Source organism: Phalacrocorax carbo (genome assembly GCF_963921805.1).
Source record: "Phalacrocorax carbo chromosome W unlocalized genomic scaffold, bPhaCar2.1 SUPER_W_unloc_13, whole genome shotgun sequence".
Taxonomy (NCBI): domain Eukaryota; kingdom Metazoa; phylum Chordata; class Aves; order Suliformes; family Phalacrocoracidae; genus Phalacrocorax; species Phalacrocorax carbo.
In genome coordinates this window covers 84,087-156,175 of record NW_026990247.1, presented here as the reverse complement: position 1 = coordinate 156,175, position 72,089 = coordinate 84,087, and the positions used below count along the sequence as shown (strand labels likewise).

The following is a 72,089-nucleotide window of genomic DNA, read 5'->3' as shown; positions in this document are numbered from 1 at the left end:
ATCAGGTTGCTCAAAGCCCCATCCAACCCGACCTTGATTACAATATTCGATTAACTGCTTCCTTGTAAGGGAGCCACCCGCCACATCCCTCCAGCGTTTCAATAAATATCCCAAAGGTGATTTTTTAAATAAGAAAATTCCTCCCTCCACTGACTGCCCAGATCCCATATTACAACAGAATAACCCCCTTGACTGAAAACAGCGACCATGTGTCCACCAACTAGCAATAGGATAACCTGCGCAATAGCATCTATGGTCAAGTCCATCCCTCGATCATGAGCCCATCTGTATGTTGCATCTCTCCCTTGATGGCCTGAGGTGTCATGGGCCCACCCAGCTAGAAATAATTCACCCTTATGTTGCCAGTCCAGATCCACCTCAGCCACGTCAATCCTGGCAGCCTGATCTACCTGCTGTTTGTTTCGATGTTCTTCAGTGGCCTGATTCTTTTCACATCCATTGGGATCTAACAACGTCCACCTTGCCATTTGATTCCTAAGACCTGGACCTCCTGTGCGGGTCCCTTGACCTCACTTTGTTTTATGGCGAAACCGGCCTTCAGAAGGATTTGGACAATTTTCTTCCCTTTCTCAAAAACTTCTGCTGCTGTGCTACCCCACATGATGATGTCGTCAATGTATTGAAGGTGTTCTGGAGCTTCTCCCTGTTCCAGTGCATTATGGATCAGTCCATGGCAAATGGTAGGGCTGTGTTTCCACCCCTGGGGCAGTCGATTCCAGGTGTACTGGACGCCCCTCCAAGTGAAAGCAAACTGTGGCCTGCACTCTGCTGCCAAAGGAATGGAGAAAAACGCATTGGCAATATAAATTGTGGCATACCACTTGGCTGCCTTGGACTCCAGTTCATACTGAAGTTCTAGCATGTCCGGCACGGCAGCACTCAGTGGCGGAGTGACTTTGTTCAGGCCACGATAGTCTGCTGTAAGCCTCCACTCTTCATTAGGCTTCCACGCTGGCCATATGGGATTGTTAAAGGGTGAGTGGGTCCTACTGATCACTCCTTGGCTCTCCAGTCGATGAATGAGCTCATGGATGGGAATCAGGGAGTCTCGGTTGGTGCGATATTGTCGCCGGTGCACTGTTGTGGTGGCAATCGGCACCTGTTGTTCTTTGACCTTCAGCGACCCCACAACAGAAGGGTCCTTCGAGAGACCGGGCAAGGCAGACAGCTGTTTAATTCTCTCCGTCTCCAAGGCAGCTATTCCAGAAGCCCACTTGTACCCTTTTGGGTCCTTGAAATACCCTCTCCTGAGGTAGTCTATGCCAAGGATGCACAGAGCCTCTGGGTCAGTCATGATGGGGTGCTTTTGCCACTCATTCCCGGTTAGGCTCACTTTGGCCTCCAATACAGTTAGCTCTTGGGATCCCCCTGTCGCTCCAGCAATACGGATGGGTTCTGCCCCTATATAGTTTGATGGCATTAAGGTGCACTGTGCGCCGGCGTCCACTAAAGCTTTATACTCCTGTGGGTGTGATGTGCCAGGCCATCGGATCCACACGGTCCAGTAAACCCGGTTGTCCCTTTCCTCCACCTGGCTGGAGGCAGGGCCCCTCTAGTCTTGATCATGGCATTCGCAACTCACTTCCTGTAAATGTGAATCAAGAGTCTCTCTATTACGCTCAGAAATAAAATCTGCGCTTCTGCTCCTCTGTCTGCAGACCTTCTCACTGGAAACTGGAGCAGCAGCTTTCCTGGAAGAACCTCCCTGAGTGACTGTTCTTCCTTGCAGCTCACGTACCTGTGCCTCTAGGGTCGAGGGAGGCTTGCCATCCCACCTCCTCATGTCCTCTCTGTGGTCATGGAGGTAGAACCATAGGGTGGCCTGTGGTGTATATCCTCTCTCTGTGAGCAAAGGGATGCTTATTCCTAATGGCTGAGGCACTACCCCATAGAGATGGAGAGTAGGACATATCTTCTTTGAGTTGCTGGACCTCTCAGGATAGTTTCTCCACAGCCGAGACGAGGGAGGAAGAGATATTTGTTTCATAATCCCGGAGTCTATCAATCACCTCCACCACTGTTGGTGCCTCGTCATCTTTCCAGGACATTACTGCCAATGAGTTTCCATGCGTCGATGGTGCGCTTCATACAAGCTTCTGCCACATGGGTCGTGTGCATCTGTATCTTTGGATGACTCTTGATCCTCCAGGTCACCATAAATCACCTCCAGCATGGCTGATTCCCTCAGGTACTGGATACCTTTCTCCATGGCAGTCCATTTTCCTGGGCGATATATTACATCTTCCTTGAAGGGATACCTGCCTTTCACACTGGACAGAAGTTGCCTCCAGAGGCTGAGGGCTTGTGTTTTTTTTCCAATTGCTTTGTCAATGCCCCCTTCCCTAGAAAGGGATTCCATTTTTTTGGCTTCCTTCCCCTCTAATTCCAGACTGCTGGCCCCGTTATCCCAGCATCGGAGCAGCCAGGTGGCAATGTGCTCACCTAGATGACGGCTGAAATCTTTCCGCATATCTCGCAGCTCACTCAAGGATAGGGATCAGGTGGTTTCTGCCTCGTTTATGAGTTCTTCCTCTTCCTCCTCCTCTCCTTGTGATGGCCCTACTCTTTCATCATCTCTTTCTAAACGAGTTGACTTTCTCTTCCAAGATTTCTTCTTGTGTATGGGGGTGACTGATACTGGCACGGGTTGATTCTCTGATTCAGCTGCAGTGCCTGTCGTGGGGGCTTGAGTAGCCACGGTGCCTGTCATCGGAATTGGAGTGGCCTCAGTCCCTGTTGCTTTCTTTTTCTTTGTCTTCTTAGATCCAGAGGCCTTCTCTTCCTCTTGGGAGCACTGAATACTGTTGAGCAGGGCTCGGTACGCATGGGCCAGGCCCCAGCATGTTGCAGTGACCTGTGTCTCTCTGGAGCTGCCGGGGTGACAACATACTTCCTCCAAGTACTCTACTAGTTTTTCAGGATTCTGTACTTGTTCAGGGGTGAAGTTCCAGACCACTGGAGGTGCCCACTGTCCTAGGTATTTGCCCATACTATCCCACATGCCGTGCCACTCATAACTATCGAGCCTTGGGGCAGATCTCTGGATGATATTCTTAAATTGCTTTTTAACCTTAGACAAAAGTGAAACAATCTGCCAAAGAAATAACAGCAGATATATCTTAACTGCCCAAGGATGTTCAAGATACTGAAAAGTTGTTGTAAAGATGGGGGAGGCATTATAGAAGAGGGTAGCTAAGGTGCCATTCTTTATTTCCTCCATAAAAAAAAACTCTCAGAGGAGGAGGTATAATTGCTAATTGTCTCCATGAGGTGGTACCCGATATACAGTAACGGCTCCAATATAAACTTCAAATACCAAATAAAAGTCAAGGCCAATGTTTTAAAAACAACTCTCCCAGGCAAAATATCGCTACTCAATGCAGAGCACAGCAGACTACAAAAAGTCAACACCAATCTTTAACAGGCACAGCAAATACAAGAGCACAGTGCAGATAGGATAAACTAATATTGAGAACAGAGTCTATGCTGTGACCAGCAACTGTTATTATCTCAAACCGTTCGTGCCCCACCTTGGGCGCCAAAAAGGACTGTCGTGGTTCAGCCCCAGTCGGCAACTAAGCACCACGCAGCCACTCACTCACTCCCCCCCCCGTGGGATGGGGGGGAGAATCAGAAGAGCAAAAACACAAAAATAAAACTTGTCGGTTGAGATAATAACAGTTTAATAATTAAAATAAAATAATAATTATTATTATGATACTACTAATAATTATGATAATATAATAACAAGGAAAAGGGAAAAATAAAAAAACCCCAAACCATAAACAATACAACCGCTCACCACCCGCCGACCGACGCTGCTGTTCCTCGAGCCGCAGTTGCTGCCTGCCTCCCCCGGCCAGCTCCTCCCAGTTATCATACTGGGCATGACATCACATGATATGGAATATCCCTTTGGCCAGTTTGGATCAGCTCTCTCGGCTTTGCCCCCTCCCCTCCCCTTCTTGTGCACCTGGCAGAGCATGGGAAGCTAGAAAAGTCCTTGACTAGTGCAAGCACTACCCAGCTAAACTAAAACATTGGTGTGTTATCAACATTGTTTTCATGCTAAGTTCAAAGCACAGCACTATGCCAGCTACAGTGAAGAAAGTTAACTCTATTCCAGCTAAACCCATGACAAGATCTCTCTAATGAGATGGAGAAATCTCAGAAGTGGGGAATTGTTGTAAGGGGCCTCAGGCAAGAATGCACTCAAGGACATAATCTTCGCAAGTGTGATCGGCACATTCTGGAGGGGCACAAACAACCTAGCAGCAGAGGTCAGTTGAAACCAAAATAAAAGGAACTAAGGACATCTCCTTCTAGATAAGAGTCAGAACACCAGCTGAAACCGACACCTCTTGCAACACACTGTGTATGAATATGTATAACTGCTCCTGGAAATCTAATGCATATGTATATAACTGAGCCAATATAAGCTTTGTCTGTTGCGACTTGTGGCATGCACACTAGGAGGAATTATCCCCCGTGCATCCAGTGCCGTAATAACGACTGCCTGCTTCTTAATATTACATTGGTGTTAAGGAGTTTTATTCCTGATTTTGGTGACATCAGTGACCCTTTTTCCCAGTCGCATCTCCACTCCTTCATTCCTGACTGTGCCTCTTTTGTCCCACCCCCCCGAGCAGCACAGGGGGGTGTTACGGTTAGTTCATAACAGTTAGTCTCTGCTGCTCCTTCCTCCTCATGTGTTTCCCCTGCTCCAGCATGGGTCATCTCCATGAGCTGCAATCCTTCAGGACAAGCCTGCTCTGGCATGGGTCCTCTCCACAGGCTGCAGTCCTTCAAGAAAAAAAATGCCACCATTTGAGCATGAGTTCCCCATGGGCTACAGTTCCTGTAAGGAGAACCTGCTCCTGTGTGGGCTCTCCACAGCCTGAAGCTTCCTTCAGGCAATATCCAATTTCTCCAGTGTGGGGACCGCCATGGGCTTCAATGTGAATATATGCTCCACTGCGGTCTCTTCCATGGGATGCAGGGGAATATCTACTCCGGCACCCGGAGCACCTCCTCACCCTCCTTCTTCTCTAACTTTGGTGTTCGCAGAATTGTTTCTCATGCTTTTTGTTCCGCACTGCCTGTGCAGTGTTTTGCCCTTTCTTAAATATGTTTTCACAGAGGCACCACCAGCTTTGCTGATTGGCTTAGCTTCAGCCAGCAGTGGATATTTAAATAGGAGCTGGTTTGTAACTAATGTGGGTAACATTAGAATAGTAATAGATCACCACAGAAAGGCTTGTGGATACTTATCCCACTGGTCAGAATTTTTTTTTCAGCATCCTAATTTTTTTTTTCAGCATCCTAAAGTGACTGTATTTATTTGTGTTTCCACATATTCCACCTTCATTCTGTTCTACCAAAAGTGAATCTCTAAGGTAAGTTGGTTGCAGAAAAATTGTGTATTTATTAATTTTTGATTGATTATAGTTTTTCCTGACTTCAGTAGCCCTCTGGAGGAAAAAAAAATGCATCTAGTCCCACAGCAAGAGATAGGCCTAAACTATTATTACTAGTAATAAAATACTTTACAGTTAACTGCAGTTACTAGAACTACTTCAAAGCAACTCAGTTGTACTCGGTTCACTTGTTTGAAATGATTCATCCTTGGGTACTTCTATGATCTTTGAGGTTTTGTCATGACCTAAAGGGTTACCCATCCTGTGGGTGTGTAGAGATCATGACCGTGGGTTCATAGGATTCTGTAATACACAAGAACACAGAGGCTTTTATCCTCTTAATTTCTCTACTTTATTACAGATTACCACAAATACCACACAAATCACCACTAGCAAGTATACTTATGACTAACAAAATGAATATGTATATATATCAAGCCGTTACAAATTACTATCAGCAATCAATAGTACCAGCAATCAATATTATAGCAACAACCAATAACAGCAACAACCAAGTAGGTATATACTATTACAGGTTACTACAAACATCCTTAGTGCAGCAAATTTATCAACAATATAAAAGCAGATATATTTATGATCAATTACTTATATGGATAATACTGGTATCAAGTGAATTAGATCTCAGAAGGGGCCAAACCATCCCGGAAGTGGGAGGACAATCCGAACTGCCCCCAGAAGTGGGCCCAGAGTGGGACCAATAAAATAAAAGAGAAAGTTCACGCAGAGAGCTCAACCTGTTTAGGAAAAGGAAAAGCACGTGCAGCACAGGAAGTTCTCAGAGAGAGAGAAGCTCCATTTTGGATAAAAATTAAGTCATTTTTATATCACAGAGACATCAGAAGGAGTGGGACATACTTTTCTGAGCAGCCAATAGATGCTGCTAATTTCTGGTTTCCACCTGGAACAGCCAATAGATGATGATGATTTTTGTTCTTTCAGACCAATATTTTTTCCAGACTGTTTTCCTGTTCTTGCAGTTAGACCAGCCAATGGCATTTACCAATTCCTACTTCCTCAGGATGTTTTCCCCTTTTTCCAGACTGTTTTTCACCTTTTCAGATGATAAATTGCTGTTACAGTTCCATGTTTATGCTCTTACTGATGGTATCTCAGGATGTCTCTGGTGTCAAGGTACCCAGCTGTACTTCAAGGATGCTTTGGGTTCACAGGCCTAGTTCCCAGGCTCACAGTTCCCAGGCTGGCAGGAAATTTATTCTGTTCAGTAATTTCCCCTTTCTAACCAGGTCTCCTTTATGGCTGCACATATCAGGTGTAATAACTGCAGCATTTGGCCCACCCAGACTTATTTGGTGTATTGAGAGTCTTGCAGAAGATATCGTATGTGAGGAGTTAGTGATCTTGGGCAAGCTGTGTCAGCCATATTAGGCCTAGTAACCCATATGTTAGCATGAGTGACCGCTATATAGCCCTACATATGTAACAATGCCAGAGAACATGGGACTTTTCCAAGCAGGTCTTTGAAGAGGCCAAATCCTGCTCTCCTGAAGTCCAGGGTTGTGATCTTGCTTTTTGCCCTCCTCCCTGCCTTCAGGTTCCTGAATTCCACCATCTCATAGTCACTGCAGCCAAGGCTGCCTTTGACCTTCACCCATAAGCTCTCATTTGAATGCAAAAAGGCTTTACGCACAAGGAGAGACAAGCTACAAAGGTAGATTAAAGAAATATTGCCTGGGCATGTACAGATGGTGCCAGAAAAGCTGACTGTGGTAGGTTAACCTTGGCTGGCTGGCTGCCAAGTGCCCACCAAGCTGCTCTCTCACTCCCCCTCCTCAGCAGGACAGGGGAAGGAAATAAGATGAAAAAAAGCTTGTGGGTCAAGATAAAGACAGAAAGATTGCTCACCAATTACCATCGTGGGCAAAACAGATTTGACTTGGGGAAGATTAATTTAATTTATTGCCAATTAGAGTAGGATAGTGAGAAACAGAAAAAACTGAAAACACCACCCCCCCTTCTTCCCAAGGCCAACTTCACTCCTTCATTCCTGACTCTTCTGTGTCCTCCTCCCCATCTTCAAGAACTACTCCGGTGTGGTTACATTCCATGGGGTGCAGTCTTTCAGGAACAGATTGCTCCAGTGTGGGTATCCCACAGGCTGCAGTTCCTGCCAGAAAACCTGCTCCTGCGTGGGCTCCTCTCCACGGGCTGCCCTTCCTGCCAGGAGCCTACTCCAGCGTGGGCTCACCACAGGCTGCAGCTTCCTTCAGGGCACATACACCTGCTCTGGCATGTGATCCTCCGTAGGCTGCAGGGAGACAACCTGCTTCACTGTGGTCTTCTCCATGGGCTGCAGGGAAATCTCTGCTCAGGTGCCTGGATCACCTCCTCCTTCCCTGACCTTGATGTCTTCAGAGTGTTGCATTAATGGTAGGAGTCTGAGGAGTGGCTAGGGAGAGACCCTACTGTTGAGTCACAAGGTTCGGACAGGACCCCCTTGCTTTCTAAACTCCTTCTCAGAGAGGAGTCTAGGTGCGGCTAAGTCCAGTCTTAGTCTCAGTCTCAGACTTGGTCAACGGTTTATTTTCTAAGGGTTGTAGAAGTAACCACTCATCAGAGTATTTGTTGTTAGTAACTAATTTGGCAGATGCCCAGGCCGGTCGCGTTCAATGAGAACAATCACGGCTAGATTAATGAATAGTACAATTTATTAAAGCAACAGATACACAGGTTCTTTGGAATACCGGTGATAAGATTGCTGGTTACAAGACACACACAAATACCAAGAAGATGAGTAACACTGCTAGGCTACAAGTGCGTTAAGCAAATATGAAGCATTGGAGATTTAAAGTGAAGCTATAGAGAGGTTTCTAAGTTTTCCTGGGGAACCACTTGGTATAACCAAATGGTTTAATCTTACCCAAAGGCGCCCTAGTGGGGGGGAAGAGAGGCTCAGCCCGTCGACTGGTCCCAGAAGTCAGAGTGGTACGCGATGGTATCTTCCCTAACACCCTCTTTCTCTTCACACGTTTCATACTATTTTTTATCTTTCAGATGGAGCTTGAGTGACTCTAGTCATACATACCTTTATTATGATTGGTGTAAAATTTCCTCGCTTTACTTTTAAAAGCATAGGCTAGAAGAAATTCAAAGCACATGCCCAGTGAGGGGTGGTCGCACCTTAGAGGCAGGTAACTTTTGGGATGGAGCTGTGTTTTGGTATTATAATGATATTATAATGAGCTAAGTTCACCAAAAGGGCAGCATTTTGTCAAAAGTTTGACAGACTGTTGGCCCAGGGTAGCAAATATGCAGCGTACCAGCTCCATGATACCTTGAGTTCCCATTTATCACAGAGCTTGGCCACGATGCCTCCACACCACTCCGCCTTCCGGACAACTCCTCTTAGAGTCAGTACACCAAGTTCTCCTGGCATTGCCGACATCTATGGTTACTAGGGAACTTCCGTGGAATGGATGCCTCACATATCAGCTGCACTTCACCCTGAAAGCTTCTTCAGTGCTGTACCTTTTCTAAAAACATAAGTTTAATTTCTAAGTCACCTCCAGCAATTATTCCACACAGGGTTGTTTCTCTCACATTTTTCTCACTCCTCTCTCACAACTGCTGTGCAGCATTTTTTACCCTTTCTTGAATATGTTTTCACAGAGACGCCACCAGCTGCATTGATTGGCTCATCTTTGGCCAGTAGTGGGTCTGTTTTGGGGATTGCTGGAACTGGCTCTGTCCGATATGAGGGCAGCTCCTAGTCTCTTCTCACAGAGGCCACCCCTGTACCACCACCCCTCCTTCCCCCTGCTACCAGAGCCTTGCCACGTAAACCAAATATACCAACGCTCACCTGAACTTTAGCCTTGCAAGGGACATCGAGGGCAAAGAGATCTTCTACTGTAGGAAATATCGTAGCAACATTGTATCAACAATGTAGCAAATATCAATGTGAGACCTTATAGGAGGGGAATTTTAATTTAATTTAAAATAAAAACTGAAACAAAACAAGTGTCAGTCACAGTCTCACACTCACAGCAGAACAGTGTCCAAGAGGTCTGTCCAGCAGTCAGGCACCTGTCAGGGTCCTGAGTGCACTAGTAGGCCTTAATGGCCCTGACCAGCCTCAGCTGAGGTCTCCACCCACACCCCTTACCCATGGGCCCAGGAGCTCCATTTAAGCTCATCCATTAGCTATGGGTCTTCTGTCCCTGCCTGAGCTATGTTGTAGCAGTGCCTGTGTCCAGCTTAGCCACAGCCATGGTTGTGCCACACTATGGCCCCCATTGTACTGGACCCTGAGCTGCAGGCTGATCTCCTGGCTTCACCTTGGACCTGCCCCATCATCATGAACTTGCCTGATGATTAAGACTCTTGGTTGACCCTGGCTACCCTTCTCGGGTCTGCCTTGGTTAGATATTGTGGGAATGGGCCCTGCCTGGCAAGGCCTCTACCCTGCTGGCCTTGTTATCGTGCCTAGCTCCTTGCTCCCCATCCCTTAGGGAGCAACGAGCCCTCCTTGCCTCCTGACAGCACCAGGGCTATGGCACATTCAAGCCATCTGTTCAGCAGTCAGGCAGCAAGATGCCAGATGTTAGGTGATGACATGGAGGACAAGGGATGCCAGCTGTCAAATCCTTCTAATGTATCCTGGGTTATTCTTAGGTTAGTGACTCTGTGCAGGTTTTGGATACGCCTTTTTGTACCCTTCTGGAGCTGACAGTGATCAATGTCTCCACCCTATCCCACCACTGTGATTGTCACAGGTGAGCAAACAACAACCCATACTGGATCTGGCTACTGGGGTTTATTTAAGAAACAATGAAATTAGAGCTTTTTACCCTACTTGGTTATCTTACACAATGACACACACACCCACCCCCAGCAGTACATTCACTATGTCTCCCCTTCCCATCAGGAAGATCACTGTTAGTCCAGGAAGGTTGAGCAGAAATCCATGTTGGTTTTGTGTTGTGCAGCTGCTCCCAGTTACCAGTCTCAGGCATTACTGGCCAAGGTTCCTGCATGCCCCCCTGTGTTTGTCTCCGTGCATCTCCATGATCTCCATCCACTTCCAGGATCTTTCCTCCAGCCAGTATCTTTACCACCTTCTTTCCAGGCCCCCTTCTTCTTTTTGGTAACCCAAGCCCCCAGTTTTCCCAATTTAAATAGTCTATGTGCAGAAGCACATGATCAGGCTTCTAATTGGTGGTTCTGTCTCTGAATTGGAGGATTCAGGATGTGGCACCTTTGTTTGGTCCAGGTGTTAGTTATCAAAATTTACAACCAGCCTGTACTGGTTGCAGCTAGCAAGTGGCAGGCTTGTGCTTGAGAGTTCTAAAGTTAAGTTTGGGGCATTTGCCCCCACACAATTATCTGCAGCCTGTCAGCATTCACAATTTAAGCTCACAATTTTTTCTGCCTACCACAATGAGTCATCGGGATTTGTTCGCTGTTCTTTGTTTCCAGATCTGGATGTCTTATGTAATGGCTGGTAGATGTGCTGGGGTCTTGATGACCTGCTAATCTGGGTGCCATTAACATATGCAATTCTGAGAGCCCTTGTCCCACTGTGCTGCGTGTTCCTTCTGGTGTCTCCATACACAGAGGTTCCCATTCATTCTCTATTCATGCTAATCTTAGTCTTTCTATCAAAACTCTCTATGCTACTGCTACAATAGTAGTAAAAGGCTGACCAAGGAAAAACTGGGACCGCTGCTGAACAGGGTGGATGATTTAGTGACAATGGACTCAGATAAGGTTGAGGCACTCGGTGCCTTCTTTGTGCCCGTCTTCACTAGCAAGGTCTCGCAGGCCTCTGTGCTTAGTGAAAGGGTTCAAGGAGGAGAACTACCAGCAGTGGATGAGGATCGAGTCAGGGATTATTTGTGAGAACTCTACCCATACAAGTCCACGAGACCTGACAGGATGCATCCAAGAGTGCTGAGAGAGCTGGCTGATGTCCTTGTAAGGCCATTCTGTACCACCTCTGAAAAGCCATGGTTGTGTCATTGGAAAGGGGGAGGTTCCTGATGACTAGATGAAGGCAAATGTTGCATCCATCTTCAAAAATGGCCAAAAGGACAATCTGGGAAACTACAGACTGGTCAGCCTCACTTCAGTCCCTCAGAAAATCATGGAGCAAGTCCTCTTGGAAAACAGTTCCGGGTGCATGAAGGAGAAGGCTACTGGAAACAGTCATCATGGATTTACCAAAGATAAATCATGCCTGACTGACCTGATTGCCTACTTTGACTTTAGCAAGGTTTTTGACACTGTCTCCCACCCTACTCTTGTATCCAAGTTAGTACGTTATGGTCTGGATGGTGGGGAAGGGGGGGCAACTAGACTGGTGAAAAACTAGTTGGATGATAGAGCTCAGAAGATAGTGGCTGATGGGTCATATTCCACCTGGAGGCCAGTGATGTAACCAGAGTGATGGAATTAACCAACCATGGATGTTGCTATACTCCTTGTACAGCCCTATCCAACTGGACATGAAGTCTGGGGACATGGAGCATACAAATCAGTGTATTCGTTGATCTGTATTTTAGTCTTTAGGTAATCATTAATGCGAACAAAACAATAGACAATGTGCTTCTGTCAGAAGAGGATGACTGTAGGGGAATAGACAGGGATCGGCGACCGGAAGATTACGGGATGTGACGGAAAGATAGACTCCTCCCCATAGGAGTGGCAGGAACAGGAACCGCAAGAGCTATATAAGCGTGTGACGCAGCCAAATAGACGGACATTTTGTATCCATCATATTGGTGTCTGTGCATCACTGTCCCCAGGGTGGGTAGAGCCCTGTGTCCCGGAGGTATGCGGCCCAAGATAAGTTCTCCCGTAGAAGCGTACAGCTACAAGTGGTGACCCCGACGTGATTAGCGGGGAGGCTTGGCAAGTTCGCCGGGGGGAAAAGAGAGCTTGGGGCACGCAGGGGCGGGACGGGGAGCCGCAGGTCGGCGGGCGCGCCATGGATTCAGTCGTAAAGGTACTGAAGGGATTGGGGAAGGAATATGGTACTTCGATATCGAAGACGCCTACCTCAAAGGCCATCCGATGGATGATTACGCAGGGGCTCATACGAAGTCCCGCAGACATATTTAATAAGGATAAGTGGGTGAGGATTAAAGAGGAGTTAGCCGAAAGGGCTATGATGGGAAAACCCCAGTACATACAGCTCTGGGGAAAGATACACCAATTACTATTGAAAGCTCGGGATGATCAGGAGACGTGGCGGCAGGCGCGGCGGTGCCTGCACGGTGCTACAGGCGACAGTAGCCCGGAAAGAGACCCAGGAGGGGCAGTGGGGACGCAGACAGGGGCAAGCATCGCGGGGGATGGGAAAGAAGGGGAGAGTTCGGACGGAGTAGCCTGGCCAGCGACTCAGTCTGAGGCTCCCAAGGAGGTGGATCGGGAAGCGGCGGTGTTCCCTGTTGAGCCAGCAGGGCCTTTAGAGTGCCCCCCCCCGCCCCGCATACCCCTGGGACGATTTGGCACAGGCTCGGGAGCCCGCGCGCGGGGAGAGTGACGTGGCAGCGGGAGTGACGGAGCGGAAGGAGAAAGATGACCAGCGCCGGAAGCAGCGCCGGCAGCGGCACCGCCCTCTGCCCGACCCTCGAGACTGGCTCCCGGGGCAACCCTTGAGATGGGAGTCGGACGAGGAGGGGGATTGGGGTGCCTGGAGGGGAGGACAGGGGGAGTATAGAACAACTTCGAGTAGCAGCGAATCAGAAATTGGGGGAGAAACCGATGCCCATATGTGGGAAGAGAGAGCAGCTTGCCTGCGGCGCGCAAAAAAGAGGCATAAGGCAGCAGAGACTCGGAGGACCAATCAGAAGGAGGGAGGAAAGGGACCGTCAAAAGGGGAGGTCCAGGGTGCTGCAGCTCCGGAGGGGTCTGCGGAGGACGTGCTGCGGCAGCTGCAGCAGGTTATGCGCGCACTAGGGGAAGTAACTCGGCAGCAGACAGGACTTTTAACGAAGGGTGCACCCCAGCGACAGTCAGTTGAGTTACCTAACTGGCGGCTGATAGCTAGAGATTGTAGCCTCGATGGAGTAAGGATAGAGATGCCCGGGATCTTCCCTGTCCGATTAGCTCCAGGAGGAGGAGTGGAGTGGACGCCGATAGATGCCAAACTAGTGCGAACTTTATGGCGAGAAATTAAAGAAAAGGGGCTGAAAGACGAAGGAGTAGGATTGCTGCTCGGCGCTGCGCATGCAGCGCCATTGACCCCCTCTGATGCTAAGCAGTTGGCGAAAGCAATATTAGCTCCCACAATGTACATACTTTGGAAGGAGGCAATGCACAGTGCCTGCCATGCCCTTGTACAGCAAGTGGCGGCAGTTCCGGGCCACCCGCTGAGGGGGACCACCCTTGACCGGCTCACTGGCAGAAGTCAAGGACTGGAAACCCCGCAGTTGCAAGCAGCAGAATTAAGGGGCAGGGAGCTGCAAGCGGTAACGGAGAGTTCCCGCAGAGCGTATAGCAAAGTGGGCAGGTATGAAAAAAAAGCAGAACCTTGGCAAAAGATACAGCAAGGTCTAGCAGAGCCATTTACAACGTTTTGTGATAGGTTGCAAAAGGCTATTATAGAATCAGAATTGCCACCAGCAGCCAAGGAGGCAGTCCTTATGGATTGCCTCCGAAATCAAGCAAATCCGCAAACACAAGATATCCTCCGCACCCTGGCGGTAGCGGCGCCATTGGGCCAAACCATCAGGCATGTCTTGCGCCAGGAAGCATTGACCCAGCATGGCGGTGCGGGAGCGCACGTCTGCCAGAACACTGACTGTGGAAGCGAAGAAAGGGTGATGGTGCAAGCAGCCGGGGTGGGGCCGATATGTCACTTGTGTGGCCGGCGAGGGCACTTTAAAGCTGGGTGCCCGCTAGCGGAAAGGGGAGGATGTAATGGAGGAGGAGTCCGCCCAGTAGGGAGGTGCTGGGTGTGTGGGAAGCCAGGACACCTGGCAAGAGATTGTCCAACTACGAGGCCAGGAAACGGCCAAGGGAGGGCGAAGCGAGGGGGATTCGCGCCTCCTATGAGTCAAATGACCCCCATCACAGTGCCAACGCCAGGAGCTTGGCCCACCGTAGCGAGCCAAGGGGGAGTGAACCGTCATGCAGGGGGGCAAGATTTGCAGGTTACGGCCCCCGCGTGGCCTTGGTCATAGGCTGTGACTAGAGACCCATGGCAGCAGTGATGATTACCCCACAAGCACCGAGTTACCCGGCACGAATATGCCTGGGAATGTTAGTGAATACCGGGGCAGATGTCACAATAATGCCACTCGAACGGTGGCCACCAACTTGGCCCCTCGCCATGGGAAAACGTATAATAGGGGTAGGAGGAGAACAACAGACGAGAACTAGTACTTGCCCTGTGAAACTCGAAGTCCTGGACGAGGAGGCAGGGAAGCTCCTCACGGCCGTAGTGACCATACTAGTAGCAGATGGGGTAGCAAGCCCCTTGTTGGGGCGAGATGCCCTTGCCCAGATGGGGATCGGGTTGAAAAATTTATCATAAGGGCCACTGCCTCAGAGGGGCTTCATCAGCACAAGTTAGTGTGGAAAACCGAACAGCCCGTCTGGGTGGAGCAGTGGCCCCTGAGAACAGAGAAAACAGAGGCTGTAAGAGCTATAGTAAAACGAGAGCACGAAGCAGGGCACCTAGAGCCCTCGATGAGCCCGTGGAACACCCCTATATTTGCTATAAAAAAGAAAGATAAAAACCAATGGAGGATGCTGCATGATCTTAGAGCAGTAAATCAACAAATGGAGGACATGGGGCCTCTCCAACCTGGCCTACCAGATCTGAGTGCTGTCCCAAGAGGATGGCAAGTCATTGTTTTAGATATCAAAGACTGCTTCTTCAGCATTCCGCTACATCCAGATGATAGAAAGAGATTTGCCTTTACTCTGCCTGCAGTGAACCGCACAGAACCAGGTAGTAGATGGCAGTGGACAGTACTTCCGCAGGGGATGAAAAATTCTCCAGCGATCTGCCAGAGGTATGTGGCTTCTGCATTGCGGCAAGTAAGGCAGCAGTATCAGGGGAGAATCTACATGATCCACTACATGGATGACGTCCTCATAGCTGCGCCCACCGAGGCGCTGTGTGAACAAGTCTTTTCAGACACCCAAAGGGGCCTTGCGGGACAGGGCCTCAAGGTAGCTGAGGCAAAGGTACAGCGAGGACCAGTGTGTGGATTTCTGGGTGCTAGAATACAAGGGGATTCCGTACAAGCTCAGCCTATTAAACTTACACCTAAGGTTAAAAATTTACACGATGTCCAGAAGCTGGTAGGAGCACTGCAGTGGTTGCGGGCATTCGTGCGCGTCACCGGTGAGGAGATGCAACCTTTCTATGCGTTGCTGAAAGGGACCAACCCATGGGAGCCCAGGAGTTTAGACCCTGAGGCAGTCCAGCAGTTGCAGATGATAGAACGTCGAATGCAAAAGGAAGGAATATGGCGGTGGGACCCCCAGGAGGAATTAATTGCAGGTTGGATTCTGACCGCCAGTGGAGGGTTAGGATTGCTATATCAAATACGAGCAGGGGAAGAAAAACCACTGCGATGGATATATCAGAAGGTTCCAAACGATGCATTCTCCACAAAAGTCAAGGTAGCTGCGGGAATGATTTGGCGGCTGCGACGGGAAAGCAAGGTAATTTTTGGGAAAGAGCCAGATAAGCTGACAGTGCCGTGGAATGGGGAGAAATGGCAGAAGGTGGTAGAGAGTGAAGAGGATATCAGCAAGAGAAGTAGTAGCCACCTGTCCTTACTGTCAGCACTCACCATTGTGGGAGGCAGGAGTCAACCCTCGAGGACTGGAAGCAAATTCTATCTGGCAGACTGACTTTACTGAATGCCCACAGTTGGCCCCCGGAAGGCACCTGGCAATTACAGTTGATACATATAGTGGAGTCATCATGGCTACTCAACATTGGAAGCAGACCGCAACGCACTTGACTACGCATTGGACCACGGTGATGGCGTGGCTTGGAAAGCCTACCGAGATAAAAACAGACAATGGACCATGCTTTCGGGCTCGAAGTACCGAAGAATGGTGTAAAGCTTGGAATATTGTATTAAAACATGGCATTGCTTACAATAGCACAGGGCAGGCTATAGTCGAACGCGCTCATCGCACCTTGAAAGCAAAAATAATACAGCTTGGGGAGGGGGACGGGTATAAGGGAACTATACCCATAGCAGCTCAGCAAACTATTTTAATGCGTGCATTATATTCGCTTAATCATTTTATACACGGGCAGGAGCAAGTTACAGCAGTGGAGAAGCACTTTGGCAAGGCTCAAGCAGGCGAGCGCTATCCGCAGGTACGAGTAAGGTTCCCAGGCAGTGAGCAATGGGAGAGAGGATGGAAACTGAGATGCCTGGGGAGGGGCTACGCCGCGGTTGAGAATGAAGGGCGCATAGAATGGGTGCCTGCAAAGTGTGTGAAAGCAGAACTGTGCAAGGATGTACAATGAATAATCCCTTTCTGAGTTGTCTCTTGCAGGGTCTGCTGACATGGATCCTCATGCTAGCCGTACCATTGGGAAAAGAAATGAGCTCCTTGACAAGATCGCAAGCAATATTGCAACGAGAGCGACACTGGGAAAGGGCGGCAAAAGAGAGATATGAACTGGAACTGGATAGTAATAATTGGGGGGATCTTGTTGTGTGTAGGAATCATGGTTACTTGTGGGCTACCATTGTTATGCTGTGTTATAAGACAAATCAAAGAGCGCCTGCGAGCGTTACATGAATATAGACCTGACCGCAATATGTATCCGCTTATGCAAGTAGCTTTGTAGAATTTTAGTAGCATGGGGAGGGGGAGATGTAGGGGAATAGACAGGGATCGGCGACCGGAAGATTACGGGATGTGACGGAAAGATAGACTCCTCCCCATAGGAGTGGCAGGAACAGGAACCGCAAGAGCTATATAAGCGTGTGACGCAGCCAAATAGACGGACATTTTGTATCCATCATATTGGTGTCTGTGCATCACTGTCCCCAGGGTGGGTAGAGCCCTGTGTCCCGGAGGTATGTGGCCCAAGATAAGTTCTCCCGTAGAAGCGTACAGCTACAGATGACAAAATGTGGTTTCGTGTAGTGGACTGAGAAAACTGGCCAGGACTGCCAAGATTAAGAGCCAAGTAGGTAAAAGGTAATTCCAGCAGGGCGAGATTGCGACCACCGACTCATGGACCACCGACCCAAGTAATACCACCTACCCAAAAGAGAACAATGGGAAAGGACAACTGAGCCTGCGCAATAATTTACATGTGAAGCGAGCAAGTTTGTTCCAATCACCAAAGAGAATAATATTGAATATGTATGGATAAGATGAATATGTATATTTTTGGTCTATATAAATCACAAGGGAAAGGTGTGTAAGGTATGCACATTAGGAGGAGCGATCCCCTGTGCATCCGGTGCCGTGAATAAAGAATGCCTGCTTTTTAACACTACATTGGTGTTATGAGGTTTATTCCTGATTTTGGTGACAGTGACAAGTGGAGTACTGAAGGGGTCTATCCTGGAACCTGTCCCATTGAACATCTTTATCAATGACCTGGAGGTGGAAACAGAGTGCACTCTTGTCAAGTTTGCAGATGATGCTCTTGAGGACAGGGCTGCCATTCAGAGAGACCTAGACAGGCTGGAGGAATGGGCCCATGGGAACCTCATATAATTCAACAAGAACAAGCACCTAGTCTTGCACCTGTGATGGAAGAACCCCTTGCAAAGATACAGGCTGGGGACTGCCTGGCTGGGCAGCAGCTCTGCTGAAAAAGACGTGGGAGCTCTTGAGAGACAGCAAGCTGAACATGAGCTAGCAGTGTGCCCTGGCAGCAAAGGCGGCCAACAGCATCCTGGGCTGTATTAACAGTAGCATAGCCATTAGGTCAAGGAAAGTGATTATCCCTCTTTACTTAGCACTCATGTTGTGGTTCAGCACCAGTCGGCAACTAAACACCACACAGCCGCTCGCTCACTCCCCCCCACCCCTCTGGGATGGGGGAGAGAATCGGAAGAGCAAAAGAAAAAAAACCCAAACAAACAACTTGTGGTTTGAGATAATAACAGTTTAATAATTAAAATATAATAATAATGATGGTAATGATGATTATTATAGTAATAGCAATAATGATAACATAATAAAAAGGAAAAGGGAAAAAGGGACAAAAAAACAGAAACACAAACAATACAACTGCTTACCACCCACCAGCCGACGCTGCCGGTCCCTGAGCCGCGATTGCTGCCTGCCTCCCCCGGCCAGCTCCTCCCAGTTAACATACTGGGCATGACATTACATGATAGGGAATATCCCTTTGGCCAGTTTGAATGCGCTCTCTTAGCTGTGCCCCCTCCCCTCCCGGCTTCTTGTGCACCTGGCAGAGCATGGAAGGCTGGAAAAGTCCTTGACTAGTACAAGCACTACCCAGCAACAACCAAAATATCAGTGTGTTATCAACATTGTTTTCATGCTAAGTTCAAAGGACAGCACTATGCCAGCTGCAGTGAAGAAAATTAACTCTATCCCAGCTAAAACCATGACAGCTCATTAGACCATGTCTGGAATACTGTGTCCAGATTTGGGCCCTGCACAATACAGGAAAGACATTGATCAACTGAAGCACGTCTAGTGGAGGGCCACTGAGATCATCAGGGGCCTGGAGCACATGCTCTATGAGGAGAGGCTGAGGGAACCGGTCTTTTTCAGCATGAAGAAGAGAAGGCTTTGGGGGGGACCTAACAGTAGCCTTCCAGTACCTACAAGGAGGCTATCAAGAAGGCGGAGCCAGGCTCTTCACAGTGGTGCGTGGTGGGAGGATGGGAGTCAACAGGCGTAAGTGGAAACAAGAGAGGCCCTGACTGGATAGAAGGAGAAACTTTTTCACTATGAGGATGGTCAAGCATAGGATCAAGGTGCCCAGAGAGGTTGTGCAGTCCCCATCCCTGGAGGTTTTCAAGACCAGACTGGATAAAATCCTGAGCAACCTGGTCTGACCCTGCTTTGAGCAGGAGATTGGACTAGAGACCTCCTGAGGTACCTTCCAACTGGAATTTTACTATGATCCTGTATTAAGGAAAGTTAAGTCCTGTTGTGTTCTCTTCCTCTCTGGAATGCCTGTGAAATACTTAACTGGGTTCAGTAGTAGAGAAATATACTTCGTTATCTGCAGTTTGCAGCTGAGACAGCTGCTGCCTTTGCAGATGTAGGGAAAACACGTAAGATATTTGTTATCACAAGGAGGTAGTGGCCTTGGACAAAGGTCTGGCAACATGTTTAGTGCTAGTTTGCTCTGTATAAGGAAGGGACATTGAAACAGCACATGATGGAATAAAAGTGGGGAAGCCCCTGTCAGCTTGAGCCTCGGTACAGACAGGACTATGCAGCATGCTGTACACCAGAAGAGAGATCCATCTGATGCCATCACCTTGGGGCTCCTGGTATCAGAAGGAACGTAAGACACCATCTAATTCAATTACTATCATCGGTTTCATATAGCTTCTGGTTTTGTGTCAATAAACAACCTCTTTTGCTCACATCCTGGATGTGGTGTGTTGTTTCCTTGAATCCTCGTTGACTGCCCAATAGCTAGACAAAACAGCAGATAACCTGAGGATAAAACACAAGTGTTCCACGCAGTAGTACTAGGGCCAAGAAAGGGGCTTCCATCAGCTGATCTATTGCTCATTTTTTTTCTAATACTTATCCCACTGTATACTACAACAGACTTAGACTTCACTATATCATAATTAGAGCCTACGAGAAAAAATAGCTAGTGCTGCATAACAGCTAGTTTGCCTGTGTCAGCAACTGTGGGTAGGCCCTGTGAGAACTAGTTATACCAACTCACTTACTTGGGTCAGTCAAGCTATTATTCTAAAATGCATTCCAAACCCTGTGTGTGATCAGAGCAATGCAGCAGAGGGCCAAGTAAACAACAGAAGATCTGGCTCAAGGAGTATATAAATAATAGACTCCTGTAAAAACATGTGAAGCAAACATTTATACTGATACTTGAAGTACAGACTCTCCCTTGAAATAGCTCAGCTACAGAGTACATGTTTAAGGACAGAGCTGCTATAGAAGCAGCAAGTTTGAAAAGTTTGGTAGAAATTTTGGATTGCAGAGGCTCTGACAACAGGCTTGTTCTGGGAATAGCATTTGGACCTAAGATTCTAAAACAAGTGGCTTTTGAAGAGCTTCCTATTTCTCAGTACTTAAGTTGATAATTTCAGAAATCACTCACTTAATAAAAAGAGCTTTAGTTTAGCAGTGTATGAAATACCTGCCAAAACCTGACTTACAAGTGCTTGGCTCTTAACTGTGATCAAGCTTTTTGTTGAAAGCAGAGCCTCACCCCACCCACTGTATCTGAAGGTCCCCTTTTGTTCTCTTCATCTAATACTTTTCACCCCATTACAGATCTAGCTTAAAAAAATTAGTTTTAAAATTTAGTTAATTTAAACTAAAGAAGTCTTAAAAATGAAAAAGAAAGTTTCTCAGTAACCATATAGCCCAAAGTTCATATGTAAGCAACTGTCAGTTATGGGGGGGGGAGGAGGGGAACAACACACCAGATTTTTTTATGAAAGCAAAATGTAACATTTAAATCCTCTTCTAAGAGGTAGAGACCCACTGTTTTAATTGACGCCATCCAGATCTGCAGTACTAATGTCATACCAATTTATTGCTATTAATGATAAAACCAGATTTAAGAGCTATACCAGCAATGTAGCAGGAGTATAATTGTGATCTCCAATATTAATAGAATAAGATATACCCATATCTAATAACAATAGCAGATTCCACCAGAAATCTATCACTTATTGTAAACATTGTATTTGTGCAGTTTCTTTTTCATACTTTAATTCCCAAAATCATGAAAAGCAAATTTAGTAGCATAAAACACACATCCAGTTTCACGTCTGGCAACGAGAACCCCATTGTTCATAGACAACCAAAAACCTAGCAGCACATTTTCAAACATTATTACAAATATTTCTGGTCTACCCTCCCTCCAAATTTCCCCCCCCACCCCCCCAGCACCAAAAATAAAGTGCAGTGCCCATAAAAATGTGTCAAGAAAATAGCCACGTTCTTTTCTTTGTAATAAAAAAAGAGTACTTTGCCTCAGTCTTAACAGTGTTATACTGTGTCCATCATTTTAGGTTCTTCATCTTTTTGTAGCATTGAGTTTAAATTGCAGACACTTCTGTTTATGCAACTTTGTAGGTAATTTGCATTCTGCAACAAATTAAGAATTGAAAGCTTAATCTCAATACATACATACACTTAGAGAACTAAGTCGAGCTCTTTATTTTGTCTGTCTTAAGATAAGTTCGTAATTAAATATAACTTCTTAAAAAAAAAAATCCCAGACAGTATTATCATAATGTGAATGTCAAGAAGCTTCTTTAAATTTAGCTAGCATACTATCACTTTATTGTGCATTTACTTAGGGTTCAGTTACCAGATCTTACCAAACAGGTACCTTGACCAAATTTATTTCAAAGTACTTTAAATTGTGTCTCCTTCCCCAACATTCAGCTTTTAAAAGCCTTTAAAATTTTCTCTTCAGCCCAAGATGTGATCATCACTAACACTGAAACCAAAGACCACAGTGTTCCAAGATGAAGATAAAACCAAGGGCAGAATATTGTAACACAGTGTAAATTTTCCTTAAACTTGACTATCTGTGGGTTTCCATTAATGGGATTAGTACTTTTCAGCTGAAAACTCATTTCACCTCCCGTGATACAAAGTATATTTAATTCTAGAACCTGAACAGGTTAATGATGCAGTTTTCCATTTAGCACAATTATTCAAGGGCACTGAACTAACATATGCCTTTTCACACTATAAATTGTGAGAGCTTTGAGAAACAATCTCTCCTGAATATTGATAATAGTGCACATTAGAACTGACAGTGCTCCAAGTATAGAGAGGCCTATTCCTAGATCTCAAAAAGTACATCTTATCAAGAGTGTAGCAAAAAATCTATTCCTAATAGAATTGTTATATTCATTTCTGGAAATGAAAAGCCTACCTGTGACAAAGACTCCAGTCCTTCTACAATACCAGTATAGACACTGGGATTCTGTACTGACATAGCTTGAAAGCCTTGAGAGACTGAACAGATTCTTACTCTTGATTTGAATGCTTCAAGCTCAGTTTTAAAAGCTTCCAAATAGCCTTCTTCCCTTGCCTGTAAAGATAAGAGTGAAATGTTTTTCATCTCAGCCAGATTTACTTCTAGTTGTAAGCATACATACTGCTAAGAATTAGTCCTGCAGTCATGCATATTATACTCATTGAAGGATAATGGTTTGGGCAAGTCAATAATAACATTAGTACCAGTCAGCTTAAAAAGAAGATTCAGGTATGCTAGTTTCTGACTGATTGTTTTGTTTTAAAGAGAGACTTTAGCATTTGATGAGTATAGGAATTGAGTTATTCATTCATCTGAGAACATGTAAGAAAAAAACAAATATAATTTTAACCCTTCCTTTATTCCATCTCAGAAGCCAATACCCTTAAGAGAAAAGGTACTCATGGCAGCACTCAATTCAAAAGCAAAGCATGAATCAAAGTGGGTGTCAACTTAAGTCCTTAAGGCAGCATTAAGATCAGCATGACTTGATTCTTCAGTCTTGTATAACTTAATATAGAACCTGCATCAAACCGCAGCTTCAGTCTTCTCACGTCTCTCTCTCTCTCCCTCTCCCTCTCTCAGCATTCCAGAGCTAACTATGACTGATTAAAGAGAAACAGACTCCAAATTGGGCCCTGCCATGAACTGCATAGAGAGGCATTATGATAAGCGAAATAGGATGATCAGTCCTTAGACGCATTCATGTTTGCCACTGTAATTTAGGTGGTAGTTCACTATTCCACACTCCTGTAGTTCTCATGCTATGTTCTGCTCTCCCTCTGGCCTAACAAGAAGCCATGGAACTTCCATTCTCAAGATCAGAATTACACAAAGCATTCATCCTAGAATGAACTGCCAACAAAACAACACTTCCCCATAAGCTTGATTCAGTCAATAACATATTTAACCTCCAACTGTCAGGAAGAAAGCTCCTTCAGAACACTGATCCCTTGCAAGGCTATCAAGAGTTTATCTCAGCATTATACAAGTTCTGACTTACTTTGGCTTTTTGGAAAAATAGACGAAAACAGCCTCTTGGATCCATGTTACAACTTCTGGCCATTTCTATAATAAACTGCATCACAACTGCTTGGTGTGCTATTTGTTCCATCAGAGCTCTTTTCTGAAAAGAGAAAGTACATAATTACAGAAAATATCTTTAAAAGTATAACTATCTAAAATTTATCAACATCTTTGCATTTGATTCCTAAAGAGAAAAGAACTGATGCTGACAAAAGCAAAGGGACTGTTAATTAGCTGAGACTAGATCTAATGTAGTAATGTGTTTTGGATGCTTCCTTCAATAAGATAACATGGACATGGGAAGACAGGGAGAAGAATAATTACATGGCTTATCAATTTGAACAGCTTTTCTGTAGTGTAAGTAGAAAACTATGTACTTTTAAGCAGTTTAAAGGTCTTCCTAGTACCTGTTCAGCTTCTAGATAAAAACACCATAAGATGAGATATTTAGCTGTTTCTTCACATACAAGATATGGGTGGTCAGACAAAAATCTTTGGCTGTCATCCCATCTGCCCAGCATACCTGATTAAAAAAACAAAAAACAACAACAACATGAATTAACACATTCAGTATGGGGAAGTGATTTAATGCAGTTATTCAAGTTATTCAAAGACTTTATTCAAATTTACATACTACTACAATCTCCTTCACACTTCATTGTTACCTCAGAAGAACAGCATCTAAATAAAACTGAACTCAATTTTTTTTTGTTTTTAAAACACCTCCCAGTGCTGAAAGAGCATTACCAATAAGGTATGCTCAGACTGTAAAGATACTGAAATATAGTTAGCTGCTACTGTTAAGACCTTATTTTTATTGTATCTCTGGCAGTGTTAAAAACAGGTTAACTATAAATGGTTTTCACACACTGTAACAAAGTAGTATCTATACCTATTTGTTAAGAATTTGATAGTATAACTAAGTTGATGGATGGAGATTTACATTCAGTGGTTTTGACAGAAAAGTTCTTTAAGTGCTTGCAAGCAAGACAAATAGAAATGAAAGCATAATCATAGTCTAAAATGAACATGCTTCTGACATGGTTTGCTATGTTTTAGGAAATACAAAGCTATTTTTATAACCAAATTCAAGCATTAAGGTCAAAACAGGAAAGCCAACTTGGTGGCTGAAAGTTAACTAGAAGACTGAATTGTATTAAGTGGCATGAAACTACCTTCATGGAAAGAGCTGCAGGTTGAAAGCCAGAACTCAAAATTCAAGCAGTGAGATCACCTTCCCCTCCCTCCTCCCCATGTTCCTTCGTATGAGTTAATTGCCCTAATATACATATTAGTGATATTTTGCTGCTTGCCAGTACTAGATACAAAGTTTTACCTTTCTATCACTCATATAAATATATCTTTAAAAATAAAAGATCAGTTCCATCTTTACATAGTCTTAACAGCTGTTTTGCAGATATTTACCTTTTATCATTCATCCCCCTCATGGATTAACAGACACCAAACTCCCAGCTGTTTATAGGAGGCAGGTACAGACAGTCCCAGGCACTTTTACGTGCAGGAATTGCATCTCCATTAATGCCCCTATCATTTCCAATGGAACAGCAGAAAAAGTTGCTAGAATTTTAATTTTCATGACTTGAAAAACTTTTTCAGTTCTATGTTGACTCAAGAAGTTCTCATTGATCATAGGAACCAACAGGCTTCTGCAATTTACAGTTTCTTTTACTTTGAAATGGTTATTTGTTATGATTCCACATCTCCTGTCCTGAGAAACAAGAATCTAGATAGTCTCCTTGCTAGATGTTTAATTTGTTAGCATCCATTTTGTATGATAATAATAATAATAATAATGAAAAAAAAGAAATAGACCTACACAAATTCTACAGGAGGTTAATCTGCAAAATGTTGGAAGCAAGATACTTACCGAAGTATCTAATCTGTTCTTCATGCTTCTCTATAAATGATTTAGATATATCTTCATCTTCTACTTCTTTTCTTTTATACTGACTAATAAAACTCTAAAGAGGAGAAAAAACTATCATAGAATCTCCACATATACCTTTTTTGAACTAAGGGATTATTTTAATTCATTACTATTTAAAGGGTAATGTTCTAGTTTTAAGCATAGCCCAGCAAACACATATGTGTACACTTAATGTACCCAAGAAGGTTATTTACAAAAACACAGCTCATCTAAATAATAGCGTGAAAAATGCCTTATCATGTTCTTCTTCTGAGCAATAATCTATCTCAAAGTTCTACACACTAGCAGGAACTTACTGATCTATAAACAAAGAGAAACATCTACATCATCTAGCCTTGATGAAGCTAGCTCAGTGGAATTCTTAAAAATGATCCATATTCAAGTTAAGTGCTGAAAACAAAACTGGCATTTACTATGAAGACAGTTTGTGCTAAAATAATCTGTATTAAGAAATTCACGTTATTAGAGGCAAACTGTGCATGTTTCAAATGTGAGAATTTGGCATAACAAAGAAGCAAACTTCATGTGAAGAACTATTGCTCATCCTTGGTTTTGGCAACAGTTGCTGTAAGGGACAAATATAAGTTCTGATTCCCAATTAAAGGAGAAGTGTCATACACATTCGTGATATCAGTGCACCATGTCCCCTTTAATACGGCAAAACAAGAAAGAAAAACATTCAACACATTACAATAAGCGCTATACTAGATCTAGAAAACACTCAAGATGAGAAATAAATGGAATAAAAAAGGCTTATAATTGTTTTCATACAAATGTATATCTCATACCTTATTAAATACCTCCTTACTAAAAGAATCTGTATTCCATAAATTCTGTCTTTCCCTCTGTATTAGCGCTTCTTCTTTTCTTCTCCACTCTTCCTCTCTCTGTCTCAGTTCTGAAGCTTCAGTTTGTGCTTTGGCATATTCCTGATCCATGGATTCTGAATTATGCAGTGCTAAACTACCGAGTTTCTGCTGGGCTTCTGCTAGATTCCATTTGGATTCTACAGAGCTCTTCACAAACTCTTTTTGTTTTTGACAGATTAATTCAATCCCTTGACAATAGGTCTGTGTGGAAGACAAAACATGCTGTTTATGGAAGGAAAAACTGATAGATTTTATGAAGCATATAGAAACAGAAGGCTTTGACTCCCAAATAGAACACTGAAATGGAAGGCATCTTAAAAGAAATATTATATTCACAGCAGTGACTAAACATGATACAGTGCAGCTAGATGATTTTTAAAGGAAACTTATGCTTCAGGCTTTCTAAACTTTAAGATATTGTCCAGATTTCAGCTGGGATAGAGTTAATTTTGTTTCTACTAGCTGGCATAGTGCTGTCTTTTGGATTTAGGATGAGAATAATGTTGATAACACACTGTGCTGGTTTTGGCTGGGATAGAGTTAATTCTCTTCACTGTAGCGCCTGTACTAGTGCCTGAGGTGATTTATGGTAACCTGGATAGTGAACAGTCATCCAAAGATACAGATGAAGCCAAGTGCAAATGACCCATGTGGTGGAAGTTTGTAAGGAGCGCACCATCAACACATGGAAACTCATTGGCAGTAATGTCCTGGAAAGATGACAAGGCACCAACAGTGGTGGAGGTGATTGATAGACTCCGAGATTACGAAGCAAATCTCTCTTCCTCCCTCGTCTCGGCTGTAGAGAAACTATCCTGAGAGGTCCAGCAACTCAAAGAAGATATGTCCTACTCCCCACCTCTATGGGGTAGTGCCTCAGCCATTAGGAATAAGCATCCCTTTGCTCACAGAGAGAGGATATACACCACAGGCCACCCTATGGTTCTACCTCCATGACCACAGAGAGGACATGAGGAGGTGGGATGGCAAGCCTACCTCGACCCTAGAGGCACAGGTACGTGAGCTGCAAGGAAGAACAGTCACTCAGGGAGGTTCTTCCAGGAAAGCTGCTGCTCCAGTTTCCAGTGAGAAGGTCTGCAGACAGAGGAGCAGAAGTGCAGATTTTATTTCTGAGCGTAACAGAGAGACTCTTGATTCACATTTACAGGAAGTGAGTTGCGAATGCCATGATCAAGACTAGAGGGGCCCTGCCTCCAGCCAGGTGGAGGAAAGGGACAACCGGGTTTACTGGACCGTGTGGATCCGATGGCCTGGCACATCACACCCACAGGAGTATAAAGCTTTAGTGGACGCCGGCGCACAGCGCACCTTAATGCCATCAAACTATATAGGGGCAGAACCCATCCGTATTGCTGGAGCGACAGGGGGATCCCAAGAGCTAACTGTATTGGAGGCCAAAGTGAGCCTAACCAGGAATGAGTGGCAAAAGCACCCCATCGTGACTGGCCCAGAGGCTCTGTGCATCCTTGGCATAGACTACCTCAGGAGAGGGTATTTCAAGGACCCAAAAGGGTACAAGTGGGCTTCTGGAATAGCTGCCTTGGAGACGGAGAGAATTAAACAGCTGTCTGCCTTGCCCGGTCTCTCGAAGGACCCTTCTGTTATGGGGTTGCTGAAGGTCAAAGAACAACAGGTGCCGATTGCCACCACAACAGTGCACCGGCGGCAATATCGCATCAACCGAGACTCCCTGATTCCCATCCATGAGCTCATTCATCGACTAGAGAGCCAAGGAGTGATCAGTAGGACCCACTCACCCTTTAACAATCCCATATGGCCAGCGTGGAAGCCTAATGAAGAGTGGAGGCTTACAGCAGACTATCGTGGCCTGAACAAAGTCACTCCGCCACTGAGTGCTGCCGTGCCGGACATGCTAGAACTTCAGTATGAACTGGAGTCCAAGGCAGCCAAGTGGTATGCCACAATTTATATTGCCAATGCGTTTTTCTCCATTCCTTTGGCAGCAGAGTGCAGGCCACAGTTTGCTTTCACTTGGAGGGGCGTCCAGTACACCTGGAATCGACTGCCCCAGGGGTGGAAACACAGCCCTACCATTTGCCATGGACTGATCCATAATGCACTGGAACAGGGAGAAGCTCCAGAACACCTTCAATACATTGACGACATCATCATGTGGGGTAGCACAGCAGCAGAAGTTTTTGAGAAAGGGAAGAAAATTGTCCAAATCCTTCTGAAGGCCGGTTTCGCCATAAAACAAAGTGAGGTCAAGGGACCCGCACAGGAGGTCCAGGTCTTAGGAATCAAATGGCAAGATGGACGTTGTTACATCCCAATGGATGTGAAAAACAAAATAGCAACCATATCTCCACCAACTAGCAAAAAGGAAACACAAGCTTTCTTGGGCGTTGTGGGTTTTTGGAGAATGCATATTCCAAATTACAGTCTGATCGTAAGCCCTTTCCGTCAAGTGACCCAGAAGAAGAATGATTTCAAATGGGGCCCTGAGCCAACGACAAGCCTTTGAACAGATTAAACAGGAAATAGTTCATGCAGTAGCCCTTCGGCCAGTCCGGGCAGGACAAGATGAAAAGAATGTGCTCTATATCGCAGTCGGGGAGAATGGCCCTACCTGGAGCCTCTGGCAGAAAGCACCAGGAGAGACCCAAGGTCAACCCCTAGGATTTTAGAGTCGGGGATACAGAGGGTCTGAAGCCTGCTATAATCCAACTGAGAAAGAGATATTGGCAGCATATGAAGGGGTTCGAGCTGCTTCAGAAGTGGTTGGTACTGAAGCACAGCTGCTCCTGGCGCCCCGACTGCTGGTGCTGGGCTGGATGTTCAAAGGGAAGGTCCCATCTACACATCATGGAATTGATGCTACGTGGAGTAAATGGGTTGCACTGATCACCCAGCGGGCTCGAATAGGAAACCCCAGTCGCCCAGGAATCTTGGAAGTGATTATGGACTGGCCAGAAGGCAAAGATTTTGGATTATCACCAGAGGAGGAGGTGACACATGCTGAAGAAGCCCCACTCTATAATAAACTGCCAGAAAATGAGAAGCAATACGCCCTGTTCACTGATGGGTCCTATCGCCTTGTGGGAAAGCATCGGAGATGGAAGGCTGCTGTATGGAGTCCTACACGACAAGTAGCAGAAACTGCTGAAGGAGAAGGTGAATCGAGCCAGTCTGCAGAGGTAAAGGCCATCCAGCTGGCCTTAGACATTGCTGAATGGGAAAAGTGGCCAGTGCTCTATCTCTATACTGACTCCTGGATGGTGGCAAACGCCCTGTGGGGCTGGTTACAGCAGTGGAAGCAAAGCAACTGGCAGTGCAGAGGCAAACCCATCTGGGCTGCCACATTGTGGCAAGATATTGCTGCCCGGGTAGAGAACCTGGTTGTGAAAGTACGTCATGTGGATGCTCACGTCCCCAAGAGTCAGGCCACTGAAGAACATCAGAACAACCAGCAGGTAGATCAGGCTGCTAAGACTGAAGTGGCTGAGGTGGATCTGGACTGGCAGGATAAGAGTGAAGTATTTCTAGCTGGGTGGGCCCATGACACCTCAGGCCATCAAGGGAGAGATGCAACATACAGGTGGGCTCGTGATCAAGGGGTGGACTTGACCATGGATGTTATTGCACAGGTTATCCACGAATGTGACACATGCGCTGCAATCAAGCAAGCAAGGCCTGTAAAGCCTCTGTGGTATGGGGGATGATGGCTGAAATATAAATATGGGGAGGCCTGGCAAATTGACTATATGACACTCCCACAAACCTGCCAAGGCAAGTGCCATGTACTTACAATGGTAGAAACAACTACTGGCTGGCTGGAAACATATCCCCTGCCCCATGCCACTGCCTGGAACACTATCCTGGGTCTTGAAAAACAAGTCCTGTGGTGACATGGCACCCCAGAGAGAATTGAGTCAGACAATGGGACTCATTTCCGAAATAACCTCATAGACACCTGGGCCAAAGAGCACGGCATTGAGTGGGTGTATCACATCCCCTATCATGCACCAGCCTCTGGGAAAATCGAAAGATACAATGGACTGTTAAAAACTACACTGAGAGCAATGTGGGGGGTGTGTGGAACATTTAAACACTGGGATACGCATTTAGCAAAAGCCACCTGGTTAGTCAACACAAGGAGAACTGCCAACCGAGCTGGCCCTGCCCAGTCTGAAATACTACATACTGTGGAAGGGGATAGAGTCCCTGGAATGCACATTAAAAATATGCTGGGGAAAACAGTCTGGGTTCTTTCTTCCTTGGGCAAAGACAAACCCCTTTGTGGGACTGCTTTCTCTCGAGGACCTGGGTGCACTTGGTGGGTGATGCGGGAGGATGTAGGAGTCTGATGTGTGCCTCAAGGGGATTTGATCTTGGGGAAAACCAGCCAATGAACTGACGCGCATAATGCAAACTGCTGTATAATATTGTATGGCATCTCTTCTGTGGTTGCTATATAACATGTCAATGTGTTGTGGTTTGCCCCCAGTCAGCACCTAGCACCATGCAGCCACTCGCTCACTCCCCCCACCCCTCTGGGATGTGGGAGAGAATTGGAAGAGCAAAAGCAAAAGGAAAAAAACGTGTGGGTAAGATAAGAACAGTTTAATAATTAGAGTAAAATAATAATGATAATATTGATTATGATAATAATAATGATAATTATGGTAATATAAAAAAGGAAAAGGGAAAAAGGAAAAAAAACAGTAACACAAACAATACAACTGCTCACCACCTGCTGACCAACGCTGCCGGGGGAGTGAGCAAGCGGCTGTGTGGGGCTGAGTTGCTGGCTAAAGCACAACACACACTGATGTTTCAGTTGTTGCCAAGTAGTGCTTACACTAATCAAGACTTTTCCAGCCTCCCATGCTCTGCCAGGTGCACAAGAAGCCGGGAGGGTAGGGGGCACAGCTAAGATAGCGCATTCAAACTGGCCTAAGGGATATTCCATACCATATGACATCATGCTCAGTATATTAACTGGGGGGAGTTGGCCAAGGGTGCAGCGATCATGGATCGGGGACTGGCGGGGCATCAGTCGGCAGGTGGTGAATAGTTGCATTACTTGGTTTTTCCCTGGGTTTCACGTCTCTCTCGTTGTTTTCCTTCCCCCCCCTTTTCCCACAAGAGGTATGTACAGAATCATGGATCAAGTATTGCCACCAGTAATACAACCTCCAGACTGCATATAATAAAATTCTTTTGTAGATGAAAGGATTTTCCTCATTCCCCTCTGGCTATCGTTATTCTGCAAAATTAACAATAGCCAAAATAGCAGAATACTTTTAAGACACACTTCTGAGAAGAAAGCATCTGCTTTATGATGCCAAATCATAACAACAGAGTAACTATTACTACCTACCTTCTGGCATGGACTAATATTACTGTGGCGAGTTGATGTTGGATTGCTGCCAGGTGCCCACCAAGCCACTCTCTCAATACCCATCTCCTCAGCAGAACAGGGAACAAAATAAGATGAAAAAAAAAAGCTCGTGGGTCAAGATAAAGGCAGGAAGATTGCTCACCAATTACCATCATGGGCAAAACAGACTCAGGGAAGATTAATTTGATTTATTGCCAATTAAAAATAGAGTAGGATGGTGAGAAACAAAGACAAAACTGAAAACATGTTTCCCTCCCCTTCTTCCCAAGCTCAACTTCACTCCATTGTTCCTGACCCTTCGGTCTCCTCCTCCCTGTCCTGAGCAGCTCTGGGGGGATGGGAAATGGGGATTGTGGTCAGTTTGTAACATTTCCTCTCTGGCGCTCCTTCCTTCTCACTTTTCCCCCTGCTCCAGCATGGGGTCCTTCCCACGGGCGTCTGTCCTGAACTACCCATTCAACTAGTCATCTTGAATCCATCTACCCAGCCATATGTGCTGCTTTATCAGTGGGATGTAACACACAATGACCCCTTAGTGATAATCGAATGGATATTTCTTGCTAATCAGTTACATAAGACCATCGTGACGCGCCCTGAAAGCTTTGCCCTGCTAATTATGAAAGGACGACAACGACTCAGAGTATTAGCAGGACAAGATATTGCCAGAATCATTGCACCAGTGTCGTCACATATGTTACAGTATTTGATGCAAACTTCTCTAGGCTTTCAAACAGCTTTAGTAGACTTTCCTGGTCAGAGAGATAATCATAACCCGAGCCACAAGTTGATCCAACATGACTTTATATTATGTGAAACCCCAAACAGAAGCCATATACCTCTATCAGCCCTCACTGTATTTACTGATGGATCAGGTCGAACCAGCCAGGCAGTTATTGTGTGGAAAGATCCATGTATTCAAACTTGGTTGTCAGATATCAGCCATGCTGATGGTTCTCCACAAATTGTGGAACTCGCTGCAGTAGTCCGAGCTTTTCAACTTTGGCAAGAACCCCTCAATATTGTAACAGACTCAGCTTATGTAGCCAGGCTAGTATCTCGTTTAGAAAATGCATGCTTGTGGGATGTTTCTCATCCGCTATTATTCCACTATCTATTCCAGCTGTCCCATCTTTTGAATGACAGAAAAGAACCTTATTTTATTATGCATATTAGAGCGCATATGACTCTCCCTGGCCCTTTGGTTGAAGGCAACCAGCGAGCAGATGCTCTGACCATGCCTGTTCAAGTACTTCCCAATATGATGGAACAAGCCCGGATTTCCCACGTGTTTTTTCACCAAAATGCGAAAGCGTTACAAAAAATGTTTTCTTTGACGTCTGTACAAGCCCGTGACATTATTAGTGCTTGTCCAGACCACCAACACTTCTGTAGCACAACATCACGTGCAGGCGTTAATCCTAGGGGATTGACTGCCTTAGAATTATGCCAAACAGATGTTACTCATTTTCCAACATTTGGTCGCTTGAAATATATTCACATTTCTGTTGATACCTTCTTGGGAGCAGTTTTCGCTTCTTGTCATGCTGGAGAAAGAGCCCGAGATGTAATCAAACACTTTACCTGTGCCTTTGCATCCTTAGGTATCCTGCGTATAATTAAGACCGATAATGGCCCAGCCTATACCTCACATCGTCTACTAACCTTTTTTCAAGATTGGGGGGTGAAACACATCACAGGTATTCCTCACTCCCCCGCAGGGCAAGCCATCATTGAATGAGCACATAATGCCTTAAAACGCATGTTGTTACAACAAAGCGGGGGAGCTGGAACCATAACTCCACAAGAGCGTTTAGCAAAAGCACTCTATGTCCTTAACTTCTTAAATTTTTCTGATACAGGTTCCCCCATTAGCTGACACTATCCCTCTCTGCAAACAGACCGGCAGAACATTGAAGGAAAGGCGCAGGTCCTCGTACGAAATTTAGAATCCTGGATAACAGAGGGTCCCTTCCCCCTAATAACATGGGGAAGAGGTTATGCTTGTGTCTCCACAGGGTCAGGACCTCGCTGGATCCCAGCCCGTTGTGTTCGGCCGTATCGGTATCAACCCTCAACAGAAAATTCTGCATCGGAAGAACCAAACCCTACTGAAGGAAAATGAAGACGCTCTGTTTGTTGATTGTATTTATAATATGTTCATGTAATGGGGTATGTTCTTGGCCAGGGTTACCCAAGCTGCCATCGTCTAACAATATTTGGGTAACACTGGCAAAAGCCATAAACCAAGACTCTCTCATTCTGAATCTATTCACAAAAGTATTCAGCAGCTAGAGAAAACAAAAACCTGCAGAAACTGCAAACAGATAATGATTGGAGTTGGCTTGATCAGCTCCTTAGTAGTCTAGGCCTGGGCAGATGGGTAAAAACGCTTGTGAAATATGCAATCTTTTGCATTGGAAGGTTTTTGTGTATGGTTATCTGTATCCCATGCTTATTACAATGCTTACAATGTTTAACAGATAAATCTGATGCAACCAGTCCCCAAGCAGCAACAACCCCCGTGTGCCAACTGCCCCTGTTAATACACTGTCATGGCATCACATGGTATGGAATGAACATCCCATTGGCCAGTCGGGGTCAGCTGTCTTGGCTGTGGCCCCACCCCTCCCAGCCTCTTGCCCACATGGCAGAGCATGGGAAGCTGGAAAGGTCGCTGACTACTACAGGCACTACAGTGAAGAGAATTAACCCCTTCTCAGCCAAAGCCAGCACATTCTCCACCCCCTATTCCATACCATTTACACCATGCCCAGGTCCCATACCATCCAATACAACCTCACCAACCACCACTCTTCCCCTTCCCATCCTTTGATGTAATACACAGACAATATTCCCTTAGTTTATGGACCTTCCCTGTAACATGTCCATAAAAATGTCCACTGAGTTCACCCAGTCCATGACTCTGGGCTCCATCTGTCATATCAGTCCTTCAGGGCAGAAGAGATGGTATGTGTGGTGTTGGGTTTCTGCATACCAAGTCAGTCATCGTTCCATCACTGCTACACTTGGCTTGTTTCATCTAAGTTCATCTTCAATGGGTTGGGAGGCTTGTACTCTGATATAATTGATAAAACACAGAGATGCCATACAATATTATACAGCAGTTTGCATTATGCGCATCAGTTCATTGGCTGGTTTTCCCCAAGATCAAATCACCTTGAGGCACACATCAGACTCCTACATCCTCCCGCATCACCCACCAAGTGCACCCAGGTCCCCGAGAGAAAGCAGTCCCACAAAGGGGTTTGCCTTTGCCCAAGGCAGGAAGAACCCAGACTGTTTTCCCCAGCATATTTTTAATGTGCATTCCAGGGACTCTATCCCCTTCCACAGTATGTAGTATTTCAGACTGGGCAGGGCCAGCTCGGTTGGCAGTTCTCCTTGTGTTGACTAACCAGGTGGCTTTTGCTAAATGCGTATCCCAGTGTTTAAATGTTCCACACCCCCCCCCCCCATTGCTCTCAGTGTAGTTTTTAACAGTCCATTGTATCTTTCGATTTTCCCAGAGGCTGGTGCATGATAGGGGATGTGATACACCCACTCAATGCCGTGCTCTTTGGCCCAGGTGTCTATGAGGTTATTTCGGAAATGAGTCCCATTGTCTGACTCAATTCTCTCTGGGGTGCCATGTCACCACAGGACTTGTTTTTCAAGACCCAGGATAGTGTTCCGGGCAGTGGCATGGGGCAGGGGATATGTTTCCAGCCAGCCAGTAGTTGTTTCTACCATTGTAAGTACATGGCGCTTGCCTTGGCAGGTTTGTGGGAGTGTCATATAGTCAATTTGCCAGGCCTCCCCATATTTATATTTCAGCCATCATCCCCCATACCACAGAGGCTTTACAGGCCTTGCTTGCTTGATTGCAGCGCATGTGTCACATTCGTGGATAACCTGTGCAATAACATCCATGGTCAAGTCCACCCCTTGATCACGAGCCCACCTGTATGTTGCATCTCTCCCTTGATGGCCTGAGGTGTCATGGGCCCACCCAGCTAGAAATACTTCACTCTTATCCTGCCAGTCCAGATCCACCTCAGCCACTTCAGTCTTAGCAGCCTGATCTACCTGCTGGTTGTTCTGATGTTCTTCAGTGGCCCGACTCTTGGGGACGTGAGCATCCACATGACATAATTTCACAACCAGGTTCTCTACCCGGGCAGCAATATCTTGCCACAATGTTGCAGCCCAGATGGGTTTGCCTCTGCACTGCCAGTTGCTTTGCTTCCACTGCTGTAACCAGCCCCACAGGGCGTTTGCCACCATCCAGGAGTCAGTATAGAGATAGAGCACTGGCCACTTTTCCCATTCAGCAATGTCTAAGGCCAGCTGGATGGCCTTTACCTCTGCAAACTGGCTCGATTCACCTTCTCCTTCAGCAGTTTCTGCTACTTGTCGTGTAGGACTCCATACAGCAGCCTTCCATCTCCGATGCTTTCCCACAAGGCGATAGGACCCATCAGTGAACAGGGCGTATTGCTTCTCATTTTCTGGCAGTTTATTATAGAGTGGGGCTTCTTCAGCATGTGTCACCTCCTCCTCTGGTGATAATCCAAAATCTTTGCCTTCTGGCCAGTCCATAATCACTTCCAAGATTCCTGGGCGACTGGGGTTTCCTATTCGAGCCCGCTGGGTGATCAGTGCAACCCATTTACTCCACGTAGCATCAATTCCATGATGTGTAGATGGGACCTTCCCTTTGAACATCCAGCCCAGCACCAGCAGTCGGGGCGCCAGGAGAAGCTGTGCTTCAGTACCAACCACTTCTGAAGCAGCTCGAACCCCTTCATATGCTGCCAATATCTCTTTCTCAGTTGGAGTATAGCAGGCTTCGGACCCTCTGTATCCCCGACTCTAAAATCCTACGGGTCGACCTCGGGTCTCTCCTGATGCTTTCTGCCAGAGGCTCCAGGTAGGGCCATTCTCCCCGACTGCGATATAGAGCACATTCTTTTCATCTTGTCCTGCCCAGACTGGCCCAAGGGCTACTGCATGAACTATTTCCTGTTTAATCTGTTCAAAGGCTTGTCGTTGGCTCAGGACCCCATTTGAAATCATTCTTTTTCCGGGTCACTTGACAGAAAGGGCTTACGATCAGACTGTAATTTGGAATATGCATTCTCCAAAAACCCACAACACCTATAAAAGATTGTATTTCCTTTTTTGCTAGTTGGTGGAGATATGGTTGCTATTTTGTTTTTCACATCCATTGGGATGTAACAACGTCCATCTTGCCATTTGATTCCTAAGACCTGGACCTCCTGTGCGGGTCCCTTGACCTCACTTTGTTTTATGGCGAAACCGGCCTTCAGAAGGATTTGGACAATTTTCTTCCCTTTCTCAAAAACTTCTGCTGCTGTGCTACCCCACATGATGATGTCGTCAATGTATTGAAGGTGTTCTGGAGCTTCTCCCTGTTCCAGTGCATTATGGATCAGTCCATGGCAAATGGTAGGGCTGTGTTTCCACCCCTGGGGCAGTCGATTCCAGGTGTACTGGACGCCCCTCCAAGTGAAAGCAAACTGTGGCCTGCACTCTGCTGCCAAAGGAATGGAGAAAAATGCATTGGCAATATAAATTGTGGCATACCACTTGGCTGCCTTGGACTCCAGTTCATACTGAAGTTCTAGCATGTCTGGCACAGCAGCATTCAATAGTGGAGTGACTTTGTTCAGGCCACGGTAGTCTACTGTTAGTCTCCAATCTGTATTAGACTTCCGGACTGACCATATGGGATTGTTAAAGGGTGAGTGGGTCCTACTGATCACTCCTTGGCTCTCCAGTCGATGAATGAGCTCATGGATGGGAATCAGGGAGTCTCGGTTGATGCGATATTGCCGCCGGTGCACTGTTGTGGTGGCGATCGGCACCTGTTGTTCTTTGACCTTCAGCAACCCCACAACAGAAGGGTCCTTCGAGAGACCGGGCAAGGCAGACAGCTGTTTAATTCTCTCCGTCTCCAAGGCAGCTATTCCAGAAGCCCACTTGTACCCTTTTGGGTCCTTGAAATACCCTCTCCTGAGGTAGTCTATGCCAAGGATGCACAGAGCCTCTGGGTCAGTCATGATGGGGTGCTTTTGCCACTCATTCCCGGTTAGGCTCACTTTGGCCTCCAATACAGTTAGCTCTTGGGATCCCCCTGTCGCTCCAGCAATACGGATGGGTTCTGCCCCTATATAGTTTGATGGCATTAAGGTGCACTGTGCGCCGGCGTCCACTAAAGCTTTATACTCCTGTGGGTGTGATGTGCCAGGCCATCGGATCCACACGGTCCAGTAAACCCGGTTGTCCCTTTCCTCCACCTGGCTGGAGGCAGGGCCCCTCTAGTCTTGATCATGGCATTCGCAACTCACTTCCTGTAAATGTGAATCAAGAGTCTCTCTATTACGCTCAGAAATAAAATCTGCACTTCTGCTCCTCTGTCTGCAGACCTTCTCACTGGAAACTGGAGCAGCAGCTTTCCTGGAAGAACCTCCCTGAGTGACTGTTCTTCCTTGCAGCTCACGTACCTGTGCCTCTAGGGTCGAGGTAGGCTTGCCATCCCACCTCCTCATGTCCTCTCTGTGGTCATGGAGGTAGAACCATAGGGTGGCCTGTGGTGTATATCCTCTCTCTGTGAGCAAAGGGATGCTTATTCCTAATGGCTGAGGCACTACCCCATAGAGATGGAGAGTAGGACATATCTTCTTTGAGTTGCTGGACCTCTCAGGATAGTTTCTCCACAGCCGAGACGAGGGAGGAAGAGAGATTTGCTTCATAATCCCGGAGTCTATCAATCACCTCCACCACTGTTGGTGCCTCGTCATCTTTCCAGGACATTACTGCCAATGAGTTTCCATGCGTCGATGGTGCGCTTCATACAAGCTTCTGCCACATGGGTCGTGTGCATCTGTATCTTTGGATGACTCTTGATCCTCCAGGTCACCATAAATCACCTCCAGCATGGCTGATTCCCTCAGGTACTGGATACCTTTCTCCATGGCAGTCCATTTTCCTGGGCGATATATTACATCTTCCTTGAAGGGATACCTGCCTTTCACACTGGACAGAAGTTGCCTCCAGAGGCTGAGGGCTTGTGTTTTTTTTCCAATTGCTTTGTCAATGCCCCCTTCCCTAGAAAGGGATTCCATTTTTTTGGCTTCCTTCCCCTCTAATTCCAGACTGCTGGCCCCGTTATCCCAGCATCGGAGCAGCCAGGTGGCAATGTGCTCACCTAGATGACGGCTGAAATCTTTCCGCATATCTCGCAGCTCACTCAAGGATAGGGATCAGGTGGTTTCTGCCTCATTTATGAGTTCTTCCTCTTCCTCCTCCTCTCCTTGTGATGGCCCTACTCTTTCATCATCTCTTTCTAAACGAGTTGACTTTCTCTTCCAAGATTTCTTCTTGTGTATGGGGGCAATTGATACTGGCACGGGTTGATTCTCTGATTCAGCTGCAGTGCCTGTCGTGGGGGCTTGAGTAGCCACGGTGCCTGTCATCGGAATTGGAGTGGCCTCAGTGCCTGCTGTTTTCTTTGTCTTCTTAGATCCAGAGGCCTTCTCTTCCTCTTGGGAGCACTGAATACTGTTGAGCAGGGCTCGGTACGTGTAGGGGAATAGACAGGGATCGGCGACCGGAAGATCACGGGCTGTGACGGAAAGATAGACTCCTCCGAATAGGAGTGGCAGGAACAGGAAGCGCAAGAGCTATATAAGCATGTGACGCAGTTAAATAAACGGACATTTTGTATCCGTCATATTGATGTCTGTGCATCACTGTCCCCAGGGTGGGTAGAGCCCTGTGTCCCGGAGATATGCGGCCCAAGATAACTTCTCCCATAGAAGCGTACGGCAACAAGTGGTGACCCCGACGTGATCGGCGGGGCGACATGGCAAGTTCTCTGGGGGGAAATGATAGCTTGAGGCACGCAGGGGTGGGACAGTGAGCCGCAGGACGGCGGGCGCGCCATGGAATCAGTCGTAAAGGTACTGAAGGGATTGGGGAAGGAATATGGAACTTCGATTTCGAAGGCGCCTACCTCAATGATCATCCAATGGATGATTACGCAGGGTCTCATACGGAGTCCCGCAGACATATTTAATAAAGATAATTGGGTGAGAATTAAAGAGGAGTTAGCCGAAAGGGCTATGATGGGAAAACCCCAGTACATACAGCTCTGGGGAAAGATACACCAATTACTATTGAAAGCTCGGGATGATCAGGAGACGTGGCGGCAGGCGCGGCTGTGCCTGCACGGTGCTACAGTTGACAGTAGCCCGGAAATAGACTCAGGAGGGGCAGTGGGGACACAGACAGGGGCAAGCATCGTGGGGGATGGGGAAGAAGCGGGGAGTTCAGACGGAGTAGCCTGGCCAACTACTCAGTCTGAGGCTCCCAAAGAGGTGGATCGGGAAGCAGCGGTGTTCCCTGTTGAGCCAGCAGGACCCTTGGAACGCCCCCCCGCATACCCCTGGGACGATTTGGCACAGGCGCAGGTACTTGCGCGCGGGGAGGGGGACGTAGCGGCGGACACAGTGGGAGCGACGGAGCGGAAGGAGGAGGATGATCAGCGCCGGCAGCGGCACCGCCCTCTGCCCGATCCTCGAGACTGGCTCCCGGGGCAACCCTTGAGATGGGAGTCAGGCGAGGAGGAGGATTGGGGTGCCTGGAGGGGAGGACAGGGTGGGTATAGATCAAGCTCGAGTAGCAGCGAATCAGAAGTTGGGGGAGAAACCGATGTCCACATGTGGGAAGATGGGGCAGATTGCCTGCAGCACGCAAAAAAGAGGCATAAGGCAGCAGGGACTCGGAGGACCAATCAGAGTGAGGGAAGAGAGAGATTGCCAAAAGTGGAGGTCCGAAGCGCTGCAGCTCCGGAGGGGTCCGCGGAGGACGTGCTGCGGCAGCTGCAGCAGGTTATGCGCGCACTAGGGGAAGTAACTCGGTGGCAGACAGGACTCTTAACGAAGGGTGCGCCCCAGCGACAGTCAGTCGAGTTACCTAACTGGCGGCTGATAGCCAGAGATTGTAGCCTCGATGGAGTAAGGATAGAGATGCCCTGGATATTCCCTATCCGGATAGCTCCTGGAGGACGGGCAGGGAGCTGCAAGCGGTAACGGAGAGTTCCCGCAGAGCGTATAGCGAAGTGGGCAGGTATTAAAAAAAAAAAAGAGTGGAACCTTGGCAAAAGATACAGCAAGGACTAGCAGAGCCATTTACAACGTTTTGTGACAGGTTGCAGAAGGCCACCATAGAATCAGAATTGCCGCCAGCAGCCAAGGATGCAGTCCTTATGGATTGCCTCCAAAGTCAAGCAAATCCGCAGACACAAGATGTCCTCCGCACCTTGGCGGTGGGGGCATCATTGGGTCAAACCATCAGGCATGTCTTGCGCCAGGAGGCGTTGAATCAGCATGGCGGTGTGGGAGCGCACATCTGCCAGAACCCTGACTGTGGAAGCGAAGAAAGGGTGCTGGTGCAAGCGGCCGGGGTGGGGCTGAGATGTCACTTGTGTGGACAGCAAGGGCACTTTAAAGCTGGGTGCCTGCTAGGGGAAAGGGGAGGACGTAATGGAGGAGGAGCGCGCCCAGTAGGGAGGTGCTGGGTGTGTGGGAAGCCAGGACACCTGGCAAGAGATTGTCCAACTACGAAGCCGGGAAACGGCCAAAGGAGGGCGAAGCGAGGGGGATTCGCGCCTCCTGTGAGTCAAATGGCCCCCATCATGGTGCCAGTGCCAGGAGCTTGGCCCACCGTAGCGGGCCAAGGGGGAGTGAACCTTCATGCAGGGGAGCAGAACCAGCAAGATCTGCAGGTTACGGCCCCCGCGTGGCCTTGGTCATAGGCTGTAACAAGAGACCCATGGCGGCGGTGATGATTACCCCGCAAGAGCCGGGTTGCCCGGCACGGATATGCCTGGGAATGTTAGTGGATACCGGGGCGGATGTCACAGTGATGCCACTCGAACAGTGGCCACCAACTTGGCCCCTCGCCATGGGAAAAAGTATAATAGGGGTAGGAGGAGAACAACAGATGAGGACTAGTACTTGCCCTGTGAAACTCGAAGTCATGGACGAGGAGGCAGGGAAGTTCCTCACGGCCGTAGTGACCATACTAGTAGCAGATGGGGTAGCAAGCCCCTTGTTAGGGCGAGATGCCCTTGCCCAGATGGGGATCGGGTTGAAAAATTTAGCATAAGGGCCACTGCCTCAGAGGGGCTTCGTCAGCACAAGTTGGTGTGGAAAACCGAACAGCCCGTCTGGGTGGGGCAGTGGCCCCTGAGAACAGAGAAAACAGAGGCTGTAAGAGCTATAGTAAAACGAGAGCACGAAGCGGGGCACCTAGAGCCCTCGATGAGCCCCTGGAACACCCCTATATTTGCTATAAAAAAGAAAGAGAAAAACCAATGGAGGATGCTGCATGACCTTAGAGCAGTAAATCAGCAAATGGAGGACATGGGGCCTCTCCAACCCGGCCTACCAGATCTGAGTGCTGTCCCGAGAGGATGGCGAGTCATTGTTTTAGATATCAAAGACTGCTTCTTCAGTATTCCGCTACATCCAGATGATAGAAAGAGATTTGCCTTTACTCTGCCCGCGGTGAACCGCGCAGAACCAGGTAGTAGATGGCAGTGGACAATACTTCTGCAGGGGATGAAAAGTTCTCCAGCGATCTGCCAGAGGTATGTGGCTTCTGCATTGCAGCAAGTAAGGCAACAGTATCAGGGGAGAATCTACATGATCCACTACATGGATGACGTCCTCATAGCTGCGCCCACCGAGGCGTTGTGTGAACAAGTCTTTTCAGACACCCAAAGGGGCCTTGAGGGACAGGGCCTCAAGGTAGCTGAGGCAAAGGTACAGCGAGGACCAGCGTGTGGATTTCTGGGTGCTAGAATACAAGGGGATTGCATACAAGCTCAGCCTATTAAACTTACACCTAAGGTTAAAAATTTACACGATGTACAGAAGCTGGTAGGAGCACTGCAGTGGTTGCGGACGTTTGTGCGCGTCACCGGTGAGGAGATGCAACCTTTCTATGCGTTGCTGAAAGGGACCGACCCATGGGAGCCCAGGAGTTTAGACCCTGAGGCAGTCCAGCAGTTGCAGATGATAGAACGTCGAATGCAAAAGGAAGGAGTATGGCGGTGGGACCCCCAGGAGGAATTAATCGCAGGTTGGATTCTGACCGCCGGTGGAGGATTAGGATTGCTATATCAAATACAGGCGGGGGAAGAAAAACCACTGCGATGGGTATATCAGAAGGTTCCCAACGATGCATTCTCCACAAAAGTCAAGGTAGCCGGGGGAATGATTTGGCGGCTGCGACGGGAAAGCAAGGGAATCTTTGGGAAGGAGCCAGATAAGCTGACAGTGCCATGGAATGGGGAGAAATGGCGGAAGGTGGTAGAGAGTGAAGAGGATATACAATTGGCGGTATACTCATACCCAGGGAAAATCGTCACAGGCACCGTACAGAGGTGGGCCGAGACAGCCAAAGTGGTGGATTTAAGTGTGGATAGTAGAGTTTTGGATACCCCTCACCCAGGACCAACATATTTCACAGACGCTTCCTCGAAGACGAACAGAGCGGCGGTAGTGTGGAAAGAAGAGAATAGTTGGATGCGCCAGACGTATGAGGAGCAAGGTAAAAGCGTGCAGTGGCTAGAAGCTAAAGCGCTAGAGATGGCCCTGTGAAAGGATATAGATCGGCATATAAATGTGTGCACGGACTCTTTATACGTGTATAAATTAGTCATGTCCATGAAACGAGAGGGTGTACCACACACGGAAATTGCCTTGATGCTAGAGATTGCTTTATCGCAGCGAGGAGCAACTGTGACAGTAATTCACATTCGCAGTCATCAGACGGGGCCTGGACCACTGATTGAGGGGAATCGCATGGCTGATGAGGCAGCCGTGGGAGTCTGGACATTGACGGAGGCGAAGAACCTGCATGACCAACTGCACCTGGGTGCTAAAGCCTTGGCAAAGGAGTGTGGCATCTCAATAAGAGCAGCAAGAGAAGTAGTAGCCACCTGTCCTTACTGTCAGCACTCGCCATTGTGGGAGGCAGGAGTCAACCCTCGAGGACTGGAAGCAAATGCTATCTGGCAGACTGACTTTACTGAATGTCCACAGTTGGCCCCTGGAAGGCACCTGGCAATTACAATTGATACATATAGTGGAGTCATCATGGCTACTCAACATCGGAAGCAGACCGCAACGCAGTTGGCTGCGCATTGGACCACGGTGATGGCATGGCTTGGAAAGCCCACCGAGATAAAAACAGACAATGGACCATGCTTTCGGGCTCGAAGTACCGAAGAATGGTGTAAAGCTTGGAATATTGTATTAAAACACGGCATTGCTTACAATAGCACAGGGCAGGCAATAGTTGAACACGCTCATCGCACCTTGAAAGCAAAGATAATACAGCTTGGGGAGGGGTAGGGGTATAAGGGAACTATACCCATAGCAGCTCAGCAAACTATTTTAATGCGTGCATTATATTCGCTTAATCATTTTATACACGGGCAGGAGCAAGTTACAGCAGTGGAGAAGCACTTTGGCAAGGCTCAAGCAGGCGAGCGCTATCCGCAGGTACGAGTAAGGTTCCCAGGCAGTGAGCAATGGGAGAGAGGATGGAAACTGAGATGCCTGGGGAGGGGCTACGCCGCGGTTGAGAATGAAGGGCGCATAGAATGGGTGCCTGCAAAGTGTGTGAAAGCAGAACTGTGCAAGGATGTACAATGAATAATCCCTCTCTGAGTTGTCTCTTTGCAGGGTCTGCTGACATGGATCCTCATGCTAGCCGTACCACTGGGAAAAGAAATGAGCTCCTTGACAAGATCGCAAGCAATATTGCAACGAGAGCAACACTGGGAAAGGGCGGCAAAAGAGAGATATGAACTGGGACTGGATAGTAATAATTGGGGGGATCTTGTTGTGTGTAGTAACCATGGTTACTTGTGGGCTGCCATTGTTATGCTGTGTTATAAGACAAATCAGGGAGCGCCTGCAAGAGTTACATGAATATAGACCTGACCGCAATATGTATCCGCTTACGCAAGTAGCTTTGTAGAACTTTTAGCAGCATGGGGAGGGGGAGATGTAGGGGAATAGACAGGGATCGGCGACCGGAAGATCACGGGCTGTGACGGAAAGATAGACTCCTCCGAATAGGAGTGGCAGGAACAGGAAGCGCAAGAGCTATATAAGCGTGTGACGCAGTTAAATAAACGGACAGTTTGTATCCATCATATTGATGTCTGTGCATCACTGTCCCCAGGGTGGGTAGAGCCCTGTGTCCCGGAGATATGCAGCCCAAGATAAGTTCTCCCATAGAAGTGTACAGCAACAGGTACGCATGGGCCAGGCCCCAGCATGTTGCAGTGACCTGTGTCTCTCTGGAGCTGCCGGGGTGACAACATACTTCCTCCAAGTACTCTACTAGTTTTTCAGGATTCTGCACTTGTTCAGGGGTGAAGTTCCAGACCACTGGAGGTGCCCACTGTCCTAGGTATTTGCCCATACTATCCCACATGCCGTGCCACTCATAACTATCGAGCCTTGGGGCAGATCTCTGGATGATATTCTTAAATTGCTTTTTAACCTTAGACAGAAGTGAAACAATCTGCCAAAGAAATAACAGCAGATATATCTTAACTACCCAAGGATGTTCAAGATACTGAAAAGTTGTTGTAAAGATGGGGGAGGCATTATAGAAGAGGGTAGCTAAGGTGCCGTTCTGTATTTCCTCCATAAAAAAAAAACTCTCAGAGGAGGAGGTATAATTGCTAATTGTCTCCATGAGGTGGTACCCGACGTACAGTAACGGCTCCAATAGAAAACTCAAATACCAAATAAAACTCAAGGCCAGTGTTTTAATAACAACTCTCCCAGGCAAAATATCGCTAATCACTGCAGAGCACAGCAGACTACAAGAACCGACACCAGTCTTTAACGGGCACAGCAAATACAAAAGCACGGTGCAGATAGGATAAACTAATATTGAGAACACAGTCGATGCTGTGACCAGCAACTGTTATTATCTCAAACCCTTTGTGCCCCATGTTGGGCGCCGAAAAGGACTGCCGTGGTTTAGCCCCAGTCAGCAACTAAGCACCACGCAGCTGCTCACTCACTCGCCCCACCCCTGTGGGATGGGGGAGAGAATCGGAACAGCAAAAGCAAGAAAACTCGTGGGTTGGGATAAGAACAGTTTAATAATTAAAATAAAATAGTGATAGCAATAATGGTAATGATAATAAGAATTATTATAATTATTATTATTATATAGTAAAAGGAAAATAACAAGAGAGAGAAATGAAACCCGGAAAAAAAAAAAGAAAAGGGAAAAAAAAAACCACAAGTGACACAACCGCTCACCAGCCACCGACCAACGCTGCCGGTCCCCGAGCTGCGATCGCTGCTTCCCCGGCTAACTCCCCACAGTTAATATACTGGGCATGACATCACATGATATGGAATATCCCTTTGGCCAGTTTGGATCAGCTCTCTCGGCTTTGCCCCCTCCCCTCCCGGCTTCTTGTGCACCAGGCAGAGCATGGAAGGCTGGAAAAGTCCTTGACTAGTGTAAGCGCTACCTAGCAACAACTAAAACATCGGTGTGTTAGCAACATTATTTTCATACTAAGTCCAAAACACAGCACTATGCCAGCTACAGTGAAGAAAAATTAACTCTATCCCAGCTAAAACCGTGACACTTGTCCAGCCCTTGGACTATTACCTCTTGCTGCTCATCCATGTGGGCAGCAGCGATATTGCAAGGGATGACCTTGAATGTATCAGAGTGTCTACAGAGCTCTGGGGACAAGGTCAAAAGGCATTGGAGCTCAAGTGGTGTTCTCCTTGATTCTTCCAGTGAGGGGAGAAGGCACAGCTAGAAGTAGGTGCATCCAGCAGGTCAACATCTGTCTCCAGAGGTCCCTTCCAACCTACAGTATTCTTTGATGTATCATGGGAGAATTATGAAAGATCATGCTCTGGCTTTGGGAAAATTAAGCATACAAACACATAAAAAGAATTTAGGTCATGTTATTTTCAGCAAAAATCTTTTTTTTTTTTTTTCCCCCTAATAAAAAAAATGGGTACGGTCAATATAAAAGTTTTCCTACTCCTGTGTACTGGACATCTACAGAGCCACATCCTAGTAAAAACTGTAAAGGGGTCTGGCTCATAAGTGAGTTTGTCAAGATGAAGAAGACTGGGGCTCTTGGCCCTTGCCTGCGTTACACTTGGAGGTGTGCTTGTAGCAAATGTAGACATATCTAGCTCCATGTCCTGGTTTCGGCTGGGATAGAGTTAATTTTCTTTCTAGTAGCTGGTATAGTGCTGTGTTTTGGATTTAGTAGGAGAATAATGTTGATAACACACTGATGTTTTAGTTGTTGCTAAGTAGTGTTTACACTAAGTCAAGGACTTTTCAGGTGCACAAGAAGCTGGGAGGGGACACAGCTGGGACAGCTGACCCCAGCTGACCCAAGGGATATTCCATACCAGATGACGCCATGCTCAGTATATAAAAACTAGGCAAAAAGCTGGCTGGAGGTCCGCTGCTCGGGAACTGGCTGGGCATCAGTCAGTGGGTGGCGAGCAAGTGCACTGTGCATCACTTGTTTTGTATATTCTTTTATCATTACTATTATTTTCCCTTCCTTTTCTGTCCTATTAAACTGTCTTTATCCCAACCCGCGATTTTTACTTTTTTCCCCCCGATTGTCTCCCCCATCCCACTGGGGGGGGAGTGAGCAAACAGCTGTGTGGTGTTTAGCTGCCTGCCGGTTTAAACCACAACACTCCAGTTTAACTTGCTTGGCTATCAATAGTAGTGAAGCCATTGAATGGGAGCTACTTGTGGAAGTATATCCTGTGGTCCCAGGATTCCCTGTACATCTACTGGGGAAACCCACTACTAGCACATTAACACACCCAAGTTGATTTGAGACTGGTTCATTATTTTGTCATGTGCTGTATTCATACATTTGACTATTGTATAAGTATACCCAAAAAACTTGTAGCTGTGTCAAACGTACAGTGCTTTGCACAGCTGTAGCCAAGGCAAACATAGTAAAGGGATAGAGAACTGTTTTCCTCTATATCATAAATTTGGATCTAATCTTAGAGTAGCACCAGCAGAAAGTAATTCCTATCTATCATCTGTTTGGAGAGGACTCTCTATTAAATTAGAGAGCAACCCTTGTCTGGGCCAATATCAATTTAAAAACTCCGCCTGGGCCACGGCTAGTTCCCTAACCAACAACTTCAGCCAAAAAGACCAAGAAATTACTAGAGAGAGAATTGTCTCGCCTGGCTCTACTGAACTTAACTGAGCCACACTGAGGGGACAGATTTGTGAGGTTTGCATTCCAGTTCTGCAATACACAGAAGTTGCATTGTCTTTAGAACTGAGTCATGGGAAATGAGTTAATATATATACTGATTCCAAATATGCATTTGGAGTGGTACATGCACATGGGGCAATTTGGAAAGAAAGAGGGCTATTAAACTCACAAGGGGCTCCAATAAAATATGGAACAGAAATTATGAAACTTCTGCAAGAAGGTCTCCAACCAAAGGAGGTTGCAGTACTACATGGTAAAGCTCACCAAAAGGGAAATAGCAAAGTTGCAAAAGATCTTCGAAAAGTGGATCGGTTAGCTGAAGAGGTAGCCCTGAAGGAGCCTTAATTCCAGGATCTCATTTAGAACTATCTCCACCAAAATACGTTGAGAAAGAAATCCAGTTAGCAGAGCAATTGGATTGCTCCAAAAACGATCCAGGTTGGTGGGTGATGCCACTGAAACAATTATTGGTTCCTGAGAAAATGATGGAAATTTTACTTAGAAGGCTACACCAACAAGCGCACACAGGAGCAGTTGCGCTGGTATTTACTGCTAAGAGAAGCATTTTTGGGCCCAAGATGCAAACTATAGCGGATACTGTGGTGAAAAAAAGGTACTGTCTGCTGTGCTAATAACCCAAAAATCATGAAAAAGAGTATGGGAGGACTTGTAAGACAAGGAATAACTCCCGGGGAATACTGGCAGATAGACTTTTCAGAATTACCTAAATGTAATCAGTATAAATATCTATTGGTATTAGTAGATACTGTCTCTGTTGGCCAGAGGCTTTCCCTTGTCGCACCAACAAAGCTAGAGACGTGATTAGGATTTTATTGAAAGAAATTATTCCTAGATTTGGTATTCCAGAAGGTATCTCCTCTGACAATGGGCCTCATTTTATTGCAGAAGTAGTACAGGGAATTTCCAAGTTTTTACAGATTAAGTGGGAACTACACACCCCCTGGAGGCCTCAATCTAGTGGGAAAGTAGAAAGGCTGAATCAGACCCTCAAGAGGCAAGTTTCTAAACTTTGCCGGGAAGCACACCTTAAATGGATAGAAGCCTTACCTTTAGCTCTTTTGCAAATTTGAATAGCCCCTAGGGTTAAGGAGGGGGTAAGCCCCTTTGAGATCGTATATGGGAAAGCATATCCCACAAACCTTTTAAACGTCAAGGGAGACCAAATGCATATAAGAGGACAGGCTGCCATCAAGGAATATTTTATTTCTCTCTCGCAGACTTTGTCTTCCCTACACAGGTACCTAAATCAAAGGACTTCTCTTCCCTCGGACGCACCAGTCCACCCATTCCAGCCAGGAGACACTGTCTATGTACGAACCTGGAAAGACTGGAAAGACATTGAAAGAAAAGGGGAAAGGACCCTATACTGTACTATCGAAGACACATACTGCGGTTAAGGTAGAAGGAATTGACTCCTGGATTCATTATACACAGGTAAAAAGGGCACCAAGGCCTGCTCAAGATAAATGGACCTCCACCCCAACTGGAGAAGTTAGACTTCAATTGACCAGAGACCCTCGATGAACTGTGCTTAGGAAACAGAACTTGTCTACATAAAGATTAAGTGCCTATTTTCCCCACAAGGATAGTTATAGAACCCCCTCAGAAAACGTTGTTAATCTGACTATGCCAAGATGATAGTTTTATATTCAGTATTTGTCTGCAAAGGAAATTTAATCTTACATCCAGTCATTTTGGAGAATCCACAATAGCAGCAGTTTGACTGCATGAACTAAAACTAGGTGTCCTTTAGGTGAACCATCCTCATTATAATACTAAAAATCATGCCCATAGGCCAGAACACCCCCTACTCAAATAAGCCCCTTACTCTCTGAGCATGTGTGGCAAATTTAAAGGGAGTGTACTTTTAAGATGAAGTGAGAAAGAAACTAACCAATGACTAGCTGGGGGTGGTGTGAATATTAGCTGTTACTGACACATTTAACTGTATAAATAACATGTAGTTTCTTGGTGCGGTGTGCTAGCTTTGTGGAGTTACCACCTAGCACCCATCTTTGCACAAATATGAAATGAATAAAATACCTCCGCTCTGTGTGTATTTTGGCGTTTTGCACATGAACCTGTTGTCCGAAAAGCGGATTCGTCGCCCGGTGTGCAATGAGTCAATAGTCACACACTTAGGAGAGACGTCGCTACGACATTGCTAATTTATTTCAGGGTTGCACAAGCCTGGGTGCTCGGTGGTTTTCCACAAATCAAGCACACCAAAGCTGGCTACCTCATTATATTTATACAATAAGTCCATACATATTCTGCCTATCTAATACATACTCATTCTAATCTACACAGGTTGCGTAATGGCATTAAGTCACTCCTCTCGTCTCTGCTTCAGATTCTTCTGCACATGCCTTCCTCTTTTCAGGGGTCTTTGGTGGTCTTTACAGATGAAGTACCCTAACCCTTTTTACCCATATATGGTCACGGGTTACGCAAGGACAATTTAAGGCTATTTTCTCTTGCCAACTCTCCTCGATTTTCTTCTAAAAGGAACGCTTGTCCTTGATTAAATGGATAATTGCTGATGGCCAAGATATCCTGTCCCAAAGCTTAGGTTAAATATTAAAACATGAAACAGTGATTGATCAAAAAGAAAGGAGTCTAGATTCATGCTAATTAAACATATACAATACCTGTTCTTTCCAAGGGGGGGTTGTTCTTTTATAAACCCGCTTTCGGGAAAACAATACCATTAGCCTTCATTGCAGCAAGGGCACATTGCCTGATCACGTTCAATTTGGTGACAGCTAATTTCACCCTAACATGTAGTAAAGTCCAAATGAAGATGGCAGTTCGTCATTTTCACATGTGTTAGGAGGTCAAAACAAAGGATAGGTGAATTTACCTTCACTTTAAAAAAATATAGCCAATTTCTCTTCATTAGTATGTACCTTGTATTTGGTGCCTTAGGTTATCTAGCAAAAAAAAAAAATTTTTTTTTAAAGTTAGCTTATTAGTAACAAGGTTACTACGTCTACTGATTCATCCTCAACCTTCGGTAGTAACCACAAGCCTCAGGAGGAAAAGGGAAAGTAACCACATTCCCCAGAAAAAGGAATATTGTGAGCAATGGGGACAGAGTTTTAGAGAAACAGAGCCACTCAGCAAGTGGTTTGCAAAACAAAGGGATTCTCTTATTGGAGCAGAGGAAGAGTCAGTAAGAAATAAATAAGGAGAAAAATACACAGTTCTCCTAAAAAATGTCTCTACTTAACTTAACTGAACCACGCTGAGGGGACAGATTTGTGAGGTTTGCATTCCAGTTCTGCAATACACAGAAGTTGCATGTTCTTTAGTAGTTCTAAATTAAATTTAAAATATTTAAACAGTTCGTAGTGCTGGCAAAAGTTATAGGGGTAAGAAAAGGCTCTAGACACATTACATCTGCAGGTATAGCAATGATACTGAAAGGCTCTCCATACTGTTCAAGTTTATGAAGTATTACCCTACCTATATGTCAGAATCTATTCTACATATTCATTATTCATTGGGCATTCTCCCTGTCCATTAGTCCCACACTATTCTTCCTATCCATAATTTGTCAATCACTCTCCATATCCATTCTTTCAGTGGTCATTCTCCCTGCCCATTATTCATTGGCTATCCTCTGTTCATTTTGACCCTGGCTTTTGTGGCAAGTGACTGCCAGGCTCATAAGGTGGTGATTAGTGGTATAATGTCTAACCATTGGTTGATTTCCAGTGGCATCCCTCAGGGGTTGATACTGTATATATTTTTATTAAGAACCTAGAGAATGGGATGGAGTGCACACAACAAGCTTGTGGATTATACCAAATTGGGGGGAATGGTCAATATGCTGAAGGGCCAGTCTACTATTTATAGGGACCTGGATAGGCTGAAGAAATGGGCTGAGAGGGATCCCATGAAGTTCAACTAGAGCAAACGTCAAGTCCTGCATCTGGAATAACCCCATGCAACAGTACAGGCTGAGGCCAACTGGCTGTGAAGCAGCTTTGCAGAAAAGGACCCAGGGGTTCTGGTGGACAACAATTTGAACATGAGGCAGCAGTGTGCCTTTACAGCATGGAAGGCCAACTGCATCCTGGGCTGTATTAGCAAGAGTGTAGCCAGCAGTTCCAGGAAAGGGATCCTTCCCCTCTGTTCAGCAGTTGTGAGACCACATATGAAGTGCTGTGTGCACTTCTGGGTTCCCCAAGACAGACATGGACATACTGGAGCAGGTCCAGCAGAAGGCTACTAAAATGGTCATGACCTAGAGCATGTGACATATGAGGAGAGGCTGAAAGAGCTGGGTTTGTTCAGCCTTCACAAGGGAAGACTCGAGGAATCTTATTGTTGTCAACTACTTAATAGGAGAATGTGGAGAAGATGGAGCCAGACTCTTCTTGGAGGCTCACAGGGGCAGGATGAGAGGCAATGGACACAAGCTGCAACAAGGGAAATTCCAATTAGTTTTTTTCCAGGAGGGTGGTCAAACCCTGGAACAGGGGCTCAGAGAAGCTGTGAAAACTCTGTCTGTGGAGGTATTCAGAACTCAACTGAACGAGGCATTGAGCAACCTGCTTCGAGCAGGGGGTTGGACTTGAGACCTCCAAACATCCCTTCCAACCTAGTTTGTTCTATGACTATGATTTAGTCATTTAGAGAAGATTTCACACCTACAGAGAAATGCACTGTATCAGCATTTATTTTTCAATCATGAGAATGTTTGAGTAACTCCTACACTCCAGCTCTTGTAAAATGCTCAACTGTTACTGTGGGTATATTAGGTATAAATTGCAGGGTTTCAGTAGCAGTGGGTTGCAGGGGTGACCTATATGGGAGGAGGCCATGAACTGCCTTGTGCCAGTCACTGCCAGTTCCAGCCAGCTCTGAAACTGATGTAAACAACCCATTGCATGCCAAAACTTCAGCCAGAGAAGCACATGGCATCTCTGCTCAAGCATATTTAAGAGATGAGCAGCAGCTGCTGGAGGAAGAAAAATGGATGGGACACATGGAAAAAGACATTGCTGGGAACATGGCTGGAGATGCACCCTTGGAAGGGTGCTCCATGCCAGAGCAGGCACTTCCCCAAAGGGACTGCAGCCTGTGGAAGAACCCAGAGTAAGAAGCAAGACAGTAGAAAGAAACGATTACACAACAACCCCAACCTTCTGTGCCACCTGTCACTACATCGAAGGAATTGTTAGGGACTGAGGGTGACCTGACAAAAACAAGGGAAGTTGAGACTTGGAAGAAGGGAGGAGAGGTGTTTGACTGAAGCTGAGTCTGGGGAAGGAAGAGGAAAACTGTTTCCTTAAGTGTTTAATAATGGTTTATGTTTTCTTCCTTCAGTACTGAATCGGTAATAAAGTTTGTGTCAATTGGCAATAAATTATATGACGTAAAATTCCTTGAGTCAAGACTGTTTTGCCTATGAAAGTATTGGTGGAGAATACAGGCAACAATCAGATGTGGCACAGCCTAGGATAGGAATAATTGGAGTGACTTTGAAAGTTAGTGTGTTTAAGCAGACCTATGGAAATGGGAGCATTGCTCCTCAGAGCGTGAGCACTCAGCAGTCCTTTACTCAGAGTGAAATTATAGAAATGCAGGACACCTACAGCTGCCACTGTAACCAAAGTGATAAAATTACTCAACCAGGGATGTTGTTATATTATGGGAACATGGAGTGTATGAATCAGTGTATCCGTTGATCTGTATTTTAGTCCCTAGGTAATCATTAATGTGAACGAAACGATAGACAACGTGCTTCTGTCAGAAAAAGATGACAAAATGTGTTTTTGTGTAGTGGACTGAGAAAACTGGCCAGGACTGCCAAGATTAAGAGCCAAGTAGGTAAAAGGTAATTCCGGCAGGGGGAGATCGCAACCACCGACTCATGGACCACCGACCCAAGTAATACCACCTACCCAAAAGAGAACAATGGGAAAGGACAACTGAGCCTGCGCAATAATTTACATGTGAAGCAAGCAAGTTCGTACTAATCACCAAAGAGAATAGTATTGAATATGTATGGATAAAATGAATATGTATATTTTTGATCTATAAATCACGAGAAGAGTGTGTAAGGTATGCACGCTTGGAGGAGCGATCCCCTGTGCATCCGGCACTGCAATAAAGAATGCCTGCCTTTTAACACTACATTGGTGTTACGAGGTTTATTCCCAATTTCAGTGACACCACCCCAGGGAGATGCCCCTGCAGTAGCTATGATGGTGCTGAGAAACCAGAGCTGCTGGGATACAGCCAATAGCTCAAATGAGCAGAGCTCTGGGGAGTTTGGGGCCCATGCCACTTGCAAACACAGCCCTGTGTAAAGGAGGGCTTTGAGACTGGCTGATGGAGGGATATGCTGAACAGTGGCCCAATTCTGCAAATGATATAACCCCATGGAGGGCCTGGGAAGAAGGGAGTAATCAATTGCAGTTGCTTGGACTGCTGGAGTGTATTTACAAGTGAGAAGGGAGGGACTCTGAAAAGGTGGTCATCGCTGACACCATGGCCCAAAAGCTCTGATGGCTAGACACACTTACTAACACCCATCTGGTATCACATGACAACCTGGTGGGATGCCTTGTTGATCAAGGAGTGACCTATATGTACCATACTGGAGGGAACATGCCAGAAGAACAGTGCAAGATTAGCAGCATGGCCAAGGAAAATACTGAGGATCTGGTAGTATGGTTAACCTCAGGAAAATCATCAGGAAAGAATGGGAAACCTGCATACCTGCTTCCTACATGCTGGGAGTTACTGATGTTGTCAAAAGAAAAGGAAGAGGATATGACAGCAGGATGGAAGGCCCTTTAGAGATCTATCACTGCAAGGTAAGGAACTGCAAGAACAGGGGAGAGGTCAGACTTCATTTAAAACATTGCCTTCTCCTACCCTCATGTTGTGGTTCAGCCCCAGTCAGCAACTAAACACCATGCAGCCGCTTGCTCACTCCTTCCACCCCTCTGGGATGGGAGAGAGAATTGGAAAAGCAAAAGCAAAAAAAACCCCAAAAACTTGTAGGTTGAGATAAGAACAGTTTAATAATTAGAATAAAATAATAATGATAATATTATAATAATAATAATTATGATAATATAATAAAAAGGAAAAGGGAAAAAAACAGAAACACAAATGATACAACTGCTTACCACCCGCCAACCAACGCTGCCAGTCCCTGAGCCGCAGTTGCTGCCTCCCTCACCCCGCCAGCTCCTCCCAGTTAACATACTGGGCATGACATTACATGATATGGAATATCCCTTTGGCCAGTTTGAATGTGCTCTCTTAGCTGTGCCCCCTCCCCTCCCGGCTTCTTGTGCACCTGGCAGAGCATGGGAAGCTAGAAAAAATCCTTGACTAGTGTAAACACTACCTAGCAACAACTAAAACATCAGTGTGTTATCAACATTATTTTCATACTAAGTCCAAAGCACAGCACTATGCCAGCTGCAGTGAAGAAAATTAACTCTATCCCAGCTAAAACCATGACACCCCATCTCTGGACCACATACTGTTCTGACAACTGATTTGAATTTACTGCATTTGGGGGAGGTGGCACTGGCCTGGCAGGGGATGGGGATAACTGAATTTATTGGACTATCTAGGTAGGGCGGCCAAGCACCCCTTTGCCTCAAGAATATGGTGCTCTAGTGGATACTGGCACTGAGTGCATCTTATTGCCCTCATTGTGTAGCAGTGATTCATGGAACAACTGGAGGAGAGACATGCCTAGCTCTAGTGGAAGGGAGCCTCAGTTTGAATAGACAGGGTTGGTACCCACTACCTGATGCCCTTGCCATCCTCAGGATTTACTTTCTTATCCACTGCAGATGGACAGATGGGCCAGGAAAGTTTTGGGTTTTTGGAACAGGATGAAGTGTAGTTTGCACAGGAGGGAGCCAACTACAGCACACTCTACTGACCCCAATGTTGTTGCATGTACTCGGATAGACCCAGTTGTCATTCCCTTGGCAACCCAAGTAATTTGCTGAAAGCAGCAGTAATTTGCTGCATGTAGTGTATGCAGTTTATAATGTATGCATATTAAGATCATGATGATGCTGAAAGTAGAGTTTATAATGGATGTATGTTCAAACAGTTCTTAAATGTGTTTCACAGAGGTAAAGGGTGGAATGTATTGGGCATAAAGTAAAGGGTTTTGGTAGCAGGGGGCTGCAGGGGTGACCTGTGCAGGAAGAGGCCATGTACTGCTACATGCCAGTCATAGCCAGTTCCAGCCAACTCTGAAAATGATGTAAACAATCCATTGCATGCCAAAACTTGGCGCATCTGGTGCCTCTGCTCAAACATATTTAATAAAGAGTGGCAGCTGCTGGTGGGAGGAGAAATGGAAGGAGACAATATAGGTACCAGCTGGAGATGCAGTCTTGAAAGGAATTATTCCACACCAGAGCAGCTACGCTCCGAGGGGACTGCATCCTGTGGTTAAGCCATGCCTAAGCAGGCACACTCTCAAAGGGCCTGCAACCCATAGAGGAACCCATGCTAGAGCAGAGGAAAATGAGTAAGAAGCAAGGAGTGGTGAAAGAAAATGAGTAAGCAGCAAGGAGCTGCAGAAAGAAACCATTATGCAGATGACCCCAACCTCCCTTGTGCCACCTGTCACCAGATCATAACCCAGCAAAAACAAGGGAATTTGGGACTAGGAAGCAGGGAGGCATTTGATTGAAGTTGAACCTAGGGAAGGGGAGAGAAAAGGTGTTTCCCTGTTTGTTTAATTGTGGGGTTCTTTTCCCCTCAATACCTGAATCAGTAATTGAGTTTGTAACAGTTGGCAATAAAGTAAATTAAATAAATTTCCCTGAGTTGAGACTGTTTTGCCTGTGACAGTGGGCTGGTGACAAATTCCAATATTACCTATAGCATTACTACACAAGTCCTTTCTGATACATCCAAGGATAGCTAAACAGATCCAGGATAAGCATGCATTTACACATGCCTGTTTACGCCCCCACCCGCAATGCACCAGACTCAGTTATTATTTAAGGGGGAAAAAAAGTTTAATCATTTCTCAGACTCACATCTTTGTACCTCTTCAGTGGTTTCATTTCATATTTTACACCACACAGCACAAAGAAAGTACACGTGCCCAAAACAGATCTGGCTCTCTGTAAATTGATTTTGTAAACTGATAGTCAAAAGCCCTTCCCCGAGAACCCAGAGAGCTGAAACTAGGCACGAGCCCTGCAGGAGCAGGCACTGTCAACGTAGTCTCCCAGCGGTTGGAGTCACGCATGCTTCCACCTAAGGTTCGGTCGAGCAACGGAAACCCACGCCACTGGCACGTGCGGCCGAAGACCCCCCGCCGGAGGAATGAAGGAGCACAAGGAGCCCCGTACAAACTCAGCAGGACAAGAAAACGGCATGACAAGCGGTACGGGAATAGATGTACCTGCGTTTCCGACAGGTGCTGGACAGATGTGAGAGTCAATTCCCGTTCCTCATCCTCCTCAACCGAACCAAGACCCTGAAAGGAGGAAGACCACAACGCCATCCTCACCACAAACTCCACAATACCGACTGACCCTCCCCAACTCTGAACCGGATGTTCCTGTTGCTTGAGGTCGTTACAAGCTTCCCCGGAAATGACACTACACACTACCTCCAACGGCAGACGTAAGGCTTATTTCCCCTCCCTCGCCCTGCACATTAGGTCGCTACTGTTCCAGGTCACGTGGGTAAAGTCGGCCCTGCCTCTTCCGAACTAGTGTTGTCCGAAAAGCGGATTCGTCTCCCGGTGTGCAATGAGTCAATAGTCACACACTTAGGAGAGACATTGCTACGACATTGCTAATTTATTTCAGGGTTGCACAAGCCTGGGTGCTCAGTGGTTTTCCACAAATCAAGCACACCGAAGCCGGCTACCTCATTATATTTATACAATAAGTCCATACATGTTCTGCCTATCTAATACATATTCATTGTACTCTACATAAGTTATATAGTTGGCACTGAGTTATTCTTCTTGGCTCCGCTTTGGTTTCTTCCACGCATGCTTTCCTTTCTTCAGGGGTCTTTGGTGATCTTGATGGATGGGGCATCCTAACTCCTGTTACATAGAAACAACTTAAAACTATTTTCTCTTAGCAACTCTCACTCATTTTACTTCTAAAAAGAAACGCTTGTCATGAATTAAATCAGTGAGCTGATGGCCAATGCATCCCATCCCTAGTCTTAGATTAACTATTAACAATGCTTAATCAAAAAGGAAAGCATCTATATTCACGCTAACTTAATCATATACAATATCCCTTAGATTCAAAATAACACTCCTTAGATTCACGCTAACACTCCTTGTATTCGCGGGGGGGGTTGTCCTCTATCACTAGGGGAGTCTCAATTCAGTGTGACATGGGAGGTTGGGGTGTGCATGGTTTGTTTATCATTGTAAAATGTGTTCATCTGATTCGTGTCAATATGGAACAATGCTAGAGTCACACGGTGAAGTGTGACCTTCTAGCATTTGACTGTTCTGTTTGTGCTTGTGTAACCGAGGGCCGTTCAATTGACTTGTTAACTGTCTTAATGGTTGGAATGTTGATTGGCGATTTGGGTTGATGGTGAAGACAAAAGCGTGACCCAAAATTGATCAGATAACTGGGGGGGCTGGCGCCTGAGATGGTGCTTGGGCCAGTCGGGAGGGCGTCCTCCTAAAAAAAATACAATTCAGTTGACCTTCAGGGACTAACAGTAGAGGCACCCTGCTGCAAAGGGGAGTGACCAAAAAGACTTGCCCCCCACACCCGTAAAGAGCATGCGGGCTAATCTACATGGCAAGCGTGACTAATTTAACTACGGCTGACCAACGGAAAGTGGGATGCTTATCACTGACCAATGAGTGTAAACTTAGGCGTGTTTTTACTAATTGTTATTAATTAAGTAACTGAATATAAACCCTGTAATTTTGTATGACGGTATGCACGTTAGGCGGAAGGATCCCCCGTGCATCCAGCGCTGCTTGCTTGTCTCTATTCAATAAATTGTAAACTTTGATTGAAATTCCGTTGAAGGCTAAATTAATTATAACAATCATTGAGCCTGTTTTGTTGGATCCATGACTCTGAAAAGTTTTTTAGGGAAATAGCCTTGCTGAAGTTGTCGCTGGGTGGAATGTGATCGGTTCTGATCTGTTTGCAAGTGGCCAAGGGGAAAGCCTTCACTGCAGAAGTCCCAGGAGCAGCTCAGTCTGCTCCACCTAGTCCTCTGCCTTCTGAGCTGGTTGCTGTATGTGTATCTCAGACCTGCTTCACAGTCACAGGTTTGGATGTTGTTACAGAGCAAGAAATGGTTCTTTATGCTGAATCAGTTTTGTAACATATGCAGGTCAATGTTTATCTTTTGCTAAAAAGGAGATGTTTCTGTGTTTTCTTTTTCAGAGTTCCATGGAATTTTTCTGTAAAGATGGAGGGCCAGTTAACAGTCTTTGCTGCCTCTTCATCTTCATCTAGAGGCTACTCCAGGAATTAATCAAATGTGTATACATGCACAGGTCTGCTCTAGTGTTGTAACATGTGCATGCAGGTTCTTTGAAGGTATATGCATGTAGCCAAAGGATTGCCTGTGCAGACAGCACTGCTAAGCACGTTACACACATCACATTAGGCTGGCAGACGTCCTAGTTTACATCTCCCTCTCCTCTCTGCCACCGCGCCCAGTGCTCGGTGAGAGCTCCCTGCGCCGCGCGCCTAGTTACACCGAGCTGCAAAATCCGCGTGCCGGCAGCCACGGCGTTCTGGCGTGGAATGTTTGAGTCTCCATAGCAACGCGATGCGTCCCCAGGAGATGCCGCAGCGGCTTAGTTGCAGCTCAATAAGCTGTGATCAGGGGCTGGAGAGCTGCCGGGCTGAGAGCGGCTGGGGTCTTTTTTGCACCCCTTCCTTCTATATCCCGGACCCCTTGAGTTGCTAGGACCTTCCTACCCCTGTGGCTGGCACCGGGACCAAGATGCCTTTGAAGTAGGTAGTGAGCTGCAGATTCACACCATGAAGTGGGAGCCACGTCTGAGAGAAGGAGCAGGGAGAGCCTGGATGAAGTTCAGGGAAGGGGGAACGTCTGGAAATTCTACCTCTGATACAGGTATGGTAAGGTCATAGAAATCTACCTTCAATACTGAAGATCCCTGAAATGTGACACTCCTGTGAAATGCAAGAATATGCACGCATATCTATGCATTTATAAATAGATGTGTGCACATATATACATATGTATGTATGTACATATATGCACCATTGAAGAATTTCTGTCACCAAGAGCTCCTGGTAGAGTCCATTTTATAACAGCTTGGTTTCTATTTGGGAATGAAAGTTAAGGGAAAAAAAAAGTTTAAAGGATACTATGAGGCAATACATTTGAGGGAATAATAACAACTACATTTTACAGGAGCGTGTGCTTTTCTGTGCCCTAGGCAGTTTTGAAAGTCCCTTTTCAGAAGATCATTTCCATAACTGCCCCTGGCACAAGTGAAGACATCACCCTTGCTGACAGCTTCAATAAAGAAGCTAAGGACCTATTAAAATCCTTTCTGAGAAAGGATAGTTTTATAGACTGAGTTTGAGGCATGGGTGTAGGAGAGAATAGAGTAAAATAATTTTGTTTCACTGTAAATTAATTTTTTTCTCAAGGTCATGTGTCCTGGTATGTTCCTGCCAGAGGAACATGTAATTTATCTCAGTGTTTTATGTGCAACTTGATGAAGAATTAAACCCACTACTATGAAGGAACAGATTTTAACATATCTTTATGATTTTGCAGTCTTGAATTTTTATTGATAGCAGTGGTTATGGGAGGACAGAAAATAGTATGTAAGGATACATGCTCTGGATTTATTCTGTTTGAAATTTATTTTTGTGGGGAAAAAATGTGTTCTAATATGGCTATCATCTGTTCAAGATTTGTGTGATATCAGTCATGATATATGACCTAAAGATCCAAATAAATGACTAATGCTTTTACTAATATTTTACATTCCTTCTTAACATATGAAATCAGCGAGAAGGCAAGTCTTCAGCTTGATTATTCCTGTACTGTATGTCTATTAGATATGACTCTGATGAGTGGTGATTTATGTTTGAAAATTGTTTTGAAAAATTGGTTATAGCACAATATGGTTTTGTCTCTAGTGGTTAGCAGAACCATGCTGAAACCATTACAAAGCAGGAATAGACATTTTTTAGGAGAACTGTGTATTTTTCTCCTTATTTATTTCTTACTGACTCTTCCTCTGCTCCAATAAGAGAATCCCTTTGTTTTGCAAACCACTTGCTGAGTGGCTCTGTTTCTCTAAAACTCTGTCCCCATTGCTCACAATATTCCTTTTTCTGGGGAATGTGGTTACTTTCCCTTTTCCTCCTGAGGCTTGTGGTTACTACCGAAGGTTGAGGATGAATCAGTAGACGTAGTAACCTTGTTACTAATAAGCTAACTTTAAAAAAAAATTTTTTTTTTTTGCTAGATAACCTAAGGCACCAAATACAAGGTACATACTAATGAAGAGAAATTGGCTATATTTTTTTAAAGTGAAGGTAAATTCACCTATCCTTTGTTTTGACCTCCTAACACATGTGAAAATGACGAACTGCCATCTTCATTTGGACTTTACTACATGTTAGGGTGAAATTAGCTGTCACCAAATTGAACGTGATCAGGCAATGTGCCCTTGCTGCAATGAAGGCTAATGGTATTGTTTTCCCGAAAGCGGGTTTATAAAAGAACAACCCCCCCTTGGAAAGAACAGGTATTGTATATGTTTAATTAGCATGAATCTAGACTCCTTTCTTTTTGATCAATCACTGTTTCATGTTTTAATATTTAACCTAAGCTTCGGGACAGGATATCTTGGCCATCAGCAATTATCCATTTAATCAAGGACAAGCGTTCCTTTTAGAAGAAAATCGAGGAGAGTTGGCAAGAGAAAATAGCCTTAAATTGTCCTTGCGTAACCCGTGACCATATATGGGTAAAAAGGGTTAGGGTACTTCATCTGTAAAGACCACCAAAGACCCCTGAAAAGAGGAAGGCATGTGCAGAAGAATCTGAAGCAGAGACGAGAGGAGTGACTTAATGCCATTACGCAACCTGTGTAGATTAGAATGAGTATGTATTAGATAGGCAGAATATGTATGGACTTATTGTATAAATATAATGAGGTAGCCAGCTTTGGTGTGCTTGATTTGTGGAAAACCACCGAGCACCCAGGCTTGTGCAACCCTGAAATAAATTAGCAATGTCGTAGCGACGTCTCTCCTAAGTGTGTGACTATTGACTCATTGCACACCGGGCGACGAATCCGCTTTTCGGACAACAGGTTCATGTGCAAAACGCCAAAATACACACAGAGCGGAGGTATTTTATTCATTTCATATTTGTGCAAAGATGGGTGCTAGGTGGTAACTCCACAAAGCTAGCACACCGCACCAAGAAACTACATGTTATTTATACAGTTAAATGTGTCAGTAACAGCTAATATTCACACCACCCCCAGCTAGTCATTGGTTAGTTTCTTTCTCACTTCATCTTAAAAGTACACTCCCTTTAAATTTGCCACACATGCTCAGAGAGTAAGGGGCTTATTTGAGTAGGGGGTGTTCTGGCCTATGGGCATGATTTTTAGTATTATAATGAGGATGGTTCACCTAAAGGACACCTAGTTTTAGTTCATGCAGTCAAACTGCTGCTATTGTGGATTCTCCAAAATGACTGGATGTAAGATTAAATTTCCTTTGCAGACAAATACTGAATATAAAACTATCATCTTGGCATAGTCAGATTAACAACGTTTTCTGAGGGGGTTCTATAACTATCCTTGTGGGGAAAATAGGCACTTAATCTTTATGTAGACAAGTTCTGTTTCCTAAGCACAGTTCATCGAGGGTCTCTGGTCAATTGAAGTCTAACTTCTCCAGTTGGGGTGGAGGTCCATTTATCTTGAGCAGGCCTTGGTGCCCTTTTTACCTGTGTATAATGAATCCAGGAGTCAATTCCTTCTACCTTAACCGCAGTATGTGTCTTCGATAGTACAGTATAGGGTCCTTTCCCCTTTTCTTTCAATGTCTTTCCAGTCTTTCCAGGTTCGTACATAGACAGTGTCTCCTGGCTGGAATGGGTGGACTGGTGCGTCCGAGGGAAGAGAAGTCCTTTGATTTAGGTACCTGTGTAGGGAAGACAAAGTCTGCGAGAGAGAAATAAAATATTCCTTGATGGCAGCCTGTCCTCTTATATGCATTTGGTCTCCCTTGACGTTTAAAAGGTTTGTGGGATATGCTTTCCCATATACGATCTCAAAGGGGCTTACCCCCTCCTTAACCCTAGGGGCTATTCAAATTTGCAAAAGAGCTAAAGGTAAGGCTTCTATCCATTTAAGGTGTGCTTCCCGGCAAAGTTTAGAAACTTGCCTCTTGAGGGTCTGATTCAGCCTTTCTACTTTCCCACTAGATTGAGGCCTCCAGGGGGTGTGTAGTTCCCACTTAATCTGTAAAAACTTGGAAATTCCCTGTACTACTTCTGCAATAAAATGAGGCCCATTGTCAGAGGAGATACCTTCTGGAATACCAAATCTAGGAATAATTTCTTTCAATAAAATCCTAATCACGTCTCTAGCTTTGTTGGTGCGACAAGGGAAAGCCTCTGGCCAACAGAGACAGTATCTACTAATACCAATAGATATTTATACTGATTACATTTAGGTAATTCTGAAAAGTCTATCTGCCAGTATTCCCCGGGAGTTATTCCTTGTCTTACAAGTCCTCCCATACTCTTTTTCATGATTTTTGGGTTATTAGCACAGCAGACAGTACCTTTTTTTCACCACAGTATCCGCTATAGTTTGCATCTTGGGCCCAAAAATGCTTCTCTTAGCAGTAAATACCAGCGCAACTGCTCCTGTGTGCGCTTGTTGGTGTAGCCTTCTAAGTAAAATTTCCATCATTTTCTCAGGAACCAATAATTGTTTCAGTGGCATCACCCACCAACCTGGATCGTTTTTGGAGCAATCCAATTGCTCTGCTAACTGGATTTCTTTCTCAACGTATTTTGGTGGAGATAGTTCTAAATGAGATCCTGGAATTAAGGCTCCTTCAGGGCTACCTCTTCAGCTAACCGATCCACTTTTCGAAGATCTTTTGCAACTTTGCTATTTCCCTTTTGGTGAGCTTTACCATGTAGTACTGCAACCTCCTTTGGTTGGAGACCTTCTTGCAGAAGTTTCATAATTTCTGTTCCATATTTTATTGGAGCCCCTTGTGAGTTTAATAGCCCTCTTTCTTTCCAAATTGCCCCATGTGCATGTACCACTCCAAATGCATATTTGGAATCAGTATATATATTAACTCATTTCCCATGACTCAGTTCTAAAGACAATGCAACTTCTGTGTATTGCAGAACTGGAATGCAAACCTCACAAATCTGTCCCCTCAGTGTGGCTCAGTTAAGTTCAGTAGAGCCAGGCGAGACAATTCTCTCTCTAGTAATTTCTTGGTCTTTTTGGCTGAAGTTGTTGGTTAGGGAACTAGCCGTGGCCCAGGCGGAGTTTTTAAATTGATATTGGCCCAGACAAGGGTTGCTCTCTAATTTAATAGAGAGTCCTCTCCAAACAGATGATAGATAGGAATTACTTTCTGCTGGTGCTACTCTAAGATTAGATCCAAATTTATGATATAGAGGAAAACAGTTCTCTATCCCTTTACTATGTTTGCCTTGGCTACAGCTGTGCAAAGCACTGTACGTTTGACACAGCTACAAGTTTTTTGGGTATACTTATACAATAGTCAAATGTATGAATACAGCACATGACAAAATAATGAACCAGTCTCAAATCAACTTGGGTGTGTTAATGTGCTAGTAGTGGGTTTCCCCAGTAGATGTACAGGGAATCCTGGGACCACAGGATATACTTCCACAAGTAGCTCCCATTCAATGGCTTCACTACTATTGATAGCCAAGCAAGTTAAACTGGAGTGTTGTGGTTTAAACCGGCAGGCAGCTAAACACCACACAGCTGTTTGCTCACTCCCCCCCCAGTGGGATGGGGGAGACAATCGGGGGGAAAAAAGTAAAAATCGCGGGTTGGGATAAAGACAGTTTAATAGGACAGAAAAGGAAGGGAAAATAATAGTAATGATAAAAGAATATACAAAACAAGTGATGCACAGTGCACTTGCTCGCCACCCACTGACTGATGCCCAGCCAGTTCCCGAGCAGCGGACCTCCAGCCAGCTTTTTGCCTAGTTTTTATATACTGAGCATGGCGTCATCTGGTATGGAATATCCCTTGGGTCAGCTGGGGTCAGCTGTCCCAGCTGTGTCCCCTCCCAGCTTCTTGTGCACCTGAAAAGTCCTTGACTTAGTGTAAACACTACTTAGCAACAACTAAAACATCAGTGTGTTATCAACATTATTCTCCTACTAAATCCAAAACACAGCACTATACCAGCTACTAGAAAGAAAATTAACTCTATCCCAGCCGAAACCAGGACATGGAGCTAGATATGTCTACATTTGCTACAAGCACACCTCCAAGTGTAACGCAGGCAAGGGCCAAGAGCCCCAGTCTTCTTCATCTTGACAAACTCACTTATGAGCCAGACCCCTTTACAGTTTTTACTAGGATGTGGCTCTGTAGATGTCCAGTACACAGGAGTAGGAAAACTTTTATATTGACCGTACCCATTTTTTTTATTAGGGGGAAAAAAAAAAAAAAAGATTTTTGCTGAAAATAACATGACCTAAATTCTTTTTATGTGTTTGTATGCTTAATTTTCCCAAAGCCAGAGCATGATCTTTCATAATTCTCCCATGATACATCAAAGAATACTGTAGGTTGGAAGGGACCTCTGGAGACAGATGTTGACCTGCTGGATGCACCTACTTCTAGCTGTGCCTTCTCCCCTCACTGGAAGAATCAAGGAGAACACCACTTGAGCTCCAATGCCTTTTGACCTTGTCCCCAGAGCTCTGTAGACACTCTGATACATTCAAGGTCATCCCTTGCAATATCGCTGCTGCCCACATGGATGAGCAGCAAGAGGTAATAGTCCAAGGGCTGGACAAGTGTCACGGTTTTAGCTGGGATAGAGTTAATTTTTCTTCACTGTAGCTGGCATAGTGCTGTGTTTTGGACTTAGTATGAAAATAATGTTGCTAACACACCGATGTTTTAGTTGTTGCTAGGTAGCGCTTACACTAGTCAAGGACTTTTCCAGCCTTCCATGCTCTGCCTGGTGCACAAGAAGCCGGGAGGGGAGGGGGCAAAGCCGAGAGAGCTGATCCAAACTGGCCAAAGGGATATTCCATATCATGTGATGTCATGCCCAGTATATTAACTGTGGGGAGTTAGCCGGGGAAGCAGCGATCGCAGCTCGGGGACCGGCAGCGTTGGTCGGTGGCTGGTGAGCGGTTGTGTCACTTGTGGTTTTTTTTTTCCCTTTTCTTTTTTTTTTTCCGGGTTTCATTTCTCTCTCTTGTTATTTTCCTTTTACTATATAATAATAATAATTATAATAATTCTTATTATCATTACCATTATTGCTATCACTATTTTATTTTAATTATTAAACTGTTCTTATCCCAACCCACGAGTTTTCTTGCTTTTGCTGTTCCGATTCTCTCCCCCATCCCACAGGGGTGGGGCGAGTGAGTGAGCAGCTGCGTGGTGCTTAGTTGCTGACTGGGGCTAAACCACGGCAGTCCTTTTCGGCGCCCAACATGGGGCACAAAGGGTTTGAGATAATAACAGTTGCTGGTCACAGCATCGACTGTGTTCTCAATATTAGTTTATCCTATCTGCACCGTGCTTTTGTATTTGCTGTGCCCGTTAAAGACTGGTGTCGGTTCTTGTAGTCTGCTGTGCTCTGCAGTGATTAGCGATATTTTGCCTGGGAGAGTTGTTATTAAAACACTGGCCTTGAGTTTTATTTGGTATTTGAGTTTTCTATTGGAGCCGTTACTGTACGTCGGGTACCACCTCATGGAGACAATTAGCAATTATACCTCCTCCTCTGAGAGTTTTTTTTTTATGGAGGAAATACAGAACGGCACCTTAGCTACCCTCTTCTATAATGCCTCCCCCATCTTTACAACAACTTTTCAGTATCTTGAACATCCTTGGGTAGTTAAGATATATCTGCTGTTATTTCTTTGGCAGATTGTTTCACTTCTGTCTAAGGTTAAAAAGCAATTTAAGAATATCATCCAGAGATCTGCCCCAAGGCTCGATAGTTATGAGTGGCACGGCATGTGGGATAGTATGGGCAAATACCTAGGACAGTGGGCACCTCCAGTGGTCTGGAACTTCACCCCTGAACAAGTGCAGAATCCTGAAAAACTAGTAGAGTACTTGGAGGAAGTATGTTGTCACCCCGGCAGCTCCAGAGAGACACAGGTCACTGCAACATGCTGGGGCCTGGCCCATGCGTACCTGTTGCTGTACACTTCTATGGGAGAACTTATCTTGGGCTGCATATCTCCGGGACACAGGGCTCTACCCACCCTGGGGACAGTGATGCACAGACATCAATATGATGGATACAAACTGTCCGTTTATTTAACTGCGTCACACGCTTATATAGCTCTTGCGCTTCCTGTTCCTGCCACTCCTATTCGGAGGAGTCTATCTTTCCGTCACAGCCCGTGATCTTCCGGTCGCCGATCCCTGTCTATTCCCCTACATCTCCCCCTCCCCATGCTGCTAAAAGTTCTACAAAGCTACTTGCGTAAGCGGATACATATTGCGGTCAGGTCTATATTCATGTAACTCTTGCAGGCGCTCCCTGATTTGTCTTATAACACAGCATAACAATGGCAGCCCACAAGTAACCATGGTTACTACACACAACAAGATCCCCCCAATTATTACTATCCAGTCCCAGTTCATATCTCTCTTTTGCCGCCCTTTCCCAGTGTTGCTCTCGTTGCAATATTGCTTGCGATCTTGTCAAGGAGCTCATTTCTTTTCCCAGTGGTACGGCTAGCATGAGGATCCATGTCAGCAGACCCTGCAAAGAGACAACTCAGAGAGGGATTATTCATTGTACATCCTTGCACAGTTCTGCTTTCACACACTTTGCAGGCACCCATTCTATGCGCCCTTCATTCTCAACCGCGGCGTAGCCCCTCCCCAGGCATCTCAGTTTCCATCCTCTCTCCCATTGCTCACTGCCTGGGAACCTTACTCGTACCTGCGGATAGCGCTCGCCTGCTTGAGCCTTGCCAAAGTGCTTCTCCACTGCTGTAACTTGCTCCTGCCCGTGTATAAAATGATTAAGCGAATATAATGCACGCATTAAAATAGTTTGCTGAGCTGCTATGGGTATAGTTCCCTTATACCCCTACCCCTCCCCAAGCTGTATTATCTTTGCTTTCAAGGTGCGATGAGCGTGTTCAACTATTGCCTGCCCTGTGCTATTGTAAGCAATGCCGTGTTTTAATACAATATTCCAAGCTTTACACCATTCTTCGGTACTTCGAGCCCGAAAGCATGGTCCATTGTCTGTTTTTATCTCGGTGGGCTTTCCAAGCCATGCCATCACCGTGGTCCAATGCGCAGCCAACTGCGTTGCGGTCTGCTTCCGATGTTGAGTAGCCATGATGACTCCACTATATGTATCAATTGTAATTGCCAGGTGCCTTCCAGGGGCCAACTGTGGACATTCAGTAAAGTCAGTCTGCCAGATAGCATTTGCTTCCAGTCCTCGAGGGTTGACTCCTGCCTCCCACAATGGCGAGTGCTGACAGTAAGGACAGGTGGCTACTACTTCTCTTGCTGCTCTTATTGAGATGCCACACTCCTTTGCCAAGGCTTTAGCACCCAGGTGCAGTTGGTCATGCAGGTTCTTCGCCTCCGTCAATGTCCAGACTCCCACGGCTGCCTCATCAGCCATGCGATTCCCCTCAATCAGTGGTCCAGGCCCCGTCTGATGACTGCGAATGTGAATTACTGTCACAGTTGCTCCTCGCTGCGATAAAGCAATCTCTAGCATCAAGGCAATTTCCGTGTGTGGTACACCCTCTCGTTTCATGGACATGACTAATTTATACACGTATAAAGAGTCCGTGCACACATTTATATGCCGATCTATATCCTTTCACAGGGCCATCTCTAGCGCTTTAGCTTCTAGCCACTGCACGCTTTTACCTTGCTCCTCATACGTCTGGCGCATCCAACTATTCTCTTCTTTCCACACTACCGCCGCTCTGTTCGTCTTCGAGGAAGCGTCTGTGAAATATGTTGGTCCTGGGTGAGGGGTATCCAAAACTCTACTATCCACACTTAAATCCACCACTTTGGCTGTCTCGGCCCACCTCTGTACGGTGCCTGTGACGATTTTCCCTGGGTATGAGTATACCGCCAATTGTATATCCTCTTCACTCTCTACCACCTTCCGCCATTTCTCCCCATTCCATGGCACTGTCAGCTTATCTGGCTCCTTCCCAAAGATTCCCTTGCTTTCCCGTCGCAGCCGCCAAATCATTCCCCCGGCTACCTTGACTTTTGTGGAGAATGCATCGTTGGGAACCTTCTGATATACCCATCGCAGTGGTTTTTCTTCCCCCGCCTGTATTTGATATAGCAATCCTAATCCTCCACCGGCGGTCAGAATCCAACCTGCGATTAATTCCTCCTGGGGGTCCCACCGCCATACTCCTTCCTTTTGCATTCGACGTTCTATCATCTGCAACTGCTGGACTGCCTCAGGGTCTAAACTCCTGGGCTCCCATGGGTCGGTCCCTTTCAGCAACGCATAGAAAGGTTGCATCTCCTCACCGGTGACGCGCACAAACGTCCGCAACCACTGCAGTGCTCCTACCAGCTTCTGTACATCGTGTAAATTTTTAACCTTAGGTGTAAGTTTAATAGGCTGAGCTTGTATGCAATCCCCTTGTATTCTAGCACCCAGAAATCCACACGCTGGTCCTCGCTGTACCTTTGCCTCAGCTACCTTGAGGCCCTGTCCCTCAAGGCCCCTTTGGGTGTCTGAAAAGACTTGTTCACACAACGCCTCGGTGGGCGCAGCTATGAGGACGTCATCCATGTAGTGGATCATGTAGATTCTCCCCTGATACTGTTGCCTTACTTGCTGCAATGCAGAAGCCACATACCTCTGGCAGATCGCTGGAGAACTTTTCATCCCCTGCAGAAGTATTGTCCACTGCCATCTACTACCTGGTTCTGCGCGGTTCACCGCGGGCAGAGTAAAGGCAAATCTCTTTCTATCATCTGGATGTAGCGGAATACTGAAGAAGCAGTCTTTGATATCTAAAACAATGACTCGCCATCCTCTCGGGACAGCACTCAGATCTGGTAGGCCGGGTTGGAGAGGCCCCATGTCCTCCATTTGCTGATTTACTGCTCTAAGGTCATGCAGCATCCTCCATTGGTTTTTCTCTTTCTTTTTTATAGCAAATATAGGGGTGTTCCAGGGGCTCATCGAGGGCTCTAGGTGCCCCGCTTCGTGCTCTCGTTTTACTATAGCTCTTACAGCCTCTGTTTTCTCTGTTCTCAGGGGCCACTGCCCCACCCAGACGGGCTGTTCGGTTTTCCACACCAACTTGTGCTGACGAAGCCCCTCTGAGGCAGTGGCCCTTATGCTAAATTTTTCAACCCGATCCCCATCTGGGCAAGGGCATCTCGCCCTAACAAGGGGCTTGCTACCCCATCTGCTACTAGTATGGTCACTACGGCCGTGAGGAACTTCCCTGCCTCCTCGTCCATGACTTCGAGTTTCACAGGGCAAGTACTAGTCCTCATCTGTTGTTCTCCTCCTACCCCTATTATACTTTTTCCCATGGCGAGGGGCCAAGTTGGTGGCCACTGTTCGAGTGGCATCACTGTGACATCCGCCCCGGTATCCACTAACATTCCCAGGCATATCCGTGCCGGGCAACCCGGCTCTTGCGGGGTAATCATCACCGCCGCCATGGGTCTCTTGTTACAGCCTATGACCAAGGCCACGCGGGGGCCGTAACCTGCAGATCTTGCTGGTTCTGCTCCCCTGCATGAAGGTTCACTCCCCCTTGGCCCGCTACGGTGGGCCAAGCTCCTGGCACTGGCACCATGATGGGGGCCATTTGACTCACAGGAGGCGCGAATCCCCCTCGCTTCGCCCTCCTTTGGCCGTTTCCCGGCTTCGTAGTTGGACAATCTCTTGCCAGGTGTCCTGGCTTCCCACACACCCAGCACCTCCCTACTGGGCGCGCTCCTCCTCCATTACGTCCTCCCCTTTCCCCTAGCAGGCACCCAGCTTTAAAGTGCCCTTGCTGTCCACACAAGTGACATCTCAGCCCCACCCCGGCCGCTTGCACCAGCACCCTTTCTTCGCTTCCACAGTCAGGGTTCTGGCAGATGTGCGCTCCCACACCGCCATGCTGATTCAACGCCTCCTGGCGCAAGACATGCCTGATGGTTTGACCCAATGATGCCCCCACCGCCAAGGTGCGGAGGACATCTTGTGTCTGCGGATTTGCTTGACTTTGGAGGCAATCCATAAGGACTGCATCCTTGGCTGCTGGCGGCAATTCTGATTCTATGGTGGCCTTCTGCAACCTGTCACAAAACGTTGTAAATGGCTCTGCTAGTCCTTGCTGTATCTTTTGCCAAGGTTCCACTCTTTTTTTTTTTTAATACCTGCCCACTTCGCTATACGCTCTGCGGGAACTCTCCGTTACCGCTTGCAGCTCCCTGCCCGTCCTCCAGGAGCTATCCGGACAGGGAATATCCAGGGCATCTCTATCCTTACTCCATCGAGGCTACAATCTCTGGCTATCAGCCGCCAGTTAGGTAACTCGACTGACTGTCGCTGGGGCGCACCCTTCGTTAAGAGTCCTGTCTGCCACCGAGTTACTTCCCCTAGTGCG

General features: G+C 46.1%; 1 protein-coding gene across 1 annotated transcript; it reads right to left on the bottom strand.

The window, feature by feature from the left end:
- Nucleotides 1-21,508: 21,508 nt before the first annotated feature.
- On the bottom strand, nt 21,509-57,775 carry CDC37L1 (cell division cycle 37 like 1, HSP90 cochaperone). The gene is made up of 7 exons (XM_064439864.1): nt 57,637-57,775; nt 26,371-26,652; nt 25,523-25,616; nt 24,042-24,157; nt 23,612-23,734; nt 22,507-22,665; nt 21,509-21,704 (listed from the first exon to the last, which is right to left on the bottom strand). The coding sequence occupies exons 1-7, from the start codon at nt 57,736-57,738 to the stop codon at nt 21,606-21,608; spliced, it is 975 nt and encodes a 324-aa protein (XP_064295934.1). The 5' UTR covers nt 57,739-57,775; the 3' UTR covers nt 21,509-21,605.
- Between the last annotated feature and the right edge of the window lie 14,314 nt (nt 57,776-72,089).

Coding starts and splice junctions, on each gene's coding strand:
- CDC37L1 (XM_064439864.1), bottom strand. CDS start 57,738: ATGGCGTTGTGGTCTTCCTCCTTTCAGGGTCTTGGTTCGGTTGAGGAG. Junction 25,617..26,370: donor GTAAGGAGGTATTTAATAAG/GTATGAGATATA, acceptor TCTCCTCTTTAG/AGTTTTATTAGTCAGTATAA. Junction 21,705..22,506: donor GACTGGAGTCTTTGTCACAG/GTAGGCTTTTCA, acceptor AATTTGTTGCAG/AATGCAAATTACCTACAAAG.